Source organism: Pyrus communis, chromosome 10, assembly GCF_041283825.1.
Source record: "Pyrus communis isolate YQ-2024b chromosome 10, ASM4128382v1, whole genome shotgun sequence".
NCBI classification, from domain to species: domain Eukaryota; kingdom Viridiplantae; phylum Streptophyta; class Magnoliopsida; order Rosales; family Rosaceae; genus Pyrus; species Pyrus communis.
This window is the reverse complement of record NC_142574.1, coordinates 18,116,436-18,187,045: the sequence shown is the minus strand read 5'-3', so window position 1 is coordinate 18,187,045 and position 70,610 is coordinate 18,116,436. Positions and strand designations below refer to the sequence as shown.

General features: G+C 38.2%; 6 protein-coding genes, 1 long non-coding RNA gene, 1 other non-coding gene and 1 pseudogene across 10 annotated transcripts; 6 read left to right on the top strand and 3 right to left on the bottom strand.

Moving 5' to 3' along the window:
• The first annotated feature begins 13,043 nt into the window (after positions 1-13,043).
• LOC148693629 (uncharacterized) lies at positions 13,044-13,538 on the top strand. The gene has a single exon (XM_088678071.1). It carries the CDS (start codon positions 13,044-13,046, stop codon positions 13,536-13,538), a length of 495 nt encoding a protein of 164 aa, XP_088534197.1.
• Positions 13,539-28,087: 14,549 nt separating this feature from the next.
• LOC137727295 (mechanosensitive ion channel protein 6-like) lies at positions 28,088-32,762 on the top strand. Its single transcript, XM_068466158.2, has 5 exons — positions 28,088-30,185; positions 30,797-30,920; positions 31,224-31,517; positions 31,617-31,819; positions 31,949-32,762. The coding sequence occupies exons 1-5, from the start codon at positions 28,291-28,293 to the stop codon at positions 32,244-32,246; spliced, it is 2,814 nt and encodes a 937-aa protein (XP_068322259.2). The 5' UTR covers positions 28,088-28,290; the 3' UTR covers positions 32,247-32,762.
• A 2,945-nt stretch (positions 32,763-35,707) lies between these two features.
• LOC137728257 (serine/threonine-protein kinase ATR-like) lies at positions 35,708-49,423 on the top strand (annotated as a pseudogene). Its single transcript, XR_015952328.1, has 11 exons — positions 35,708-35,967; positions 36,084-36,228; positions 36,447-36,558; positions 36,614-36,913; positions 37,068-37,189; positions 37,872-38,019; positions 38,153-40,929; positions 41,009-41,576; positions 47,334-47,963; positions 48,310-48,504; positions 49,003-49,423. The product of XR_015952328.1 is annotated as a serine/threonine-protein kinase ATR-like (transcript).
• On the bottom strand, positions 37,243-37,868 carry LOC148693628 (uncharacterized). Its single transcript, XR_015952329.1, has 2 exons — positions 37,664-37,868; positions 37,243-37,549 (listed from the first exon to the last, which is right to left on the bottom strand). It is a non-coding gene; the product is annotated as an uncharacterized LOC148693628 (long non-coding RNA).
• Positions 49,424-49,468: 45 nt separating the features above from the next.
• On the bottom strand, positions 49,469-50,957 carry LOC137730291 (pentatricopeptide (PPR) repeat-containing protein). The gene is made up of 2 exons (XM_068469356.2): positions 50,871-50,957; positions 49,469-50,693 (listed from the first exon to the last, which is right to left on the bottom strand). Exons 1-2 carry the CDS (start codon positions 50,955-50,957, stop codon positions 49,623-49,625), a joined length of 1,158 nt encoding a protein of 385 aa, XP_068325457.2. The 3' UTR covers positions 49,469-49,622.
• Positions 50,958-51,252: 295 nt separating this feature from the next.
• On the top strand, positions 51,253-54,142 carry MEF9 (mitochondrial editing factor 9). Its single transcript, XM_088677110.1, has 2 exons — positions 51,253-53,752; positions 53,887-54,142. Exon 1 carries the CDS (start codon positions 51,462-51,464, stop codon positions 53,499-53,501), a length of 2,040 nt encoding a protein of 679 aa, XP_088533236.1. The 5' UTR covers positions 51,253-51,461; the 3' UTR covers positions 53,502-53,752; positions 53,887-54,142.
• Positions 54,143-55,965: 1,823 nt separating this feature from the next.
• Positions 55,966-57,804, top strand: LOC137729110 (uncharacterized). Its single transcript, XM_068467941.2, has 4 exons — positions 55,966-56,203; positions 56,376-56,473; positions 56,730-56,987; positions 57,362-57,804. Exons 1-4 carry the CDS (start codon positions 56,083-56,085, stop codon positions 57,536-57,538), a joined length of 654 nt encoding a protein of 217 aa, XP_068324042.2. The 5' UTR covers positions 55,966-56,082; the 3' UTR covers positions 57,539-57,804.
• A 753-nt stretch (positions 57,805-58,557) lies between these two features.
• LOC137729109 (uncharacterized) lies at positions 58,558-65,504 on the bottom strand. 2 transcript variants are annotated; one of them, XM_068467940.2, is made up of 15 exons: positions 65,098-65,470; positions 63,434-63,535; positions 62,742-62,853; positions 61,756-61,868; positions 61,209-61,331; positions 60,902-61,113; positions 60,733-60,808; positions 60,558-60,644; positions 60,319-60,399; positions 59,905-59,937; positions 59,741-59,794; positions 59,605-59,646; positions 59,304-59,382; positions 59,121-59,191; positions 58,558-59,036 (listed from the first exon to the last, which is right to left on the bottom strand). In XM_068467940.2, exons 2-15 carry the CDS (start codon positions 63,497-63,499, stop codon positions 58,956-58,958), a joined length of 1,230 nt encoding a protein of 409 aa, XP_068324041.2. In that variant the 5' UTR covers positions 63,500-63,535; positions 65,098-65,470; the 3' UTR covers positions 58,558-58,955. The 2 variants fall into 2 exon arrangements, with proteins under 2 accessions (XP_068324041.2, XP_068324040.2); XM_068467939.2 differs by lacking the exon at positions 63,434-63,535 and having other exon boundaries at positions 65,098-65,504.
• A 2,327-nt stretch (positions 65,505-67,831) lies between these two features.
• TRNAA-UGC (transfer RNA alanine (anticodon UGC)) lies at positions 67,832-67,904 on the top strand. Its single transcript has one exon. It is a non-coding gene; the product is annotated as a tRNA-Ala (tRNA).
• Positions 67,905-70,610: the final 2,706 nt, after the last annotated feature.

Below are 70,610 nucleotides of genomic sequence, written 5' to 3'. Positions count from 1 at the left end.
TTATCATAACAATTTTTCGAAATAATTTATTTATTTATCATGTCACTCTAGCTCCGTTATGTTTTCATTCAAAATAAGTCATGACTTTATTCAGGGTTGTTTTGGGCATTTCAATATCTCATTATCCGTTAATCTGTCATATCATCCTAATTCTGTTAAGTTTTCTCTGAAAACCGTAAAATTTGAAGGAAATCAATTGTAAATTTTGTGAACTGAAAGTAATATTTTCTCATTTCTTATATAGTGCTTTGATTTTGAACATGATCAGACAATGGACTAATATTTTTTATATGTAGCAATGAAATGAAAGGGATGGCCATGATTAATAACCACGTTTGGACATGATTGACCATGTTGATTTCTCAAAGCTTACAACTACCACGCTATGTTTTTTAACTAACCAAAATTTAAAGATTTGTACTAAAGAGAAATGAAGAACTTGTGAAAAGGAGGTCAATAGTCTGAAATAACCCAGAGCACAACACATGACTTATTTTGGATGAAAAATTTAACGGTGTTAGTGTGAGATGACGAATTAATAATTTTGAAAAGTTGATATGACAAAATCGCTTAAAATTTTCATTGATATGACAAATTAACAAAAAAATGTGTAACTTCACATGACATTTCAAGATTAATTAATTTGTTATCGAAGTATAAAATAAAATAAAGATAATTAACAGAGGCGGATGAGCATGAGTCGAAATCGTAAGAGATCCACCTCGGCATGATTCACATGCCAACGGTGCGCACTACGCCGTACAAAAATTTAAATTTAATTTCATCTCTTAACTTCGAAGTTCTTACGGAACCTAAAGCCAGTGAGCTCCCAAAAGGCCTCGTGTTAGGTAGAGATGAGAATATACATATAAGGCTTACACGATCCACTCCCCTGGACGATGTGGGATGTTACACTACCCCTCTATGGGTTAAAACAAGCGCCACGAGCATGGAATAGTCGCATCAACAAATACTTCCAGGAGAACAACTTCACCAAGTGCCCCCATGAACATGTTCTCTATGGCAAAGTCAAAGTTGGAGATATTTTGATTGTATGCTTATATGTGGATGATCTAATCTTCACCAGAAGTAATCCAAGCATGTTTGAAGAGTTCAAGGGAGTAATGACCAAAGAATTCCAGATGACCGACATCGGGCTAATGGCATACTACCTAGGCATTGAAGTCAAGTTGAACGAAGAAGGCATTTTCATCTCCCATGAAAGCTACACAAAGGAGATACTGAAAAAGTTTAAAATGGACGACTACAAGCCCATAAGCACTCCAGTGGAGTGCGAAGTCAAACTAACCAAGCATGACAACGGAGAAAGGGTAGATCCAACATTTTTCAAAAGTCTAGTTAGAAGCCTGCACTACTTGACTTGCACAAGACTAGATATTCTATATGTTGTCGAATTAGTCAGTCGCTACACGGAGAATCCCACAACTACACATTTGAAGACCGCCAAAAGAATTCTTCGATACCTTAAGGGTACTATTAACTTTGGCTTGTTCTATTCAAGTTCTAGTAACTACAAACTTGTTGGATATAGTGACAGTGACTGGGCAGGAGATTTCGACAATAAAAAAAGCACTACTGGATTTATGTTCTTCATGGGAGACACTGCATTCACATAGATGTCGAAAAAGCAACTGATTGTCGCACTATCTACCTGTGAAGCTAAATACGTAGCTGCTACAACATGCGTCTGTTATGCAGTTTGGTTAAGAAACCTGCTGAAAGAATTAAGCATGCCACAAAAAGAGCCAACATAGATCTATGTCGACAACAAGTCTGCTATAGCTCTAGCAAAGCATCCAGTATTCCATGACTGAAGCAAACACATAAATACCCGCTATCATTACATAAGAGAGTGTATTGCAAGAAAGGATGTGCAAGTGGAATACGTGAAGTTTCAAGACCAAGTCACCAACATATTCACCAAGCCACTCAAACAAGAAGACTTTATCAGATTGAGGAACTCAATCGGTGTCACAAGACAAGATTAAGGAGGGATGTTGAATTGTAATCTTGTCTTGGGCCAGGTCCAGCCCATGTTGAAAAGGCAACACAAGATTCATGCAAATGCTAGAAAATTCTAGCAATCTTTGTCGGCAAAAGTAGCTGGAAAATTCCAGCATTTTAAGTTGGTTATCCACCTAAATATCTAAGCCAAAGTAGTCTTTGTAGAAAGAACTAGAGAACTAGTAAGATGAACTGCCCAAGTCGGTTTGCAGTGTGTGAGTCGGTGCAGTGCATAATCATTGCACTAGAATGTTCTAGCCAACTTTAAAGTCGACAACCATTGCCTATAAATATGTATGCATGTGTGTTGTTAATCAACCAATCAAGGAAGTAACTAAGAAGAAGTGAAGAGAAAGTGAGAGCAAGAGTGAAGTGAGGAGCAAGAAGTGAGAAGAAGTAACAAAGCTTCTAAGAGTTAGTGTTTCCTCTTGTACTAAGCTTGTGTGAGAATAAAAATTTTGTGTAATACTTTTGATTGTTTTTTCTTTCTCTTGCCTATCAATTCCGCTGCATTACATTCTTCTTTGTAAGATAAACATCTCCAAAGTAATGAAGCTTTTTTAAGACCCAACAGGTGCATCGTTACTGTCACCGCAGATTTTGTGAGATCTTTTCTTGATTAAGCTTAGAAATCGAATTTGGATCAGGCCACACTTGTGACTGCAATACCTAACTCATTAAATGTTTATCATGTCACATTTAAAGTTGTTAGTGTTGTGCTAAGGAGTCATTTAACGACCTTAAATCCTTAAGAATGTTTTCTCCTTGAGAGCAATCGTATGAAGGGTTCAATTTGGGATTGGTTTCTCCGTGCAGCTTAGGCTCGCATTAATTGTTACTAGCTTAGTCATGTTGTGAGAGTCTAGTAGCTCTCTGTTGAAACTAGGTTATTTATCTCATAGCTACATGCTTTCTTTACATGGTGGGGGGAATTTGGCACCCTAGAAGCATAAAATTTTAAGAATACAAATGATTAAATGTAACAGTTGAAAAATCCAAATTCAAACAAAGTCTTAAGTCTCATCTCCTGCTAGAACTTCCCTAATAATTTCTTCCTTTTTTCTGCTAGAACTTCCCTAAAGTCTTTATTTGTACAGACATTTATGCCCATTTATCTTCCCCCTAAACTTTGCTGCATGACCTCATACATTCTGGGAATCACAATATCGTGTAGGTTCGTTCTATGGCAGATATGAATGCAGCAGATACTATGAATACAGATCCTCCGGGAGAAGATGCTGCCCAAAGTTCAAACATATCTAACAGACAAAGGTACTCTTATTTAGTTTCCTAAAAGTGTATCCAAATTTTTAAATGTAGCTTCAAGATTTAACGCATATAGTCTGTGAATAAAAGGTGTTTACCTTCTTTTCTGTCATCCTACTGCACCGTCAAACATTACTGACAACCCCAGCTGGTTTTTCAAATATCAGTATACATCCCCCTCCAGCGTTTGACTCATCTCCTAACCTCGAAGCCCTTGCACTTGAGGCAAATAAATCTGAAGATCATGATGCTGAACCTGCGTTACATGCCAGAACTCAGTTTACTTGGTAAATAGCTATTTGTCTCGAGTAAATATGTTTTTACTGCATCTCTCTTTCTGAAAGACTTCAGTTTGGCTCATGAGTTTTGACTACAATATTTTCACTTTCCCATTATTTAAACTTGGTTTATGAAAGGGTCTGGGAATTATTTCCTTTAAATTGGTTGGCCAGTTTGATCCTAGCCATGGACTTATTTGCTATTGGGTTCTGTTAATGGAATTTTTTGCATGCTTGATGCGCTGCATGTTACCAGTGATCCATGCTAACTATATTAACTGTACTTATCGATGCTTAAACTTTTATTTTCATTTTTCATAATTGAAACTTGAAGTGAACCTGACCATTGGTAAATCAACTATATTTTATGCTCATGCTTTCTAATTACACTAGTGAAGCAAAGAGACTGCACTTGCAGATGAATATTTATGTGTTTTATTCATGATGGACAATGATGTAGGCCCATTACGCATGAAACGATAAGCCAAAACTACTCAGTCAGGTATTTGACAATTTCTTACTTGACATTAAAACCAAGTCATCATCATAAGATTTTTTGAACCTCTGCGTGTGTGTGTGTGTGGACTTATGTGAGCTAAGCTTATGGCGATAAGCACACTTTGAGCTTGGAAATGTCGCAAATTACTAATGTAAAAACCAATGTTTTAAAAGGCTAAAGCGTAGGCGAGGCATGGCGTTTCATGAATAGGTCAGCCAAGAAGAAAGCCTTAAGGCTTGAGGCGAAGCCTCACATGGCGAAAGTTTTTAATGTTATATAAAATATAAACTTTGTAAAACAAATTAATCAACAATCAAACAAGCAATCAAAGACCAAATTGAGATTAGAATACTAAAAAACTCACTTGAATTTTGAAACAAATTTTGGTGGTGTGGAGAATTTTGAAACAAATTGAAGTATGAGATTGGGGTAAAATTGAAATATGGGATTGGGATTGAGAATTTAGGGTTCGAGGAATTGGGGAATTGGTGAATCGGGGATTGGGGATTGGGTGACCTGTGAATACGGTTATGGGAGAATCGGGTATTGGGATAGGGAAGAAGGGGGATTTGTTGGGGGTTATAAAATATTTAAACTTAGCCAAAATGGCGTTGTTTTGGGCCAAGTCACTAAAAAAGAAAAAAACTCTTCTTCGTTGTCGTCTTCTTCGTGAAGACGTCGCCTCACCTCTTTTACAGAGGCAAAGGGCAAAGCCCAATCTTCGACTTAGAGGGTCCCCAGGAAATTTCAAGCAAGGTTTTGGATCGTTGAATCCAATCAAGCGCCTCAGCCACCTAGACTCACCTCGAACACGTCTAGGTAAGTTTAAGCCTACTCCCATTGGGCAGAGGTGTTTTCACCCCCGCCCTGCCTCCAAAGCCGCCTAGACGCACATCAAGGCTCTTTTTTTAAAACATTGGTAAAAACATAAATTCACATATTTTCAACTTGATTTTGCCTCTATATGAGAATCACACACATGAAATACATAGTTTTTCTGTGAACATTATATCTTCACACACCAGTACCTCTTATACTTCCTGGTCATCGCTCTCATGTTAAATTTGGCAGTTGACTTCCTTGCTTGCGGATATTGGGTTGAACATCCAAGAAGCACATGCTTTTTCCACATTAGATGGTTACTCCTTGGATGTCTTTGTTGATGGCGTTATGAGGTACATACACATAATTTTAGACAATTCAATTCAATTGCTTGGTTTTTAATAAAGCATTTGTTTGGCTAAGAAGGTAAGCATGACTTTGATTCAACAGTGTTTTACCGAGGAAGTATTACAACTTCAGGCTTTTCCAAACAGTCTGCAAACAGCAGTTTTTTTATTTTATTTACAATAAGAAACTACGTTGGCCAACTTGTTCTTGAAACAGGAAACAGAGAAGCTTAAGATCGCAATACAAAAGGAAGTTTTAAAGATTGAGGTGATTCTCGATTGAGTAGGGTGAATTACAACGACTGATGTCCCATCAGTATAATGTTTCTTTCATTTTATTTTAATTGAGGTGCATCCTTATCTTTTCCTTATACTGTAACCTTTACCTTCCCATGATCTACGTGCAGTTTCATGAGGAATGCATCATTCATTTGAATTTTGTATTTATGTGCAAGGCCGTGGCCGCCAACTCATCGATCATCATCTTTTGGCAGCGAGCATGATCAAGTAGTGATCAAAACTGAACCTGATCATCTGGAAATACCTAACGATGGGACTGCTGTATGGGAACTTGATCCTAGACAGTTGAAAGTTTGGGAATAAAGTTGCATCTGGGTCCTGTGGAGATTTGTAAGTTTTGAATTATAAGATACTCGTACTGTTTGAATCGGTTTTTCCCTTTTTTTTGTTCCCTCCCAGCCACTTTTGAGTAGCGGTTGACTTTGGTTCTTTTATCAGATATAAAGGCACATATTGTACTCAAGAAGTCGCCATTAAAGTCCTCAAGCCCGAGTGTGTAAATCCAGATATGCTGAAAGATTTTGCCCAGGAAGTCTACATTATGAGGTATATCAATTTTTATTAACCTACATGTGCACCATTTACACTGAACTTGACTTTGTTGTGCTAAGAAAGCACCAAAATCAATTTTGGAACCAACTCAAGCTAACCCACAGGAAATATATCAAATAAAATGCAAGAACAAAATATAAAAGAACACCAAGATTTTAACGAGGTTCCTCCACAGTCAGTGTAACTGGAGTACGTCCTCGGAGCAGTAGGAGCTCACCCAATAATCCACTATCAACCAAATGGGAGTTTACAAAGTGTTGACAATCTCACAACCCAAAAGCCCAATACACCCAATAGCTCTCACACACCAAAGAAACAAATAGAGGAAGAAATATAATGAATAATTTCTTCTCTATACATATAGCTCAAAGCTATTACAACAACAACTACTTTGGTAAATGATTACTAACCAAAGAGAGGAGCTCTTTTCAAATGGGGGATGCGGCACCCCTTGTTCTCTGCCCTCTTTCTCTCTGCAAAACTCTCTGCAACTCTCTGCAACTCTCCCTTCTCTCTTGTTTCCACACAACCGAATGGAAAAGCAACCAAACCCTTTATTATGAAAAAAACCAAAACTCACGGGTGTTGTTTCAAAACCTTTTTCAAAAGCAACCAAACATTTCCCTTATTTTCCTCCCCAAAACAAGGAATGTGTTTCCACCTTTGGATTGTTTAATCACCTAAAGTTTTCTTGGACATTTGTCCACTTGGCCACTTGGCCAATTATTCAACAATCTCCACCTTGGCCAAGTTCCGAAAAACGCCATGATAAGCCAAACAACACAATTAACACACAACATCACTCCCAATCACTAGCAAGAGAACAACTCATGCCGAGCCAAATCTCCAAAACTCCTACTGCTCAACGCCTTCTTTATATAGGCAAAATGTGAGCCAAGTTCAAGCAATGAACAAACTTGGCTACACCAACAACCTTAGTCAACATATCAGCGGGGTTGTCTTTAGTTGGAATCTTCTGGAGAATGATCTCCCCTTCACCAACTACTTCACGAACAAAGTGATAACGCACATCTATGTGCTTGGTCCTTGCATGATGAACCTGATACTTAGCCAAATAAATGGCACTCTGACTATCACAATGCACCTCCACCTGCTTCTGATCAACCCCCAAATCTCTAATCAGCCCATGTATCCAAATGGCCTCCTTTATAGCTTCAGCAACTGCCATATATTCAGCCTCTGTAGTAGACAAAGCAACAGATGACTGCAAAATGGACCTCCAACAAATTGGCCCTTTAGCCATAGTAAACACATAGCCTGTAGTAGACTTCCTTCCATCCAGATCACCTGCATAATCTGAATCAACATAACCAACAGCAAAATGACCAATACCAGAGTCATCCCTCTCAAAGCATAAACCAACATCTCGAGTACCATGGAGATACCTCAATATCCACTTAGCTGCATTCCAATGCTCTTTACCAGGATTATGCATATATCGACTCACCATGCCAACTGCATGAGCAATATCCGGTCTAGAGCATACCATTGCATACATCAAACTACCAACCAAATTTGCATATGGTATATTTTTCATTTGTAGCTTCTCTTGATCAGTTTTAGGACATTGTAGAGAACTCAATTTAAAATGAGGAGCCAAAGGGGTACTAACCGGTTTACTTGAATCATGAACTCCAAACTTCCGAATCAACTTCTCAAGGTATTGTCTTTGATTCAAGCATACCAAACCTTTCTCTCTGTCTCTAGTGATCTCCATGCCAAGGATCTTCTTTGCTTCACCAAGATCCTTCATCTCGAACTCATTCTTCATTTGCTTCTTCAATTTCTCAATCTCTTCGACATTCTTTGAGGCAATCAACATATCATCAACATATATCAATAAATAAATGAAAGACCCATCTTGCAACTTCTTGAAGTACACACAATGATCATATTGACTTCTAGAATAATTTTGGCCTCTCATAAATTTATCAAACCTCAAATACCATTGTCTTGGAGATTGCTTCAAGCCATAAAGTGATTTCTTCAACTTGCAAAACAAATTTTCTTTCCCTTTCACCATATACCCATCCGGTTGACACATATAGATCTCTTCATTCAAATCACCATGTAGGAAAGCCGTTTTCACATCGAGTTGCACAAGTTCAAGATCATATTGTGCAACAAGAGCTAACATAATGCGAATTGAGGAGTGCTTCACAACTGGAGAAAAGATTTCATTGTAGTCAATGCCCTCCTTTTGTGCATACCCTTTAGCAACTAATCTTGCTTTGAATCTGACATTGCTTTTCTTAGCAACATCTTCCTTCTTGGCATACACCCATTTGCAACCAATAGCTTTCTTACCCTTAGGCAATTTAGCTAACTCCCAAGTCTTGTTTTTCATGAGAGAATTCATCTCGTCGCCCATGGCATTGCACCACTTCTCCTTTTCCTCACTCTCAATGGCTTCCTCAAAATTGGATGGAATCTCATCAGTGATAATAGGAAGAGCAAAAGCAACATAGTCACTATACCGAGCTGGCTTGGTAATTTGTCTTTTTCCTCTGTTCTTGGCAATAGACTCTTGAGGTGAAACTTGCTCTTCAACTTGAATAGAATCTTCAAGTTCAACTTCTTCAACATCCTCATGGTCTCCCACTTCTTCACTTATAGTGGCTTCGACATCAGCGGAAATAGGATTTGAAGTACTAGAGGCAACTTTCTCAAGCTCCACCTGTTGGACATCTTTCACATTCTTTTCAGAGTCTCTGAACATATTTTCTTCATCAAATGTCACATCTCTGCTGATTACAAGTTTCTTCATTTCCGGGCACCATAACCTGTAACCTTTGACACCACTACTAAAACCAAGAAAGATAGCCTTTTTGGCTCTAGGATCAAGTTTATTTTCAGTTACATGAAAATAAGCAGGTGAACCAAAAATACGAATATAATCATAATCAGTAGAAGGTTTTCCAATCCATACCTCCATTGGTGTCTTACCCTGAATAGCAGCTGAGGGTAATCGGTTGATGATGTGACATGCATAAGTAACTGCCTCTGCCCAAAATGACTTGCTCAAACCCGACTGAGACAACATGCATCTAACCTTCTCAAGCAAGGTTCGATTCAATCTTTCTGCAACTCCATTTTGTTGTGGAGTTCCCCGGACACTAAAATGTCTTACAATCCCTTCTTCTTTGCAAACTTTAAAGAAAGGGTCGGATGTGTATTCACCACCATTATCCGATCTCAAAATCTTAATCTTTCTCCCAGTCTGGTTCTCAACCATTTTCTTCCAACCCAAGAAAATGCTCAACACCTCACTCTTGTGCTTCATAGTGTAGACCCAAGACCTTCTTGAATAATCATCAACAAAGGTCACGAACCAATGTCTACCACTCAAAGAGGGAGTCTTTGTAGGACCCCAAACATCCGAATGCACATAATCAAGAATGCCCTTCGTCTGATGTACAGCAGTACCAAACTTCACTCTAGTTTGCTTCCCCAAGACACAATGCTCACAGAAATCAAGTTTACAAGTCGTGGCACCTTTTAGAAGACCTTGTTTCACAAGCCCTTGTAGAGCTTTCTCACCGGCATGGCCTAATCTCATATGCCACAATCTAGTAGTATCAGAATCGGATGTGCCCATATTTTCTGAGACTACAGATGCTTCACCTGTCACAGTGCTTCCTTGCAATAAATACAAATGACCATATCGAGGAGCTTTCATCACAACAAGTGCACCATAAGTCACCTTCAATGTCTGCCCATCTGAATGAAACCTGAAGCCCTTGGCTTCCAAAGTTCCCAAAGAAATAAGATTTTTCTTCAAATTCGGTACATACCGAACACCTGTCAACTCTTTAACCATGCCATCATGCAACTTCAAACGAACTGTACCAATCCCTTTTGTTGTGCAAGGATTGTCATCTCCCATGAACACAACACCGCCATCAAACTCTTTCAAGCTTGAAAACCAATCCTTGTGAGGAGTCATATGATGAGTACAACCCGTATCCAACACCCACTTAGTAGCACAATCAAATGATGAGGAAGTGGTTAAAGCGAAATCAGAAAAATCAGTTTCAACCTCAGCAACATTAGCTTCAGAGCTTTCTTTTCCTTTGGTCTTCAACCTAGGACAATCTTTCTTCCAATGGCCCTTATTACGACAAAAGGCACATTCATCCCTTTCCAAAGGTTTTCTACCTTTAGAGTTTCCTCTAGGTCGAGACTGTGATTTTTTCCTGCTAGAAGAGGATCTCCTCTCCGATGATCTACCTCTAACAAATAAAGCTTCAGAGGTACTATCATGATTTTTATCTCTATGCCTCATTTCATAATTCATCAAGGCATTTGACACATCTTCAAATTTCACAGTTTCTTTACCATGCATAATAGTGGTAACAAAATGCTCATAAGAGTCCGGCAAGGAATTCAACAATATTAAGGCCTTATCTTCATCCTTAATATCCTCATCTAAATTTAACAAGTCGGCAATCAACTTATTAAAAGCATCAAGGTGTCTAATCATTTTTGTACCTTCTTTGTATTGGAAGCGGTAAAGCTTTTTCTTCAAGTGTAGCCGGTTCTCTGCACTCTTCGTCATATACTTGTCTTCCAATTTTTGCCACAACACACTTGCCAAAGTCTCCCGCATCACAAAATACTTCTGAGTTTTTGCAAGGCACAACCGAATTGAAGAGCAAGCCCACAAATTTAATTTCTCCCATTCCAGTTTCGACATAGCTTCAGGCTTCTCTCCCAAGGCGGCAAGAAGATCTTGTTGAGCCAACACATCTTTAACCTCACATTGCCACATCCCGAAGTTGTTTGTGCCATCAAACTTTTCCACTTCGAATTTTGCATTTTGCACCGTAGTTCTTGCAAACCCGGAGCTGCTTCCAAAAGGATTCTCATCTTGCCCGTCTGACATCTTTGGCAACTAGACAATACCCAAGAGCAACCAGTGCTCTGATACCAATTGTTGTGCTAAGAAAGCACCAAAATCAATTTTGGAACCAACTCAAGCTAACCCACAGGAAATATATCAAATAAAATGCAAGAACAAAATATAAAAGAACACCAAGATTTTAACGAGGTTCCTCCACAGTCAGTGTAACTGGAGTACGTCCTCGGAGCAGTAGGAGCTCACCCAATAATCCACTATCAACCAAATGGGAGTTTACAAAGTGTTGGCAATCTCACAACCCAAAAGCCCAATACACCCAATAGCTCTCACACACCAAAGAAACAAATAGAGGAAGAAATATAATGAATAATTTCTTCTCTATACATATAGCTCAAAGCTATTACAACAACAACTACTTTGGTAAATGATTACTAACCAAAGAGAGGAGCTCTTTTCAAATGGGGGATGCGGCACCCCTTGTTCTCTGCCCTCTTTCTCTCTGCAAAACTCTCTGCAACTCTCTGCAACTCTCCCTTCTCTCTTGTTTCCACACAACCGAATGGAAAAGCAACCAAACCCTTTATTATGAAAAAAACCAAAACTCACGGGTGTTGTTTCAAAACCTTTTTCAAAAGCAACCAAACATTTCCCTTATTTTCCTCCCCAAAACAAGGAATGTGTTTCCACCTTTGGATTGTTTAATCACCTAAAGTTTTCTTGGACATTTGTCCACTTGGCCACTTGGCCAATTATTCAACAGACTTTGCCCTGAATCAATATATATATAGCCATGCGAGCTATATATAGGGGTTTGACTCCCGGAGAGATACTAGGCTGGTATGTTTTAGGGACATGAATAGGTGTGGTCTCTACAACTGTTGGGAATCATAAGAAATGCATGCTCACTTGATCTTCTAAATATTTTTAATTTGATTTGTATTCTTTTAAATGTTTGTGTTTGTCATGTAACATTCTTTTAAATGTTTGCTGGCCTCTTAACAGTTTTCTTTTCTTGTTTAAGGAAAAGAGGAAGTGGTTGAAATCTACTATAATTTCTTAATTTCCACAATATCTTCTTCTCTTCTTGTTTGACAAAAGATTTCTGAAACTTTCAGGAAAGTTCGACACAAGAATGTTGTACAATTCATTGGTGCGTGTACCAAGCATCCAAGCTTGTGCATTGTAATAGGTAAGTTACAATGACTGTATAACTTTGATGACTTGATATTTTCAAATAATGGTAGTTATTAGTTCCTTTCTTTTAAGATTTGTTCTCGTCGTATGGCAGAATATATGTCCGGTGGGAGTGTGTATGATGTTAAAAGTACAACACCAGCCCAAATAATAAAGATTGGCCTATGATGAAGAAACAAAGGAGAAAGCATTCATATGCTAGAATCTTCTAGCATAAGTGTGTCGGTGGGAACAAGCTAGAATTGTCTAGCTATTATAACAAATGTGTGTGTGTGTGTAATAATATGCTAGAGAATTCTAGCATCATTTAAGTCGGCAAGGCTGATATGCAAAGCCTAGGTTGGTGTAGTGTGTGCATGATCATGCACTAGAAAATTCTAGTGAGGCCATATGTCGGCAAACATGCCTATAAATATGTATGCATGTGTGTTGGTAAGAAACCAACTAAGCAAGCTTGTAAGCAAGCAAGCAAGTGAGAGTGAGAAGAAAGAATAGTCTTGTAAGAGTGTGAGTGCTCTAGAGTTTGTCTCTAGAAAGTGAGTGAGTGTCATAGCTTCTCAAGAGTGTCTTTGATAGTTTGTGTTGTAATATTTTGTTTGTGTAATACAAGTAATTTGTTTACTTGTATTGTCTCTCCAACACTTGTGTTAGAGTTGTGTACTCTAAGTTTTTTTGCCCAACAATTGGTATAAGAGCGGTACGATCAGGGACCGTCTCTATTAAAGCTTTTGAGAATCGTGAGAAGTTTAGTACTCCGCAAGATTATTCGTTAATCTTGTTCGGCTTATCGAAGCTCTGCTGACACGATGGGAGACCTTCAAGTTGTTGGAGGAATCAAGAAGTTGAACAACAAAAATTACAACACGTGGGCGACGTGTATGGAGTCTTACCTACAAGGCCAAGATCTTTGGGATGTCGTCGGGGGTAATGAAGTTACGCAACCAGAAGAAGACACCAGCGGCGCTTTGAAGAAGTGGAAGATCAAGGCAGGTAAGGCCATGTTTGCCTTAAAAACTACAGTTGAAGATGACATGTTGGAGCACATACGGAAGGCCAAGACACCAAAAGAAGCATGGGACACCTTCACCACACTCTTTTCAAAGAAGAATGATACAAGACTGCAGCTTCTCGAGAACGAGTTGTTATCAGTGGTCCAAAGGGACATGACAATTGCGCAGTATTTCCACAAGGTAAAGTCTATTTGCCGTGAAATTTCTGAATTAGATCCTAGTGCTGCCATTGTAGAATCCAAGATAAAAAGAATAATTATCCATGGATTGAGACCCGAATATCGAGGCTTCGTTGCTGCTGTACAAGGATGGCCGACCCAACCAGCACTTGTTGAGTTCGAGAATTTGCTTGCTGATCAATAAGCTTTGGCAAAGCAAATGGGAGGGGTCTCATTAAAAGGTGAGGAGGAAGCGCTCTACACCAAAAGTAAAGGCAGCTTTAAGCAGCGTGCTGGTGGTGGATCTAAAAGAAATGGTGACAAGGAAAAAGGTCATCAAGGAGGAAGGAGTTCTCGGCCAGGGGGAGCTCCGAAGTATCACGGCAACCGTGGTCAGTCCCAAAATAATAAAAGATTTGAGGGCAAGTGTTACAATTGTGGAAAGAAGGGCCATATGGCGAATGATTGCTGGTTCAAAAAGCCTGTAGAAAGTAATGTTGCCAACTTAGAGAAGAAAAGTGAAGATGATTGGGACATCATTGCGTCTCTATCCCTGGAGGAAGAATGGGACGGTGAAGCATCTATTGCTACAGAGAAGAAAGAGTCAGCTCTCACAGCAACAAGTCTGGAGTCAATTGACTACCAGAATGATTGGATCGTGGATTCAGGCTGCTCAAACCATATGACAGGTGATGAGAAAAAGTTACAAAGTCTGACTGAGTATAAAGAAGGCCGCTTAGTGGTGACGGCTAATGACTCGAGGCTACCGATTGCTCACATCGGTAAAACAGTAATTGAGCCCCGATACAGCACTAACCATGTGCCGCTTCAAGATGTCTACCATGTTCCAGGTATGAAGAAAAATCTGCTTTCAGTGCCGCAACTGACGTCGTTGGGAAATTATGTCTTGTTTGGTCCACGAGATGTGAAGGTGTATCGACACCTTAAGATCTTAGGGACACCAACAATGGAGGGACAGCGACTGCAGTCAGTCTATGTAATGTCAGCAGAAACTGCATACGTAGACAAGACAAGAAAGAACGAGACAGCAGATTTATGGCACATGAGATTGGGTCACGTTAGCTATCACAAGCTAAATGTAATGATAAAGAAGTCAATGCTTAAGGGGCTACCTCAGCTTGACGTGAGAATAGACACGGTTTGTGCAGGATGCCAGTATGGTAAAGCACATCAACTACCATACGAAGAGTCGAAGTTTAAAGCGAAAGAGCCGTTGGAGTTGGTTCATTCCGATGTGTTTGGGCTCGTCAAGCAACCATCGATAAGTGGGATGCGGTACATGGTGACGTTCATTGATGACTTCTCGAGGTATGTGTGGGTTTTCTTTATGAAAGAAAATTCTGAAACATTTTCAAAATTTAAAGAGTTTAAGGAGATAATTGAAGAAGAAGTAGGAAAGAAGATCCTTTGCATACGCACAGATAATGGAGGAGAATATACCTCGAATAAGTTTTCCCAGTATCTACGAGAATGTAGAATACGTCACCAGTTCACCTGTGCCAATACACCACAACAAAATGATGTAGCGGAAAGAAAGAATCGACATCTTGGAGAAATATGTCGAAGTATGCTCCATGCCAAGAATGTACCAGGAAGTTTTTGGGCCGAAGCAATGAGAAATGCAGCTTATGTGATCAACAGGCATCCTCAACCCGGGTTAGAATTTGTCTCACCCTTCGAGAAACTGTGGGATATGAAACCTACAGTTAGTTACTTTCGAGTCTTTGGTTGTGTGTGCTACGTATTTGTTCCAAGTCATTTACGTAGCAAGTTTGACAAGAAGGCAGTCTGATGTATCTTTGTGGGATACGACAGCCAAAGAAAAGGGTGAAAATGTTGTGATTCTACGAATGGAAGGTGTTACACATCACGAGATGTGGTGTTTGATGAAGCATCTTCTTGGTGGTCCTCAGAAAAGGAAGCGTTGCCTGATTCAAGAGAGATAGAAGATAAGTTGCAGCAAAAGATGGGGGAGCAAATTGTTCGAATCCAGTCGAAACCAGATGAGTATGAGGATTCGCTTGATGGTGATGATGTTGAGCAAGCAGTGCCCCAAAACCCTTGGCAAGCTGACATATATCAACAACCAGAAGAAGATAGACCTAGTGAAGTAGAAGTATTAACTCCACAATCACAACTAAGGAGGTCAACAAGAATCAGGAAGCAAAATCCTAAATACGCCAATGCAGCCATAGAAAAAGAAACAGTTGAACCTGAGTGCTTCAAAGTTGGGAGAATAGGTCATTGGAGCAGAGCTAAATCAAGCTTGGAATCTAGTGCCAAAGTGAAGAGATGTGAAACCCATATCATGCAAATGGGTGTGTAAGAAAAAGCTTCGTCGTCAACTTGACATGGAGGAAAGAATGAGCTGGTGTTGAGGGGGAGTGTTAAAAGTACAACACCAGCCCAAATAATAAAGATTGGCCCATGATGAAGAAACAAAGGAGAAAGCATTCATATGCTAGAATCTTCTAGCATAAGTGTGTCGGTGGGAACAAGCTAGAATTGTCTAGCTATTATAACAAATGTGTGTGTGTGTGTGTAATAATATGCTAGAGAATTCTAGAATTATTTAAGTCGGCAAGGCTGATATGCAAAGCCTAGGTTGGTGTAGTGTGTGCATGATCATGCACTAGAAAATTCTAGTGAGGCCATATGTCGGCAAACATGCCTATAAATATGTATGCATGTGTGTTGGTAAGAAACCAACTAAGCAAGCTTGTAAGCAAGCAAGCAAGTGAGAGTGAGAAGAAAGAATAGTCTTGTAAGAGTGTGAGTGCTCTAGAGTTTGTCTCTAGAAAGTGAGTGAGTGTCATAGCTTCTCAAGAGTGTCTTTGATAGTTTGTGTTGTAATATTTTGTTTGTGTAATGCAAGTAATTTGTTTACTTGTATTGTCTCTTAGAGTTGTGTACTGCCCAACATATGAGATTTATTCTAGTCCTAATCAATAGCCTAACGAGAGAGAGATTGATGGATACTATTAGGGAAACTAAATTTGTAGACAAAATTTGCAAATTAAATGATGTTTTACTAATAAAAATGAGCACGATGCTTATCATCAACTTCCATGTCATTTAGTTTTCAAAATTTTATTTACAAAATTTAGTCTCTGTAGCATTATCTAAGATGATTATTAGACTACATAATTTGGTTTTCACCTACTATTAAAATATAAAAACTAAATGCCCAATTGGCATCTGTGCGGGTAAACCTTAGTGATGAGCAATTGGCAACCTTTGCCATCAATTAAGTAGTCAGCATGGAGTAATAGACTAATCTGGGTTGTACCCTAGGGTTTCTCATGCGCACAGCTCTCTTTGTAACTCCAGATGCCCTTCCTACTTATCACATTTTATGATATGATAACATTTTTTTTTAAGTTCTTATTGAAGAGTGCGCTTGAACACTACTACAATATTAGCTTTAGGTGGCGGATATTAGAAAAATCATGTCGGATAAATTATATCCGACACATCATTTAATTAATGGCGGATATTAGAAAAATTATGTCAGTTATATCCGACATAAAGTTCTAACAGATTTTTAGTGGCGGATATCAACAAAATCATGTTAGTTATAACCGATGGTATTTTTAATCTTTTTTTAAAATATTTTTTATAGATTCTGGCGGTTTTTAAGTTAATGGTGACGGTTATGACCGACAGAAATTGACTATTTTATTATTTTACTTTCTGGCGGTTATTATTTTAGTATTCTGAAGATTATAACCAATACAAATGAAAATTTTATTGTTTTAAAATTTTATATTGATTAAAATAAATAAATAAACACATATTTTTTTTTTAAAAAAAAATTTCACTCGTGACCCTAAAGCCTAATGAACCCAATTCCCAAGAGCCATAAATTCTATGAGAGAATAATAACAACAGACTACAATCTGAAACTCTATCATCTTTGTAATAAGAATTATGCTCCCTCACAGGCAAGCAACAAGATACAAAGAAATTCAAACAATTTTTTTTCAATGCGTCATAAAGCACATTGTTTGGCACATAAACACACATGAACATCTGGTGTACTCTATCATGTTTGATTTTATTATTTTAAAATGTTATATTGATTAAAAATAAATAAACACATGTTTAAAAATAAAAATAAAAAATTCACTCATAGCCCTGTCGAATATAACCGACATGAACAAAGCAAAATTTTGGACAACCGTCAGAATAATCTCTAAATGTTTTTTTTTTTTTTTTTTGCGATTTTTTACACATGCTATCTCGGAGTATATACAAACATTTGGATCGTTGAAACTAGTTTCGTAGAATGCATATCCTATCAAATTGATAGATTTAACAAACACTTAAGAGTTAATGTTATACTTCCATTAAGTATAAGATAAGATTTATCCACTAATGTAAATATTTTAAATTGAAGATCGAATTCATTCATTGCATTCTTATAGGATCGAGGAATGTAGTTGTAAAAAATCATCAAAATCGAAGCTAAAATAACCGTTAAATTGTGATTTTTTATTTATAACCATAAAAAACTTTTGTTTCGTTACCTAAGCTCTGAATGTTTAATTTTTGCGATTTTTTATGCGATCTTGGAGTGTGTACAAACAAGTTTAACGGTTGGATCTTTGAAAAATGTTTCGTAGAATGCGTATCGCATCAAAATGGTAAATTAAACAACACTTAGAGTTGATGTTATACTTCCCATCAAGTATAAAATAAGATTTTGCGGTATCCACTAGTGTAAATATTTTAACTTGAAGATCGAATTCGTTCAATGCATTCTTATAGGTCGAGGAGTGTAGCTGTAAAAAATCATCAAAATCGGAGCTAAAATAATGGTTAAATTGTGATTTTTCGTTTATAACCGTCGAAAACTTTTGTTTTGTTACCTAATCTCTGAATGTTTGTTTTTTGTGATTTTTTACGTATGTGATCTCAGAGTGTGTACAAACAAGTTTGACAATTAGATCATTGAAAAACGTTTCGTAGAATGTGTAGCGTGTCAAAACGGTAGATTAAATAAACACTTAAGAGTTAATGTTATACTTCCATTAAGTATAAAATAAGATTTTTTGGTATCTACTAGTGTAAATATTTTAAATTGAAGATCAAATTTATTCATTGCATTCTTATAAGGTCAAGGAGTGTAGCTGTAAAAAATCATTAAAATCGGAGCTAAAATAACCGTTAAATTATGATTTTTCGTTTATAACTGTCGAAAACTTTTATTCCATTACGTAATATCTGAATGTTTGTTTTTACGATTTTTTACATATACAATATGAGAGTGTGTACAAATAAGTTTGACGGTTAGATCGTTGAAAAAAGTTTCGTAGAATGCATATCGGGTCAAAACGGTAGATTAAACAAACACTTGGAGTTAATGTTATACTTCCCCATCAAGTATAAAATAAGATTTTATGGTATCCACTATTGTAAATATTTTAAATTGAAGATCGAATTCATTTAATGCATTCTTATAGGGTAGAGGAGTGTAGTTGTAAAAAAATCATCAAAATCGAAGCTAAAGTAACCGTTAAATTGTGATTTTTCATTTATAACCGTCGAAAACTTTTGTTTTGTTACCTAATCTTTTAATGTTTGTTTTTTGTGATTTTTTATGTATACGATCTCGGAGTGTGTACAAACAAGTTTGATGATTGGATCATTGAAAAACGCGTTCATAGAATGTGTATCGCATCAAAACGGTAGATTAAACAAACACTTAGAGTTAATGTTATACTTCCATTAAGTATAAAATAAGATTTTGTGGTATCCACTAGTGTAAATATTTTAAATTGAAGATCAAATTTATACATTACATTCTTATAGGGTCGAGGAGTGGAGCTGTAAAAAATCATTAAAATCGAAGCTAAAATAACCATTAAATTGTGAATTTTTGTTTATAATCGTCGAAAACTTTTGTTCCGTTACGTAATTTTTGAATGTTTGTTTTTTACGATTTTTTACGTATGCGATCTTGCAGTATCTACAAACAAGTTTGATGGTTAGATCATGAAAACTATTTTCGTAGAATACATATCTTTGTTAAATTTGCCTAAATTTTGAACTGGGAAAAGTAATTTGTGCTAAATTTTTATTTATGTTTTTCAAGTATTGATTAGACAATATTTAGTTTGTGTGATGACATTTTCATCGTACAATTCTCTTTTTGTTTTTTTATCACATATTTTACATGGATTATTATCTATTAAACCAAAAGTGTAAAAATGATCTATTAAACCAAACAATTATTTATTTAATTTTTAAAAACATATTCTATTTAAATACATATTATTTATTTATTTATTAAACCAAACAATTATTATTTTATTTTTAAATCGTGACAAAATTTTTTTTTGGGGGTGGGGGGTGATTTTAAAATTTTTGGGGGGAATTTTTGCCGCTATTTTTTTTCTGTCAATTATAACCGACATTAATGATAATTGTCTCCCAGTTTTTATTTTAAAAAAATGTTTCTGTCGGTTTTAACTGACAGTAATAGAAAAGACTCTAAGTCCAAAATAAAACCCCTTCATCTCTTCCTTACGCCGATGCTTCTCCCTTCCCCCTTTTCTCCTCTCCTTATTTCCTTCTCCTTCTCTTCTCTCCTCATTTACTTCCAGTTCAAACACCTACAACCAAAGTTCATAAACCTAATTCTTGAAGAGGGTATTGAGGGAGGAGTTGAGAGACGACCGTAACAATCACAGGCTATTGGTGATTGTTGTACAAGTTGTGCTCTTAGAGTCTGGTTTCGTTGGCTTCGATTCGTTTTCAGGTATGCTGGCTAATCAAAGGACGGGTTCAACGATTTCGCTTTCATATACTATGCATGAGATATTGCGAAATCGGGGCAATATTGGTAGAGAGGTTGAAAGGGTTGTGTTGAAGTTTCAGAATTTGGGGCATTTTGTGAATGTTTATGGGTCTTTGGAAAATGACGATTCTTCGCCCTATCAAGTATGTTTGGACAAAAACAGATTTGCCCCAATGATTGACTTCGTTTATGAAACCCAAAATGTCGTTAACAGAGATGGGTTCGTTTTAGAGTTATGGAAGATTGTGAAAGATGGGATCACATTCCCATTGCTGATTGATCTTTGCACAAAGGTTGGTTTGCCTGCACCATCGAGCCTTATGCACCTTCTACCGGAGCTCAAAATGAAGATTCTGGAGCCAATTCTGGTAACACTCTCGCGCTCTCTCTCTCTCTCTCTCTCTCCCCCCCCTCTGTCTCTTATCTCTCTGTCTCTCATATGGGGAATTGTGGGTACAAATAAACTTGCTAAAATTTGTTAGTAGTTAGTAGTTACCCGAGTGAGAGGTTGAAAAACTTGAATAATTTTGTGTTGTTTGTTTCAGTGGGTTGGATGTTGTTGGTGGTGGAGCTACGAGTGGATGTTGTTGCTCAAAATGATTAGCATAGCATTATGGTGCTGATGCTGCTCGAGACACCTCAAATACGGGGCAGTAAGGGACAACCCATCCCATAAACTCGTCGGACTCGAACAACCCCATGATGGAGGGTAAAAACGAGTAAGGGTTCAGGCTGGATAGTCTGGTCAGGACGTGGATTTCCCAACGGGTGTGGCGCTTGGCTTCTAGCTTGAAACGGAAGGCAAACTTGTCGACAACTTTGAGAGCGAACGGGCGACAGGTAGAGGGGTCAGATGACGGGTCGTGGACTAAGAAAACGATGCCCATTGCTCCCTTGCCTAAGACTTTAAGGACCTTGAGGTTTTCGAGATCGAGCTCCAGCGAGGTTTCAAATGGTGAATGCAGAAAGTGTAGGGGATATGGAAAATGCATAGTGATTTATATTTTTTTATTATTAATATATTTTCTGTCAGTTTTAACCGACAAGAATGATTTTATTTATTTCTATTAATAAATTCTCTGTCGGTTATATCTGACACAAGTGGCCGCGGTTTAGTACTTCTGTCGGTTTTATCGACAAAAATTCTCTTGTTTATTTAATATAAATATATATTTGGTCGGTTATATCTGACACAATTTCTGTTGGTTTTAGAATATTTTATGTCGAAAAATTTATTTCCTGATGCTGGCAATTCTGTCGCTTATTATATCTGCCACTACATCCATTTTCTGTCGAATTTTGCTTAAAATCCGATAGTAATGTACATTTCTTGTCGGTTATCATAGCAACACTAATAAATGGTTTTGTAGTAGTGGAAAATGAAAGCAACGTTTAAGAAAATGGTTATTCGTTACCAGTGTTTTAAAATACTCGCATTGGGGCGTGCCTAGGTGGCCTCGAAGGCTGGGCGGGTGGCTTGCCGCCTTTGTTTTGTGGAAGTCGGCGAAAAACTCGCCTAGGGTTGTGGGGGCTCACCTAGGAGGTTGAGGCGCGCCTTAGGGCGGTTTGAGGTGGATGAAAACTTGCCTAAAATTTGTTGGGGACCTCGAAGTCAAAGGCTGGCCATGTTGCAGCAGCTACCTGCTGGTTTTTCTCGAATTTCAACAGCGGCGTCTTCACGAAGAAGACGACCGTGAAGAAGAGAAAGGGCTTTTTTTTTTTCCCTCAGACTTGGCTCAAAACGACGTTGTTTTGGCCAAGTCTTTTAACTTTTTTTCAAATGACTTGGCCCAAAACGACGTCGTTTTGACCAAGTCTAATATTTTTTTTAATTATTTTTAAAATACAAGGCCAAGTCTAATTTTATTTATAATAAAAAAAAAATATAACCCCCAATTCCCCTTCTTCCCCATCCCATTCCAAATCACAGTTCACCCAATTCCACAATTCCACAATTCCCCAATTCCTCAGATCCAAAATTCTCAATCGCAATCTCATATTTCAATGTTACCCCAATATTATACTTCAATTTCTTTCAAAATTCTCTAGAACACCACAATTGTTTTAAAATTCAATTAAGTTTTTTAGTATTCTAATCTCACTTTAGTCTTGGCTGCTTGTTTTATTGTTGATTAATTGTTTTACAAAGAATTATATTTTATATACACAAATATTTAGGTCCCGTGAGGCTTCACCTCACGCCTAAGCGGAGCTATCCATGGAACGCCTTGCCCACACCTCCGCCCTTTAATACATTGTTTGCTACCAAATTTCCGCCATGAGTCTGTGTCTGTGTTTTCCTATTACATGAATTCTAGTTGGCATTAATTTCCTTACAACAGTTCTTTTCCATTGAAGGTTATAGAACACAAGCCATATGATCACAAGGCGGATATTTTTAGCTTTGGAGTTGTGTTATTGGAGTTACTGACTGGAAAGGTATTGCTTGTCGATAGCATCATTTATTTTATCATTTCTTTTACTATTGCTCTTGTTTCTGATTTCTTCTATTTAAATCGGCAGCTTCCATATGAACACTTGACCCCATTACAAGCAGCCGTCGGAGTTGCCCAAAAGGTACACTATCATTCTACAATTTTGTTTAGTTAGTGACCAGAGACATATTCTTCTACCCTTGTCCAGCTACGATTAGTTCTCTTAATCACTAATTAATCGTTGGGAGCTGAAACCACTTGTGTGACTGGCTTAGTGCCCGCCCATGGAGAAGAATGATAAACCCTTTGAGTGGTACATCTTTTATTCAAACGATGGACTGTGTATAAGTTTGCCTACCGTCTTTCCAGGGCTTACGGCCGACCATCCCAATGAATACTCCTCCCAAGCTTGCCGAGCTGCTCGATAAATGCTGGCAGCAAGATCCAGTATCAAGAACTGATTTCTCAGAAATCATAGAGATTCTGCAGGCATTAGCCAAAGAGGTATACATTCTGGTTGCAGTTACTTGGCAAAACATGTATAATATGAGCAAAGTTGACCACTAAACCAAGTTTATTGAACAGGTTGGTGACGGAGTGGAACGATACAAATCATCGGGAGGATTTCTGTCCATCCTGAGACGGGGGTCATCACTAACCAAGGCAAGCAGATGTTTTTTACTTATCAAAAGGAATTGTGCAGTACAGGGAGTTCCCCAACCATTTCACATATACCATGTACAGTATTACGTCCAACCGATAACTCGTTAGAGCCTTTCTGCCTTTTTAATATTTCATATCGTAGCAGCAGTTCTGAATGTAATGGTAATGGGTTGGATGAACATGTTGAGGTGATGTTTTACAATGACAATGTTGTCGTGAGTTTCTTTCAATGCAAAAGTGGACAATAATGACAATATCTTATTAATGTGACTCCATTACTTTTCACTTGTATGTAATACAAGTATATTTTTACTCGTACTTAATACGATTTAGAATTTATTTGGAAATAGTTAACGAAAAGCTCTTTTGGCAGAAACTATTAACGGAAAGCTCTTTTGGCAGGAAAAGTTAGAAGTTCTTTTAGGTAGAAGTGCTTTTTTTAGGAAGAAGTGCTATTTAGGGAAGGGATTTTGAAAATATTTATAAGTGTATGTAATATGATTTAGATTTTCACTCGTATGTAATGTGAATTTAGTATCTATTTGGGACTGCGTCTCAAACAATCAACAACTAAAAGCTGTTTTGGCAGAAAACTTAAGAAGTGCTTTTAGGTAGAAGTGCTTTTTGGGGAAGGGCTTTTCAATGTATTTACAATAGAGACACTTGTAGTAAAAGTGCTTATTAGCAATCCAAACGGGCCTTTTAAGGTTTAATACAGATTGTGAAATGGACCCGGCTGCCAAAGTCAACCAAATTTACAGCTCAATCTCCCCCCTAAGTAAGATTAAATTAGTTCGAAATGGGAGTACCACGGTTGGGCCTGGAATTGGGTTAAGTCTCCAAAGTATTATTTTATGGTACTAACAAAATTCCTTTTTTTTTTTTTTTAACAAACGATATTATTTACACTAATGGGGAATGAGATAGGTTTAATCTCATAATAGGCTAGCAATAATGTGGTTCAAATTCGTTTTTGGCGAGAATCGTATCTAAGACTGCTCACTTACAAGTGAAAAGGAATACCGCTAGACTGTAGTATTAAGTGACGAACAAATGATATTATATACACTAAGGGGTGTGGGAGATATAAGCCTTACAATGGGCTAGCAATAATATGATTCAAATTTGTCCTTGGCGATAACCGAACCTAAAGCCTCTCACTTACAAATGAAGAGAAATGTCACTAAACTCTAGTATTAAGTGGCCAACGAAATTCTATTTTAAACTAAGATAAACTATAAATTGAATATCGAACTCTCGTGCATAAAGAAAGTACACTGGCATAGTAACCTATAATTTAGGAAGGAAAAAAAAAGATGATGCTAGACTTGTGTGGAATATATCGGGGAGGAGATTCTCTCTCCTCCTAATCTCTCTCATCTTCCAACTTAAGGTGATGAGAAAATAAGATGAGAGAATCCTGCTATATATAGGAGCTTAGAGCACTTAGCAGTGGGACACTTTATCCCTTTTTGGCTTTCACTATCCTCTTTACAAAGGGTAATGAAAATTTAAGGCGACTGAAAAGCAAACAGGAAGTTCTATCTTTGGGTAGCCAAAAAAGGATTAAGATCCTCTCCTAAGCAAATGGTGAGATCCTCCTGATCACGTTTATTGGGTCATTCAAATTTTATTCAATGACTACAAATAAGGAGTTTCTTTAAAAGTTATAATAATTGTAGCCGTTGGATAAACTTTGAACGGTCCGATAGACCTGGTTAGGAGGATCCTCACCATTTGCTTAAAAGAGGATCTTGATCCGCCAAAAAAAAAAGCTTTATAGTTTTCCCCAAAAAAGAAAAAAAAAGAAAAGAAAAAAGAAGAGGCTTTATGAATATTCTTTCACATCAATATTCCCGAATCGAAACCTTGCTAACATTTAGGAATTAGCAGTTTTTCTTTTTCAATTTGGTCCTAAATTAGTTATTAGGACCACACACGCCCATACGTACATGTATTCCACCACATATTGTGATAAAACTAATTCTCCTTTTTTATGTGACTCAGTACTACGATCTTGTGGTAATCCTCTTCCCTTAGAAGTGAAAGATCTTAGGCCCGAATCTCGTGGATGATGAATTCGATATCAAATTAGGTTGCCTATTATGTGGCTTAACCAAACTTTTCATTCCCTTAGTGTAAAAATATCAATGTACTAAAAAAAAATATATCTTTCTATGCACCCTAAGTACTACATGAGACATTGACGTACTTTTGACTTTCAGGTCAAAAAGTACACTAAAGCAGAGTTGGTGATCCAAAAAAACATTCTTAAGAATTTAAACTCAAGTTAAAAGTTTCAAATTCTATTAGTATGACCACTTATGTATAACAAAATTTCTATTTATTTGTCGTTTTTCTCTCACCATCACAAATAAGGAAGGTGGATGGTTTTCAAAAACGACATTTCTCATGATCGGATTAGAATTTAAACAAAGCACCACAATGTTGCCATTGCAACCAAGCCAAATGAAACTTGGAAAATTGGCTATGAGGAAAACAAGAAATGAGAGAAAAATAAGGGGAAGGACCGGCGGAATTGCCACCGATTCAAACACTGCCGTAGACTCTTTGTTTTGGGACACGTAGCGCGTACTTTACGGCCGGTTGTTGCACAGTTGTACTGTTACACCGAGGTGAAGAAACAGTCCGTTAGATGCGTGCCACGTAATACTGATGTTTGAGGTATACTGTGTCGATGCGGGTTCGAATGAGTCACCGTTTGTCGTTTGAAAAAAATTTCGCGGGCTTTTTATGGGGTCCGAATGGAACAGCACCACGTAATTAGAAGAAGAGAAGTAAACGCCCCAGTTAAGCCCGCGAAGCTCGAGTCAGTGTGCTACACATTTCCCATTTTGCCCTTCTTGTTCGTGTGGCATGCCCAAATTTACAAATAAAGCTCTTACAAGAAATATAATAAAAGTAACCTTTTTTTTTTTGGGTATCATAATTCATTTATACAAATAAACTTTTGAAAAATATAAATAAAATTTTTATGTACTAGCTCCTGCAAATGTTTTCAGCTAGGTTGATTCCACCCAATGGACTCACAATGATGAAAGACCAATTAAAAGTAAAAATGTAACCACCCGGAATGTTCGAAGGAGGATTTAAACTACCCAGAATATTCAAAGGAGGAATTGAATGAGGACTCCGGAATATTTAAAGAAGGATTCGAAGGAGGACTACCCAGATATTTGAAGAAATATTTAAGCATTGTTTCTTATAATATCATTCGAAGAAGGATTCGCAATTTCATAAAGTGTCATTTTTAGCCAAGACCAAGACGAGGCCGTTTTGGAATAGCTATTTCACAAAAAAAAAAATGGAAAAAGAGAAATCCCAACTGATCGTAGCGTCGAAGCAAAAGGCAAAACTGGAAAGGCACTGTTGCAAGGCACCAACAGAGCACATGGTCGGATTTATGAGTTTTAGTGGCATTTTTCGACAACCGGAGACACGGCTGCACCTCCTTCGCCACTGACTAGCGTAAAATGCTTATTTTTTCCACTCATACTTTAGGGAGTAATAGGAATGTAAAACTAACAAAATTTACCCAAAAAGGGTGTGACTAATTGATTGAGTTTGGGATCTAACTCTAAACCATTCCTCATAAAACTTATTTAATTTGTTAGGTAACTTTTCAAACTTTATATCTATTAAATTGACACATAAATTGCATCTATCCAAACAAGGAGCTCTTCGAAGTAAAATTCAAACATCATCAATTTAGCTTTCTTGTATCAACATTGACTTCTTGTGAGTTTTTTTTTTTTTTTTTTGTACAAGAAAATTTCCTTGCATGAGTTTTAATATTGCCCGATATGGTTAATTTGTTTACATGTTTATTATTTGAATAAAACATTACTACTAGCCTATGGTAATTTAATTTTTGGGGCTTTTAGATCCAGGTCCAAAAACGTAGAGTGTTTTTAGGAGTGAGTCCAGTTATTTAATTATATGTTTTTATTTCTTTTATACTCATTTTATATTTTCTAAAAATATTAAAAATCAATTAAAATCTTCTAATATTATGCATTTTCCAACTCAAAAAGAATATATTTAATATCTTATAACAAAAAAACTAATATAATAAAATAAATTTATCTGCAAAACATTCTACCCTAACTCAAGTAACAAATATATGAATGTATATAATATACCTATACGTGAGATATGAAACCTAATTAAAGGGTAGAAAAAACATAACATACCTACAAGTAAGACACATTAATCTGTGACAGGTTGATTATAAAAAATGAATATGTCATATAGGTAGATAAATATAATAAACCTGTGATATAGGTCGATTATAAAAATTAAAAATAAAATCTATAAATGGGGTTTAAAGTAGGAGGAAGAACGAGAAATAACAAAAAGATAAATAAAAAGAAATAAGCAAAGAGATAATTGGGAAGAAATTTGATTTTTATAATAAATCTTATCATTGAACAGATAACTATTGATAATTAAATAATTAAATATAACAAATTGGACTTATTTTAATAAACTGGACTATTCCTACTATTGGCTAAAAAAATTGGACTTATATCAAGTTTCCCCTTAATTTTTTAGTAATGGCAAATTTTTATGTACACTCATTAAAGGTTTTTTTTGTTTTTGATTTTTCACCCTAAGAAAACCACTAATGGCACAATAGTAATTAAACGCCTAACTTAGTGTCATTTGCTATATAGCTGGACTAATTCCCATGCAGAGCGGGCAACACGTTTCTCTGTTGCAGCTTCACTCTCTCCCTCTCTCTCTCTCTCTCTCTCTTCCCATGCTCTGAATTAACTCTTTAAAACGGAAGCTTCGTCTTGTTATACCAATACCAGTACACGCGTTAACCTAATTCCAACGAACTACGAACCCTAATTCTTAAATACAAAATGTCAAACCTCTCTCTAAATTTTTTCAACTCCTCTCACATTATAGTTTTTTATTGTTTTTTTTCCTTAAATTTAACAGAAAAAAGACTTATTTTTAATTAGCAGAAGATTTTTTATTATAATTACCAGTAGTGTCGTAGTGTAATGGACTTCTCCATCAAGAAATCGTTTAAATCCCATGGCTCTGCCAAGCACACGAGGAAGATCTCCGCCGGAGCAGACGACCATAACCACGAGGAGCTCCCCATTCTATTAGATCACGACCACCGCCACCACAGCCAGCCGATGACTGACCTCGAATTGTCCGACCGGCGGGAAGTCATTGTCAAGATCGACGAGGGTGCTGATTCCTCCACCAGGACCGCCATGGACCCCGCCAAAAATGGCTCCAAGATTTGGCGGGAGTCCAGCATCGATTTCTGGAACGGGGACAGCAACGACGACGACGGCAATGCCGAGAGTTTTGATTTCGTGCAGCGCGGGAAGACGGCCACGGTGCCGGGGGAGGATCCGCCGTCGAAGCTGATCGGGCAGTTCCTGCACAAGCAGAGAGCCTCCGGCGACATGACGCTGGACATGGATTTGGATATGGAGGAGCTGCAGCAGAACGAGCGCGACTTGCCGCCGCTCGCCGAGTTGCCGAGTCCGATGGACTCGCGAAAAGTTTCGTTCCAATCGCCGGCGTCGGACCTCCCCGATACACCGCAAACCGAGTCGGTTCGGAGGCGATACAGGGAGTCCCGCGACGAGGAGCGGCGCCGCAGCGGGAGGTTGAGCAACGGACAGGACGACGTCGTCCGCTGTACTTCCAACGCATCATTCCGCCGAGAGCCTTCGTTCGCGAACAAGTCCGATTTGCTGAGAATAAAGACCAAGTCCAGACTAATCGACCCGCCCGAGGAGCCGGACTTCAAATCGAGCCGAATCCCCCGCTCAGGCCAGATCCCGAGATCGGGTCTGATGAGGTCCGGTATGCTGAGCCGCGGCGGCGACGACGAGGACGACGACCCGTTTCTTGAGGAGGACGTGCCGCACAAGTACAAGAGGGCGAAGTTCAACGCATTGACGCTGCTTCAATGGGTAAGCTTGATTTTGATCATTGGGGCTCTGGTTTGCACGCTGACGATTCCAGTTCTGAGGCAGAAGAGCTTGTGGAAATTGATATTGTGGAAGTGGGAGGTCTTGATTTTGGTTCTGATTTGCGGGAGATTGGTTTCGGGTTGGGGGATTAGGATCGTGGTGTTTTTTGTGGAGAGGAATTTCTATCTGCGTAAGAGGATTTTGTATTTCGTATATGGAGTCCGAAAGGCGGTGCAGAACTGCCTCTGGCTCGGCCTGGTTCTAATCGCATGGCATTTCATGTTTGACAAGAAGGTGGAGAGGGAGACCAAGAGCGAGGTGCTTGCCTATGTGACGAAAATCTTGCTTTGTCTCTTGATTGGAGTGTTGCTGTGGCTGGTGAAGACGTTGATTGTGAAGGTGTTAGCTTCATCGTTCCATGTGAACTCGTATTTTGATCGGATTCAGGACGCTCTTTTTAATCAGTATGTGATTGAGACGCTGTCCGGGCGCCCTTTGGTTGAGATACAGAATGCGGAGGAGGAGGAGGAGAAGTTGGCGGATGAGGTCAGGAAGCTGCAGAGTGCTGGGGCTACTATGCCTCCTGCCCTCAAGGCAAATGCATTCCCGTCCCCGAGGATTGGGAGGGTGATTGGGAGTGATTCGATGAGGAGTGAGAGGGTGATTGCGAGTAGCGGGCTTATTGGGAAGAGCACCAAGTATTCTAAGCCACTTTCCAAGAAGGCAGAGGAGACCGGGATCACGATTGATCACTTGCATAAGCTCAATCCCAAGAATGTGTCTGCTTGGAATATGAAGAGGCTGATGAATATAGTTAGAAAGGGGCATCTTACGACACTTGATGAGCAGATTCTGGATGCCACCGGTGAGGATGAGGCCGATACCCAGATCAGGAGTGAGGTTGAGGCAAAGGCTGCTGCTAAAAAGATATTTCAGAATGTGGCTAGGCGTGGTTCCAAGTAAGTTTCGATTCTTTCCCATCTTCATTATAACCACACGGGTTTACGATTTGATCTGGACTGTTACTTGGTTTTACTGTGTTCCAGTGTTTCTAAACTTTGGTTCCCATTTGTTTCTTCGTGTGAACTTGATTTTCTATCAATTATTGTTCTCTTCACATTTGGAAGGCGTAGTGTATTCCGTTAGCTGTTTTTGGTTCATTGTGTTCAGTGTTCACTATTTCTCCAGTTCCCAAAATTCTAGTTTTAGATATTCAACGCCAACTGTTGTATGGAAGATATACATTTATGTTATGTTACTGTTAGTTGACTGCTTCATATCACATGATTTGTGCTAGATGCCATCTGTATTTAGGTGGCTGTTTTGTGCCACACATATCGATGGATGATAATTCATTTGGGAAATTAAAATGGGAAACGAGGAGATGCTCCTAAGTCAACGAGGAGATGCTTCTAAGTCGACGAGGAAGTAAGAGAGAAGATAAAAAATAAGGATACAACCTAGAGTGTAAAAGATGCTCTATGCCATATGTTTTCTCATTTTAATTTGTACATTTTTTGTCTTGATTTTGTCTCCCTTACATAATCCAACTTACCCATTTTTCTTGTAGGTTCATCTACCTGGAGGATTTGATGTGTTTCATGGAAGAAGACGAGGCTGTGAAGACTATGAGTCTCTTTGAAGGGGCATCCGAGCACAAAAGAATCAGCAAATCTGCCTTGAAAAATTGGGTGGTAAGTTTCATGTTTAAAGTGTAGGAATCTTAAACAAACCCTGTTAAATTTTGGTTTTAGTTACTTTCGTTGCCCAGCTTACCAACTTAAAATTCCAAAATAGTAGAAGACAGAAAAAGGGAGTTAATCTTTGATAAACAATGCAGCAGATAATGATAGACATTAAACAAATTCATGTATGAACGTGAATGCAACTCTGCAGGAGAATTTCATGTTAGAGTGTTTAAAACCCCTATGTCATCAAAACAATGCCTGAACATGGTTTTGATTAGCTTGATAACTACAGTGCTGAATTGGTTCCAGATCAATGCCTTCAGAGAACGGAGAGCACTTGCTTTGACGCTGAATGATACCAAAACGGCTGTGAATACACTTCATCACATGGTGAACATAATAGTTGCCATTGTTATAGTAGTAATATGGCTTATTGTGCTGGGAATTGCCACCACCAAATTTCTCTTGTTTGTGAGTTCTCAGCTTGTGGTTTTGGCATTTGTCTTTGGTAACACCTGCAAGACGGTATTTGAAGCAGTTATATTTTTATTCGTGAGGCACCCCTTTGATGTGGGAGATCGGTGTGAAATAGACGGAGTTCAGGTACAGTTCTATCTTTACCTGTGTCACATGCTAAGACTTTTTTTTCTTTTCTTTTCATTTTAATGTTTGGTGCCTAATTCGTTTATCGATCACTCTCAGATGGTAGTTGAAGAAATGAACATCTTGTCTACAGTTTTCCTAAGGTATGACAACACAAAAATCGTGTACCCAAACAGCATCCTTGCGACGCTGCCCATATTTAACTTCTATCGTAGTCCTGACACGGGAGATGCTATTGAGTTCTGCATCCACATATCAACTCCGCCAGATAGGATTGTTTTAATGAGGCAAAGAATAATCAGGTATGCAGAATTATCATTTGTCACTCCATACTTAAGAATATTGTATTAGTTTTGCAAAAATGCGGAAAACCTCAACTCCTAACTCTAATGTCTGGTTACTAAATTATTTCCTATGGTTTGCGATTACAGTTACATCGAGAACAAGAAGGAGCACTGGTATCCAGCACCAATGGTTATAATGAAGGATGTCGAAGAACTAAACAGGGTAAGGTTTGCAATTTGGCCTCAACATAGAATGAACTTCCAGGACATAGGAGAAAGGTGGGTAAGGCGAGGCTATTTGGTCGAAGAGATGGTACGTATATTCCAGGAGCTTGACATCCAGTACCGCCTTCTGCCAATTGACATAAACGTCCGTGCCATGCCTGGCATGACTGGCCAGGTTGGCCAGGTTCCCTCTGTTTACACGGCAACTAAAGCCGATTAAGGAAACAAAGCAGTCCATGAAAACTTATCCGACCTCGCCAAGAAGCACATAGAGACTTCTACATCCCTTGGCAATTTTATGAGAAGCAGAAGGAACCAACGTCATCCGGATGCAGTAGGATCGTGTGGAGAAACGGAGAGGATGATATCCATCTGATATGGTTTGATGGGTTGATCTCTAAGTTGCGTTCAGTTTTTCTCTTTGATTTTGCAGATTTTTCTTAAAGCTATTAGTATCACTCTCTCCATCGCTCTCAATATCTTCATCTCTATATATCTCCATGCACATATATATGCAACTACATATCTATTTATTAAATTACAAAATTACCACCCTTCCTCAAATACACCACATTCAAATTTTACATGTCGCTAAACTACTTTGGCAATCTAGTGCCTAAAATTCGAGTTATTATACTTTGGCCAAAGTGATTATCTTATGTATGTCTCTAATTAACGCGAACATGTAAATTTTCACTTTATCAAAACATTGTATGCAAATGGTCCCTAACTAAAATTATGAGTTATTCTACTTGTGCTATTCAAGTGATCATTTTAGAACATCTTTACTGATTATCTAATTGATAGAGTAATTGAGTTGAATCGTCTTTGGCTTAATAAAAAAGCGGTCCACCGGTGTGAAACTTGGAGAGCTGATGGAGTAAAGGCAGCAGCCCGTTGGGTTGCTCTTGCAATCATTGCACGGTTTTGCGCCCCTTGGATCAGCAGTAGACAGAGCCCCCCATTAGTACTTCACAAGGCCAAACGGATCATTATGAATCCAAAAGCTCAGTTGTTGGATTTCCAAGTAATAAATAATTTTTGCTGCTTTTTCTGCAGTCATCCATCCACGTGGCGAGATCCCGGTCTTCCAACGGTAATAGTTTTGAAAATCAACAATCAATATTATTCTAACAGTAAAAATCCAAAAAATTACCAAACCTTTTTCTATTAATAACCAACTATATTCTTCATTCTCCATACCACACATTATGTTTGTTGCAATGCTATTATTTTTCGTTGTATTTAAAATAATTAATTAGAATTAGACTTTATTTGAAAAATATAGACATGCGGAGAACAAGGTCAAGAAAACATAAAAATAAAAAATATATATGGGAATAGTAATTACCTTTGCTTTTGCCCTCCTACTTCTCAAATGGGTGAACTTGCACAAAGACAATTCTAATGCAATTTAATTGATTTTGCCCTTACCCTCCAAAAAAGGGATAAAAATGCTCTCAAGTGTCATCTCTTAATTGAGGTGAACACGTAAATTTCCCTTTATTAAATGCAAATGGTCAGTTTTTTTTTCTTTTCCCTTTATGATAGGAAGATGATATAAATAGTTTCATTGCCAAGCGCATATCACCCGTTTTGGAAGAGCAAAGGTAAGAGCAACTCTAGCGTTGCTGGGTGCTCGAGGGACAGGCCAGAGAAAAGGGGCCCGAGGCCCTGTGGACCGGCTCTAGCGTTGGAGAGCCCGAGTGGAGGTGGAGGCCTGAGCTCCGGGCTCGTGGAAAATTGCCAGCCCAAGAGCCCGAGTGGATGTGACGCCAGCCTAGCGTCAGGCCATTTTTAATTTTTTTCTGTCAGGCGCGTGCACCCCACTCTCGCGTGGGGGCGCGTCGCCGACACAAAATCAGAAAAAAAAAACAGTGCTTTTTCAGTTACCGTTGGGAAGTTACGTGGCTTTCCACGGTGCGTTCGATCTCAACGAATCTTTAATTTGGACCGTTCGATCTCAACGGTAAAAAAAAAAATCTTATTTAATATCCACCGTTCGATCTCATATCAACGGTGGATATTAATATGCATTATAAATAAAAAATAAAAGACAAAATAGTTTTAAAATTAAGAAAAGTTACCGTTGTGACACGTGGCACAATTTGGAGTGTTGGAATTCAACTTTTTTTTATATCCAACGGCAGAGATTAATTAGTTGAATAAAAATTTAAAAAAATTGTAAAAAATTCAAAAAAAAAATAAAATATGAAATTAAAAAAAAAATTGTTTTTACTTTTCTATAAATACCTTCTCATTATCATCTACCTTACACCACAATTTCATATTTTCTCAACTACTTTCAATCACATTCCTTTCTTTCTCTCAAAGTTTCAATCCATTTTTTTTCAACAAAATGACTACTAATGCAGGTACGAATTGGTCGCTTCTTGAAGATGTTGCGTTGTGTACTAGCTGGGTTGAAGTTACTCATAGTTCGTTTACGGGTAATGAGATGCAGTTGCAAGAAATGTGGAGTCTTATTCATACCAATTATCTTGAGAAAATTGGTGGGAAAAGAACCAAAGAATCGATGTCTAGTCGTTGGAAATTACTTAGCCAATCGTTTAGTACATGGAGAGACACCTTGGCACAAGCTAGTAGTAATATTCGAAGTGGGGAAAATTACTCGGATCAGGTAACAATATATTATTTATTTGATACCCAAATTTATATTATAATTATTTGTTTGTATTATTTATTTGTTACGTACTTACATTATAATTATTTGTTTGTATTATTTATTTGTTACCTACTTACATTATAATTATTTTTTTTGTATTATTTATTTGTTACTTATTTTCATTATAATTATTTCTTCTCCTGCATTGTGTAGGAACTTCAAGCACAAGCAGAAACTATGAATAATGATACAGATTTTTGTGAAGAAGGAAGCAGAAACTATGAATAATGATAGAGATCTTGAGAAAATTGGAGTGAGATTTGTGAGGATGGATGGTGGATTATATAGAGGATTCAGAAAGGATTAGGTTGTGCATAATGCCACGTGGCATGCCGTCATTCGTTAAAATTTTGATGGAAATCTATCCTCAAAGATTGTAAACAGATTATGACATGTGGCGCGACGTGATTGGTTAATAATCTTATCAGTAATCCATCATCAATAATTGTATTTTTGGATAATGACACGTGGCATAACAAGTACGATTAAAAAATTTATCAGAAATCCATCCCCAATAATTGTCCTTTTGGATTTTATGACAAGTGGCGCAACGACAACGATTAAAAATCTTATCCGAAATTACAAATAAAATTATTTTGTATTATTTAATAATACTTCGGATAATGACATGTGGCGCAACGAGAACGATTAAAAATTTTATCTGAAATTACAATTAAAATTATTTTGTATTATTTTATAAATAAAAAAAATACTAATATTTTATTGTTTATTGCCAGGGCTATTGAAGTGTAACGGTGAAGATGTAAAGGCTATTGCCAGAGCTATTACTGTTCATTAATGGCAGTTACTGTTTATAAAATGGATTGAATAGTGAATAGCCTGAGAGAATGGCTCTAACCCTGAAATTGCTCTAAGGCAAGGGCAAGGCAAGAAAGTGACAAAAGACATCTTGAAACTGAAAAAGAAAGTGACGTCATCACTTTGGGCTGGGCCCAACTCAGATGCAAAAATGGGCCCAATGGCGAGGGAGGCGGCTGTTTTCTGACAGAGGGGGAGTGAAGAGGGTACCTTCACTCTTTCACTTCGAAATTAGGAGGGAAGAAGAGAGAGAGAGAGAGAGGGCATGAGAGAGAATGGGAATAGCGAACCTGTCGAGCCTCGTCCACGAGCTCCGAGAACGCATAGCGGCCCCCTCCACCCCTCCTAACAACCGCTACGACGACGATTTTGGTGACCCGATTCCGCGCCGTCCTCCCCGACCTCCTCCACGCCTCCGTCGTTCCATCTCCCTCAGGTAACCCCCGTCCCCTCATCTCTCTTTCTCTCTCTCTCTCCCTCTCTGTGTCTGTCTGTCTGTCTAGTGAAGTACAATGCGACGGCGTTTTGAGCGTAATTTTTTACTGTCTGCAGCGAACGAGCGAGAAGTGATAGCTGTATTGAAGCTCATCGTTATCACTGCCAGGCATTTGCCCGGAGTTTTCCACCGTGGAAAAGCCACCGCAATTCTTCCTCTGCTCGGTCGCATCTTGCCTTTCTTGGCAGAGCCCTCGTTCCGGTAAGCAAGCGACTTCAATTTTCATTCACGAACTTTTAATTGCTTTTCTGCTTCTTTTGCTTCGTTTGGGAAATTGAAAACAGCTTTGGGGATTGAAAAATGAGCTCATTCTGGGGATTGAAAAATGAGCTCATTAGGCGCGAACATTACATGATTGTGGTTATTTTGATTGCTTTTTGTTGCAATTTTATGCTCAAAAGTAGTTTCCGTTGTTTTAGTTCTAGGCATGGAGTAATATTTGAGACCGTTGGACCACTTTTAGCGCTACTTCGTACTGGAGCACGGATGCCTACTGTCAGTTTTTCATTGATTCCATGCTTGTTGTTCGAGGTAAGAATGCAATGTTCAACAAGAGGTTAATCGCTTAGTTCGAGTATTTAACAAGTTTCAAACATTACGGAATCGACTAAATTGACTTTAAGCTGTTTTTGTGAGTCCTTCAATGGAATTTTTGATGCCCCGATTATCTTGGGGATCTTCCTGCAAGTAATAGACCGGATGATGGATTGGTGTCTTGATTAACCTTACGGGCAAAACAAGGTGGCAACCTTTTGCAACCTGGATGATAAAGATTGTTGTTAGATGCTTAACCGAAGGAACTCTGTATGTGGAAGGACTCATTAATGTGCCTTTTGTTCGGGACGCATGTTCCCTCTTATGTCATGGGGATGCTGATTTGCAGATGGTGAGCATCGATTGGTTTATGCTGGCATTCTTAGTGTAAAAGTCAATTTTATGGTTTTAGTGTGACTTGAAAGAAATATTACAAAGCTGATTCAGTTTCAGATATGTAAGCAGCCTTATTCTGTAGAATGCTAACTATGTGAATTTTATGGAAGGCATGTTTTGAATTTGCACGTGTTGTTGGATCAGGGATAAACTATGACATCCTTCCTTATCAGAATATAATCCAGTCGATATCAACTATATTAAAGGAGGACAAAGAGGGGTTTCCTGCGTTCAGTTGAATGCTCAAAACTTTGATTGTTTGCTATTAGAATTTTATTGGAGTGCAAAGTGAAAGTCACCCGATTAAATGAACTTTCAAAGCAATGTTTCTCTTTATGTTACAATTATGAACTATTTTTGGTCAAATTGATTAGTATTAATTTTTGATCCCCTTAAATCACATCACCATGTTGTAGACCTCTCTCATTAGTTCATGTTCTTTTATGCATATAAAAACATCGCTTGTGGTTCTTAGGGTCTTATTGAGTTTAGTGCTGATCTATTTTCCATTAAAATTCTCGATGCTTGAGAAGCACCTGTCTCCGAGTTGGGTTTATACACGATTTGATGTTTACGGACTGTCTGCACAGCGCTGGGTTTCAAGTTGATTATGCATGAAACAGAAGAGAAATGAATTTAGACGTGTAAAGACAGGTAATGCATGATGTACTTTGGTAGATATCATATATAGATAGGTATTGCAAACCTGTACACGTTTATGTGGTCTGTAGTGCATGGTTGAAAGAGTCATTAGTGCTATTGGTCATCATTATGTATTAGTGGTCTTTGTGGCATAATAAGTTTCTTTTTGGGGAATTTTTTTTTGGTTGTATATGCGACTTATAAATGAAATCCTTACATCCAGTATTATATTCTAATTTTACCTTGGTATGCCAAAACTTGGGCTTACATTGCAGAAACATTGTTTATGATTCGTCCTTGGGTGGTTGCCTTGATGCATTACACTGTAATTGCCCTGAAGATGTTGTTGAGCTAACAGCTGCCGATTTAGTAGATTTATTTTCTCATTCAATGGGGAGAACCAAAAGCCAGGAGCTTAAGGTTAATAATCATGTTTCATCTGCTTTCTTTGAGGAAAATTATTTATTCTTTTTAGCCATTCATGCACTGTGTATGGGTAACAGATCTGGGGGATTGATTTGTTCTAGGGTCTTGAAAATAATTTCTATTTCAGGTTGCACTGTGCAATGTATACATACGGATTACAAAAATGTGCCCCCCCTAATATCTGGAGGCCAGAGTCTCTCCTTTATGTGATTTCTTATCCCGAACCCTGCTTCTCGTTGATAGATTGCCTAAAAGTAGCTCTCTCTGTAGAGTCTGTACTTAGTCCCAATCTTGTTGGATGGAGAATTACAAATTGTAACTGTCAGAGTTTATCATCACTAAGTGATAAATCAAATGAAAACTCGAGGGTTGGAGAAAAAAGGCCCATACAGGATTTGGATACTTTCAAGAATAAACGGCAAAAAGCAGATGAAGATATTATGAGTTTGGATTCTAATTCTCAGGGGGAATGCAAGCGTACTCATACAGTTGCTTGTGAAAGAGAAAATTATGCAGATTATATGCTTAAGTCGCTACTTTCTTTTGTGGAATTTGTGAAAGAGAAAAGAGCCCTTGAATGTTGCTGCATCTGGGATTACGAGTACTGATGGTAGCAGTCAGATGAATAGAAGGGGTCAAAGATTATGGGATAGATTCTCCAATTATGTTAAAGAGATAATTGCCCCTTGGTTAACCTCTAGGTTTCAACTTCCCAATTTTGCTGATTCTTCATTCGTTGGCCCAATTTACAGGCCATCTATGTCATTCAGGAGATGGATATTCTCCTGGATAAGAAAGTTGACTTCACATGCCACTGGTCCTCATAGCAGCATTTTCAATGCATGTTGAGGTATAGTGCGTCATGATATGCAGACAGCAATATATCTGCTTCCATATCTGCTTCTTAATGCTGTTTGTCATGGCACAGAGGGGGCACGTCATGGCATAACAGAAGAAATCCTATGTGTTCTTGATGTTGCAGCATCTGATAATAGAGGGGATGCAGCTCATGGAGTGAAGGGTGGGAAAATTGAAGTTTGCTTTCAAGCTGTGTTCACTCTCCTTGATAATCTTGGTCAATGGGTAGATGACACTAAACAAGAATTAGCTCTTTCCCAGGCTTCTCAATCACTAGCATCAAAGACAAAGGATCAAACTCGTAACTCTTCTGCAGATCAGGAGCATCTCCTTGTACAGTGTAAATATGTTTCAGAACTGTTGTCGCAATTCCTAAGGTAACCCTTGCCAGGGCCTCCTCCAGGTGCCAGGCTTATGCAAGGTCTTTAATGTACTTTGAGTCATATGTGAGGGGAAAGTCAGGTTCTTTCAACTCTGCATCTGATAAAAGTGGCATCTTTGATGATGAAGACATTTCATACCTAATGGAAATATACAGCTGCCTAGATGAGCCTGATGGCCTTTCTGGCTTTGCATGTTCACGTAAATCTATGGGATTACAATTGCTGGACCAGCTCTTACTAAACAAAAAAGCCAGAACCTGGGCAGAGGCTTTAACTTCTTGCGAACAAGCTTTGCAGATGGAACCAACATCAGTTCAAAGGCATTCTGATGTCCACTTAACTGTTTGTTAAACATGTGTCACCTTCAGGCCATGGTTACTCATGTGGATGCCTTAATCTCTGGGGTTCCCCAGTACAAGAAAACATGGTGCATGCAAGGTGTGCAGGCAGCATGGAAGCTTGGCAGGTAGGATTTGATGGATGAGTATCTTAGTGGAGCTGATGAAGAGGGTCTACTTTGTAGCAGTTTTGAAAGTAATGCCTTTGATATGGATGTTGTAAAGATTCTCCAGGCAATGATGAAGAAGGATCAGTTCTCAGTTGCTGAAAAAATTGCCCTCTCAAAGCAAGCACTCATTGCTCCTCTTGCTGCTGCAGGCATGGATTCCTATCTACGGGCCTACCCATTTGTTGTAAAACTTCACCTTCTATGAGAACTTGAGGACTTTCACTCTCTTCTTGTTGATGAGACTTTCTTGGATAAATCATTCCAACTAGGTGATCATGGGTTCTCCCAATTGATGGAGAACTGGAAAACCGTCTCAGGTTTACACAGCCATCACTCTGGGCAAGAGAGCCACTTTTGGCCTTCCGCAGATTGGTTTTTGCTGCCAGTGCTCTGGGAGCTCAAGTTGGAAACTGCTGGCTTCAATATGCAAAGCTCTGCCGCATGGCTGGTCATTATGAGACAGCAAACCAGGCGATTCTAGAAGCTCAAGGTACAGGTGGACCTAATGCTCACATTGGAGAAGGCTAAACTTCTATGGAGCACCCGGCGATCTGATGGTGCCATTGCACAGTTGCAGCAGTCTCTCCTGAACATGCCTGTAGAGATTGTTGGTTCCTCTGCAATTTCATCAATTACTAGTCTTTCACTGGTTCCACTGAACCACCCACTTTTAGTTTGTGATACTCAAGCTTTGAATGAGAATAGAGAAATTGCAAAGACCCTACTCCTCTATACTAGATGGATCCAACACACTAGGCAAAAGCAGAAAGAAGATGTATTATGTCCTTATACGAGGGTGAGGGAACTGCAGCCCAAGTGGGAGAAGGATATTTCTGCAGTGCTAAGTATTGTGAGGAATTGCTTGCTGATGCCAGGAAATGTCAGGAAGAAAACATTGAACTTGGTGCAAGGAAAATGCCATCAAATAGTGCAATTGTTGGTTTTCCAAATTTAAGCACTGAGAAGCCTTGGTGGTCTTATGTACCTGATGTACTGTAATTTTATGCCAAGGGGGTTTTTAAGGGTCACAAAAATCTCTTTCAAGCACTTCCAAGATTGTTAACCCTATGGTTTGACTTTGGAAGTATGTATCTAACAAGTGGCACTGCATCCAGTAAAGAGTTAAAAATACTCATGAGAAGGTAACTATTGGATGTCGAAGATGAACTTAAATTTGTTTAGTTACATTTAAACTCTGGTTTCTCCATTCTATGTTCCTTTCTATTTTGTTTAGGTAATAAAAATCGTGCAAGGATGTTTGAAGGATTTGCCAACATTACCAGTGGTTAACAGTACTACCACAGTTGGTTTCCAGAATTTGCCACCAGAATGAGGAAGTTGTTCGATAGGTCAAAAACATAATCACAATTATTCTCCGGCAATACCCACAACAAGCGCTTTGGATTATGGCAGCAGTTTCAAAGAAGTCGATTATTCCTTCAAGGCGGGAGGCAGCTGCAGAAATCCTACAGGCTGCACAGAAAGGGTTCAGCCAAGGAAATACTGGCAGCAATCTATTGTTTGCAGGTCTGATTGATCACTTAATTAAGTTGTGCTTCCGTCCTGGTCAGTCAAAGGCAAAAGCAATTAATATCTCAACTGAATTTAGTGCCTTAAAGAGGATGATGCCACTGGGAATAATCATGCCAATCCAGGAGTCTCTAACTATTAGCCTACCAACATATGACAGGAAGCTCAGTGACTCACTTAGATATGATATTTTTTTGGCAACTGATCTTCCTACAATATCAGGAATCGGTGATGAGGCTGAGATTCTTTCATCTCTTCAACGGCCTAAAAAGGTAGGTTCTATATCTTAACATACTTGTAACTCAACTGATTAATCTGTGGTATGCCATAGCAGCGAATATATTGAAAAGGCATCCTACTACAAAATTTCTTATGCATACTGGTTTGCCCTCCTAATACTTATGAATTGATTTTTTTTTAAAGTTACTAACTAGCAGAACAAACCCTCCCACCGCCTTTTTTCTAACTTAATAAAAAGTTGTAATCACCAATCACCATCTGGAAATCATTTTTAAATTTACATGCCGAGTCCAATAATGACCGGATAGATTTCTAAAATAACTTGTGGTAAAGAGCAAAAACTGTGGATTTGGAGAAGATTTTCGGAGAGTTATCTGAGTTTTTCCTATTGTCACTTGGGCATGTCCTGTGAACTGGCTATTTTCTATGTCATTACATCATCTTTGTAATATTTAATCATGTTAACTGAAGCAGCCAGCCATTGTGGACTTAAGCAGCCATAGCAGCCAGCCATTGTAGACTTAAGAATTAGGAAATCAGACATGAGTTCCATTGTAATTAATAAAGTAGTTGTAAACAGTAAAGTTAGGTATAGGCAGTAGTGTTTTTATGACTTCTTGTACTGGTTTCATACCTGATCATTATTGCTTGTATTCCTATATAAATCCTCCGATTGGGAGATGAAAACATCAAGAAATTAACTCTATTTTGGCATGGTATCAGAGCCATTCTGATCCAAAAGGAGTTTCTATTCTGATTAACCTACTGGCACTACTGCCATCTACCCCATAAGACCTGCAGAATAGCAGGCCTTCTACTTTCATACGAATCCAATCTCTCTTTGGCCATATCTGCCAACATCACTAACCATATTGAGCTTGTTAACCATATATATTCCGCTGCATCTCTACCTAAATACTACCCCATACCCTATAAACCATACCCGTTGGAATCACCCAACAAACCCGTGCCATTGCCTCTTCCTCCTTGCATTTTGTTCCTGCATCTCTCTCAGTGAGACTGACTCTCTATTGTTTCAATAAAGAGAATTCGTTGCAGTAGTAATGGGTGACTCCAAGACCACTGTTTCAGCTGCTGTTACACAAAAAGATATGTCTCTGCATATCACCCCAGACAAGTTGGATGGGTCCAACTATTCCTCTTGGTCCCAAAGTGTCCGCATCTACATCACTAGCAGAGGCAAATGATCTTATGTCAGTGGAAAAAATAAGGCACCAGCAGAAGCCGATGCATTGTATGCTATATGGGAGGAAGAGAATGCCATGGTTCAATCTTGGCTTCTCAACTCCATGACTAGAGATTTGCGGGCCATTTTTCTCCGACTCTCTACTGCAAAAGATGTTTGGGATGCTGTTACCCAAACTTACTCAATTGAAAAAGATGCATCAAAATTATATGAACTTCGCCGTCAAGCACTGGCGACTCGCCAGAATGGTGAGCCTTTATCTGCATATTATGGTAAACTCCAGCAAACATGGCAAGAAATAGATTTCTTACGTCCTGGAAAATTGAAATGTGCTGATGATGTTGCTGCTCGAGAGACAGAAATTTCAGAAGAAAGATTGTATGATTTTCTGGCTGGCCTTGATCCTCATTTAGATCATGTTCGCAGTCAAGTTTTGACTCAAACACCTTTGCCATCTGTTCGTGCTGCTTATGCTCTTGTGAATGCTGAAGCAAGTAGGCAAACCATTATGTTGGTTGGCCCACAAGTGGAAGGATCAGCCATGGTAGCTGCTCCGTCTCGATTTCCTCGTGGAGTCTCGAATTCTCGATCAGGTGGATCTAAAGTTACTGGTACAAGGAAGTGTACTTATTGTGACAAGGATAAGCATACTAGAGACACTTGTTTTAAGTTGCATGGATATCCTGATTGGTGGGTTCAAAAGAAGGAAAATCAAAAGAAAAGCATTGTTGGATCACAAGCACACCTGTCTACACCAACGCCTTCCGTGCCTCGAGTAGATCAATCTGCTCACTCAATTTCTCCTACTACTGCTTCCACTTCCTTAGTCGACGCAGGTAACTTTGGTTTTGCCTTGAACACCACATTTGGTGCTCCAAATAAACCTTGGATCATTGATTCGGGGGCTTCTGACCATATGACCAATAACTCTTCATGGTTTGCTTCTCACACTACTCCACCTTTAAATACCGTTAAAGTTGCTAATGGTATTTCCACTCCAGTGCTTAGAGCAGGCTCCATCTCATTAACACCATGCCTATCTCTCTCATCTGTTTTACATGTTCCTAATCTTTCTCACAATTTGCTTTCTATTGGTACTCACAAATCAACTAAACTGTCTTGCCATCTTTTCTCCTACTCATTGTTGGTTTCAGGATATTCGAACGAAAGCGTTGATTGGTCATGGTAGAGAGAGGGGAGGTCTATACTACTTGGACTTACCACCAGATTGTGAGAAGACAAGTTACAGTTGTCAAGTGGAAGCTAAACAATTTTAAGCTTCTGAAAAAATTTGGTTATGGCACAAAAGATTGGGACATCCTTCCTTTCAGTACCTGCAATATCTATTCCCTTCTTTATTTTCTAAAGTCAAGGTTTCTAATTTCCATTGTGAAACTTGCATCTTTTCTAAAAATCATCGTGTCTCATTTCCTTTAAGCTCCAATAAAAGTGATGTTCCTTTCTCTCTTATTCATTCTGATGTTTGGGGACCATTTCATATTCCTACTCATACTGGTGCTAAATACTTTGTCTCTTTCATTGATGACTGCACTCGAGTTTCTTGGGTATACTTACTAAAAAATAAGAGTGAGGTTATGTCTGTTTTTCCAATATTTCATCAAATGATTCAAACCCAATTTAATGCTAAAATTCAAGTTGTTCGATCTGACAATGGGAAAGAGTATTTGAATTATGGACTTGGAACATTTTTTCAACAAGAAGGTATCATTCATCAAACATCTTGTCCACATACTCCTCAACAGAACGGTATAGCAGAACGTAAAAATCGTCACCTCTGGGATGTGGCTAGATCTTTATGTTTTGCTATGCATGTTCCTAAACGTTTTTGGGGTGATGCCATTCACACAGCTGTTTTTCTTATCAATCGCATGCCATCCCGTGTTCTCCAATTTCAAACACCTATCCAAACCCTTTCCCAGTATCATTCTCTTCCTTCACTCCATATTCCTCCAAAAGTGTTTGGTTGTGTCTGCTATGTTCATGTCCACATGCAAAATCGTGATAAGTTGGATCCTCGAGCCATCAAATGTATGTTTATTGGCTATTCTGCTACTCAGAAAGGGTATCGATGTTACTATCCTCCGAATGGGAAAATTTTTGTCTCTATGGATGTTACCTTTCAGGAACAAGAGGCTTATTTTTCAGAGGGAGATTCGGTCACTTCTCTTCAGGGGGAGATGGGGAGTAAGGAGGAAGAGCAGTGGCCACTTGACATTGGTGGTATGCATTCTTCGGATGAACACTTGTCTGATGCCGGTGATGGTCCAAATTTGCCTAATGATGAGGCAAAGAGTGGAAAAATATTGAAGGTATATGAGAGGACAAGAAAAAGGGGAGATAAAGGAAAAGAAAAAGAAAAAGTGGCTGATGAGATAGACCACCCACATATAGATCCCCTCATTGACCAACTCTCTGACCAATCAGCTGCTACTCATACGAATTATCCTGAGGTAACCACTCATTCTCCTTCTCTTCATCCTACTATATTTGATGAGTCCAATCATGAGATTTCATTAAGTGCTGATCCAAATGAACCACATCATGAGTCTGGTTCTCGTTATCCTATTCGAGAAAATCGAGGGATACCCCCTGTTCGTTATGGTTATTCTTCTACAAAGGGTATTCAATATCCTATATCTAATTTTGTTTCATCTCATCGCTTGTCAGACTCTTATATAGCTTTTGCAAACCAATTGTCATCAGTCTCAATTCCTAATAAGTTACAGGATGCTCTTAAAAATCCAAAATGGAAAAAAGCTATGATTGAAGAGATGGAAGCTCTTCGAAAAAACTCCACTTGGGAACTGGTTAAACTTCCTGAAGGCAAGAAACCTGTTGGGCGTAGATGGGTGTTCACAGTAAAGCATAAAGCTGATGGTTCAGTGGAGAGGTACAAGGCCAGATTGGTAGCCAAAGGTTATACTCAAACCTATGGCATTGATTATCAAGAGACATTTGCGCCGGTAGCAAAGATCAACACTATTAGGGTTCTTATGTCATTGGCAGCAAATCTGGGGTGGCCTCTACGACAGTTTGATGTGAAAAACGCATTTCTACATGGAGACTTGGATGAAGAGGTATACATGGATCTTCCTCCTGGATTCACTACCACTTGTGATATTGGCAAAGTATGCAGGTTGAGAAAGTCCTTGTATGGATTGAAGCAATCACCAAGGGCATGGTTTGGCAAGTTCGCTCAATCCATGAGAAATTATGGGTTCAAGCAAACTCAGGCTGACCATACCTTATTTCTTAGGCATGATAAAGGTAAACTTACAGCCTTAATTGTTTATGTGGATGATATGGTGGTTACAGGTAATGACGTCGAGGGAATTCAAAAACTTCAAATGTATCTAGCCAAGGAATTTGAAATGAAGGACTTGGGTACTTTGAAATATTTCTTGGGTATTGAAGTTGCAAGATCAAAGCATGGCATTTTTCTTTCTCAAAAGAAATATGTTATAGACTTATTAACTGAGACTGGGATGTTAGCTTGTAAACCTGCAGACACACCAATTGAGCAAAACCATAGATTAGGAGACTATCCTGATCAAGTTTCGGCTAACAAGGAAAGATACCAAAGATTAGTTGGGAGGTTGATTTATTTGTCTCATACACGACCTGACATAGCCTATGCTGTAAGTGTGGTGAGTCAATTTATGCATAGTCCAAGTGAAGCCCACATGGATGCTGTACAACGCATTCTCAGGTATTTGAAGTCTGCTCCTGGAAAAGGCTTGATGTTTTCCAATCATGGACATCAAGAAGTTGAAGGATACACTGATGCAGATTGGGCTGGGTCAGTAACTGATCGCAGATCGACTTCTGGATACTTTACATTTGTTGGAGGAAATCTAGTTACTTGGCGCAGTAAGAAGCAACATGTAGTGGCTAGATCCAGTGCTGAAGCTGAATTTAGAGGTATGGCACACGGCGTGCAAGAATTGTTATGGCTCAAGATGTTGAGAGAATTGGGTTTCAATTCTACAAAGCCATCAAATCTTTATTGTGATAACAAAGCCGCCATTAGCATTGCTCATAATCCAGTTCAACATGATCGTACTAAACATGTTGAAGTGGATAGGCACTTTATTAAGGAAAGGTTGGTTGATGGTACCATTAACTTGCCTTATGTGAAGAGTGATAACCAGCTAGCAGATATTTTAACAAAGGCAGTGTCAAGTAGGATTTTCCATCTTGCACTCAGCAAGTTGGGCATTCGAGATATTTATGCACCAACTTGAGGGGGAGTGTTAACTGAAGCAGCCAGCCATTGTGGACTTAAGCAGCCATAGCAGCCAGCCATTGTAGACTTAAGCAGCCATAGCAGCCAGCCATTGTAGACTTAAGAATTAGGAAATCAGACATGAGTTCCATTGTAATTAATAAAGTAGTTGTAAACAGTAAAGTTAGGTATAGGCAGTAGTGTTTTTATGACTTCTTGTACTGGTTTCATACCTGATCATCATTGCTTGTATTCCTATATAAATCCTCCGATTGGGAGATGAAAACATCAAGAAATTAACTCTATTTTGGCAAATCATCCTCTTTTGCATTTCAGATTGTTTTATTAGGCAGTGATGGCATTGAATGCCCATTCCTCTACAAACCCAAGGATGACCTCAGGAAAGATGCCCGCATGATGGAGTTCACTGCAATGATAAACTGTTTGCTGTCTAAATACCCAGAAAGAGGCAACTCTACATTCGCACCTTTGCGGTAATTCCTTTGACAGAGGACTGTGGTATGATAGAATGGGAATTATGACAAATCCTCATATCAAACGGATTTATGACATATACTTCAAGACATATATATAAACTGTGGAAAATTTGATAGGCAAAAGACAAATCCTCATATCAAACGGATTTCTGACCAATGCCAAGGTAAAATACCAGAATATGTGATGCTGAAGGACAAAATTCTTCCAATGTTCCCCCCAGTATTCCATAAATGGTTCTTGACCACTTTTTCTGAGCCAGCTGCTTGGTTTAGGGTTCGGATTGCTTATGCACACACCACTGCAGTTTGGTCCATAGTTGGCCATATTGTAGGGCTGGGTGATCGACATGGTGAAAACATTCTTTTTTATTCTACAACAGGAGACTCTGTTCACGTTGATTTCAGTTGCTTATTTGACAAAGGCTTGCAGTTGGAGAAGCCTGGGCTGGTGCCTTTCAGGCTGACTCAGGTGAGAGAAGCATATGCATAAATGTTGTTTTCCTTGTGGCAAGTTTCTAATACTTTCTTCTTTTTTTTGGACCAAAAAGTAAGCATAACTATATTTAATTAGGCTGTTTATTTAGGCTGTTTATTTATTGGTTGATGAGTACCTTCTGCGAGAAGAAAATAAAGAAGATATCTGTATCCAAAAATAAAAGAATCATCGTGTGTTGATTATCAAAATTATCTAACATGACTAGAATATTTTAGTTTGAGCACAATAAATACTTCATCTACTAACGATTCTAATATAATCATTTCCAATCTTAATTGTTTCTTATTAATTTTCATGGCGACTGTTATGACACCTGCAGAATATGATTGATGGCTTGGGCATCACTGGATATGAGGGAATCTTTTTGAGGGTCTGTGAATTCACACTTTCAGTACTGAGGATGCATAAGGAGACTTTAATGAGCGTTGTTGAAACTTTCGTCCACGATCCTCTTGTGGAATGGACAAAATCTCACGAGTCCAGCGGAGTAGAAGTTCAGAATCCACATACACAGGTTTCAATCTTTCGTTATGTTCTATTGAAGTTGTTGTGACAGGTTTACCTTAACTGTCATATTTTCTTTTTAAATGTAAAGGTAGTAATGGCATTGATTTATCATTTTGTAATAGATCTAAGTTGGGATTTTCGCAAGGCCTACCATGTCAAACTGTTGCAAGTTGACTAAAAAGCGTTTCTTAGATTAAATTGTCCCTAGAATACAGAATAACCCTGTATCATTATTGCATTTACATTCTAGGTCCAGTGTAGTGTTTCTTGGTGTTTCATAAGCAATATCCACCTGATAGAATGGGAGCAAAGATTTTCTTTATGCAATGGCCATTGGTATTGATCTATAATCTGAAATTTAAAGTAATATCTAACTGATGAATGTGGAAATTTAAAGTAATGGGTTGGGACTCGGGAGGGAGCAAGGAATTTTTTATGGTAGTGATGCTGTTCCATTGCACGTTTAAACTGAATTGATAAGTTTTGATGTCTGTTTTTCCAGTAGATCCATCAAAAGAGGCCTCAATTGTGGCTTTATGGTTCAGTAGATCCATCAAAAGAGGCCTCAATTGTACAATTTTTCCACTCTAACTGATGAATGTGCTCTGTATCATCCCCTTACTGTGACGGCTGACGGCTTGCTTGCTCAATGGCCATTTTGTGCGGTGGAGGGGTTAGGATTCGACAAGCATTAAGCACTCTCTGCATATGTGATGTTGTTTTGGAGATGTCGCCGATAATTTGTATACTTCATGCTTGTAACATGTTCCATTGTAAATGTACTTTCCTTGGATGGTATTTTTGGATGAAGCTGGAAAAGCCAGTTTGCTATCCAATTTTTGTAGATGCAAACATGTAATTGACTGTAATTTCTAGAGTAAATATTTCTGTATCAAAAGCTTGATTAGATTTTCAACTGGATAAAAGCGTTTAGGGACCACTTGGAAGTGCTTTTTTAGGAACCCCTTGGATTTCTTTTTAATGGAAGTACTTTTAGCAGCAGCACTTAATAAGTAAAAGTGTTGTCCACAATAGTAATCCTAAACGAGCCTTGGTGAAAACCTAACGCAAAAAAGCGCATTCTAGGCAATGTGAAGCATGCCGGGTTTATCACACAGTTCTATCTCAATCACTCACAAATAACCAGTCCTTCACAGCTCTCCCCTTGGCAATGAAACAACCAACATTCTTCCTGTCGATTCTCATCGGACTTGCCATCCGATGCATCATCACCTTAACCAGACCTTTAACCGGCGACTCCCCTCTAACACTGCTATGCTTCCCCAACCCGCAAACGATGACAACCTCTGCCGGGATCACACATTCCCCACAGTTAAACCTGTGTCTCATTCCCTCAAACCACTCTAACATTATCAAGTAAGCCGAACCCAAATGCAAACCATGCAAATCCAACTTAGCCTCCAAAGACTCCCACACCATCACCTCCTCCAAAACCGTTGATCCAACCAACTCTTTAACCACCAAACCCTCATCACCATTCAAAACCCCATTGAGTTCTTCAATCGAACACGGAACATCCTTCGGATCTTGCAGCATTGCCATGATCGTAGGGCACGAATTCAAGACTGAATTGTAAGTCCTAATAGAGAAAGGAAGCCTCAAAATTTTCATTTTTCGGAGCCACAGAACCATTGCAGCCAGCTCACTATAAGCTCCATATGACGAAAGAACCATATTTGAACAGATTGTATCAACAGCAAGCCCTTGCTCCTCCATGTTCTCCACAACTTTCAGCATTTCTTCAAAAAGTCCTAATCTTCCATACCCATAAACTACAGATCTGAACTCGAAAACCGATGGTTTGAGTCCTTTAACCATCATTTCCTCAATCAAAATGTCTGCTTCCTGTGGTCGATCCATCGCGCATAAACCCCCAACCATCGATTCAAAAGCCCGGCGCTTAACATAAACAGAGGAAGAATTATGAAGAAGCTGATAGAGGTAACTGTAGGTACTATCAAATCCATGCTTTGAACTTAGCTTAGAGTGTGATTCAAGCAACTGGCAATGAAAAAGAGCAAGCTCCCGTTCTCTGGATCCTAATTTGGATATGGTTTCGGAGATTAGAGCTTCAGATTGGCTGTGCAGGCCTTGCTTGTCGAGCTGGGCAACAAGGGATGCCACCAACTTGGGATTCCATTCAAACCAAGACTCTTCTGTGATTTTTGAGTACAACTGCAAAAACCCAATTCAAAAACTTAGCTGAAATTGTAGAGCTGAAAAGTAATTGCTTGTTTGGATGCTGAGAAAACAAAACGTTGACGGATAATTGGATTTTGTTGGAAACCCAATTAAGACATAGCAAAAGATTTAGCTTAGAGAGAGAGAGAGAGAGGGAGGGGTGTAACTTACAGGGAAGGCAAGGGAGGAGAGATGGGGGGGAGTGGAGTCAGGAGAGAGAAAACTTGACAAGCAAAATAAAATTACAATTGAATCCATGGCACAAATTTGTACACATGGCACAAATTTGACAAGCAAAATAATGATGTCGTTGGCACACCATCACTTAAAAGCCAAATCAACATTTTGATTAACATACGTATGATATTGTAATTTGTAACTAAATTACAAGTTTATGTATGACATTTTAATATTTGAAAATGAAGTATGAGACTACAATTGAATCCAAACTTGAGACCATAAAATGCAATTGCACCCTTTTATGTGATATAACATGTCCCTACTTATATGACTCATTGTATATAAGACTTTTTCTGTTGCGTGTGAGGGAGTTGACACATAGGGCAACCTTATACAAGACTCTCAGTAACCATGTTACAGCCTTGAGGAGGCTGCTCGCGAGCGGTTGGCTATAACAAAATTTAAGTGCAACCGAGTGTATGTATCTCTTACATCATTGTTTAAAAAATTTGCTTTCTTAATTGTACGCGCCAAATGCTTTCATGCAATTAAGTTATAACTTTCGAGAGACGCTGTCCTTCAATGACTCTCATTCGGAGAATGATTCTCGGCAATGCAAACGGCGTCGTATTCCGACTCATCACTGTACCTCAAGGTCTCCGTCTTCGTCCACTCGCCATCCCCATATCCAATCCTGCGTCCGTACGGTCCTCTCGTTTTGCCTCAACTTCGAAACCCAGAAGTTCCACTCAGACCCGAGACGGTAAAAACTTCTTCGCATTGAACAAAAGGATCTCCCATTTGATCCGAACCGGTCACATAGCCCAAGCCAGGGAAGTGTTTGATCAAATGCCTCAACGAAATGTGGTGACTTGGAATTCAATGATTACTGGGTACGTAAAACGCAGAGAGATGGTGAAGGCGCGCAAGCTGTTCGACGAAATGCCTGAGAGAGACGTTGTAACCTGGAATTTGATGATATCAGGGTATATATCTTGTCGCGGGAGTAGGTACATTGAGGAGGGGAGGATTTTGTTTGATGAAATGCCAGAAAGGGATTGCGTTTCTTGGAACACAATTATTAGTGGGTATGCTAAGAACGGGAGAATGGCTGAGGCGTTAGACCTTTTTAATAGAATGCCGGAGCAGAGTGTTGTTTCTTGGAATGCAATGATTACTGGGTTTTTACAGAATGGTGGCGTTGTGCATGCGATTGAGTTCTTCGAGAGAATGCCAGAACGAGATGGGGCTTCTCTTAGTGCGCTTGTTTCGGGGCTTATTCAGAATGGCAAACTGGATGAAGCTGCGAGGATAATTATCGAGTGTGGGAATAAGGATGATGGAAGAGAAGATTTGGTGCATGCTTATAATACGTTGATTGCAGGTTATGGTCAGAGAGGATGGGTTGAAGAGGCACGGAAGCTTTTTGATCAAATCCCGTTTTCACACAAAAAGGGAAAGGAGGGCAATGGGAAATTTGAGAGAAATGTTGTGTCATGGAATTCAATGATTATGTGCTATGTGAAAACTGGAAATGTTGTTTCTGCCAGGGAACTTTTTGACCAAATGGTAGAACGAGACACCTTTTCGTGGAATACCATGATCAGTGGCTATGTTCATGTGTCAGATATGAAAGAGGCCTCTAGCCTCTTTAGTATAATGCCAAATCCTGATGCACTCTCTTGGAATTCGTTGATCTTAGGCTATGCCCAAGTCGGTTCTTTAGAACTGGCTCGTGATTATTTTGAGAAGATGCCCCAAAAGAACCTGGTCACTTGGAACTCCATGATAGCAGGGTATGAGAAAAATAAGGACTTTGTAGGAGCAGTCAATCTCTTTTCTCGGATGCAACCCGAAGGAGAGAAACCTGATAGACACACTTTGTCTTCAGTTCTCAGTGTGAGCACTGGGTTGGTGGATCTAAATCTTGGCATGCAGATTCATCAGCTGGTGACAAAGACGGTTATTGCAGATGTGCCAATAAACAACTCCCTTATAACAATGTATTCGCGATGTGGTGCGATAAAAGAGGCACAGACTATTTTTGATGAAATGAAACTGCAGAAAGATGTGATCTCTTGGAATGCAATGATTGGAGGCTATGCATCTCATGGTTTTGCTGCAGAGGCTTTGGAACTTTTCGGTTTGATGAAGAGGTTAAAGGTGCAGCCTACTTATATAACATTTATCGCAGTGTTGAATGCATGTGCTCATGCAGGATTAGTTGAAGAAGGCCGGAGTCAATTTAAATCCATGATTAGTGAATTTGGCATTGAGCCAAGTGTTGAACACTATGCCTCCCTTGTGGACAACATCGGTCGGAATGGGCAGCTTGCGGAGGCTATGGATTTGATCAATAGCATGCCATTTGAACCAGACAAGGCTGTATGGGGAGCATTATTAGGTGCTTGTAGAGTGCATAACAATGTAGAGTTGGCCCGTGTTGCAGCTGAAGCATTAATGAGACTCGAACCTGAAAGCTCAGCTCCATATGTACTGTTATACAATATGTATGCTGATGTTGGACAATGGGATGATGCAGCGGATGTGAGATTAATGATGGAAAAGAATAATGTAAGAAAGCATGCAGCCTATAGTCGAGTTGAGTCTTCCAATTTGTAAGGATTTTCCTGAGCTGATTGCATGAAGACCTCGGACTGGAAAGACAGCTGTGGGCTAACTGGGTATGAATCGGGTTATGCAGACGCAATGAGCTTCGATGAATAGTATGAACACTTTTTCAGGTGCCAATCTGATGGATATGAAAGCATACATGTTGCTACTGTAATGTTTAACAAGACCTTGCTGCTTCTTCGTATTTGGCGTACAAGTCAGAGTAACTGACAGAATTTTGAGATCGGTGACGGAAACAGGTGAGAAGCGGGTACATTGTTAATTTAACCTCTGCCAAGTCCTTACCGGTGAAGTACGGTAAATATGTTGTCTATCTACTCTAGAACCGTGGAAGTTGACAAACTGTATTTTCCTTTTACCCTCCTCTGGATAGGATCTGCGGTCTCGTGGGAGAGCCAAACTTAAAGGTGTTGTTGATATACAGAAATGCATCCAGAGAGTTCAAGAATGTTTTTTGTACTCATCAAGAGATGGAAAAGTCTAATGCGTCTCGGGTTTTGTTACCTTCGATACTGGTCAGAGTAATCTGGCCATAAATTTGTGTTATAGTAGCAATTTTATGAAGTTTTCACCGGCCAGTCAGCTGTGTATTTGCTATTGTACTTTAAAATGGAAAACGAGGTTGATAATTACAGGGCTTACTCATTTCTGTACGTCTTAAGACGAGAGAAACTAACTTCAAGAACTGAAGTTCAAAAAAGCCTAAACCCCAAACCCTCTTAAATAGGGCCTAACATGTAAGGCCTAGGCTTTGCCGATCCCCATTAGAGAGGGCCTAGGCTTACATATAAGGCCCTATTTAGCAGGGTTTACGGTTTATGTTTTCTTTTTTGTTACGTGTTCTTGCGCAAGCTGAAAATTGGTAAACTATAACAGAGGATGAGATCCTTTCAGCAAGTGACTTGATTGGAGGAGGCTCTACAGATCGTAATGATCTGTTAATCCTTTTGTAGCATTTTTGTTACCTGAAAATTTTCAAAATGTAATGGCTCGTTGAGTCTTTCCAGATGCCAATGAGCAAACTTATATGATAAGCCCATCCGGTTCTTAATGCATGGTGGTGATGTTGATGGTGCTTTTTTTTCAAATGTTTGGCTTTTTTCTTTCTTTTCTTGTTTTGTTTCAAATTTGTTTGCAGTGCCAAGTGCTGATGAATATACTCGACTTTTTTATGTATGCAACTACAAATGGGATGGATCATCCACTTGATTGGTGACTTACAAGTGGGAAATAGAGTTGATATGTCTTTCTAAGCCCCCGATATCGCTTAGTGGTTCAGGTGTTCTTGGACTTTGCAGGATGGTCTATAAAGTTGAATAATGTTGTATGCTAGTCAGGATGCTTAGTTCGTACCGGGGAGAACTCATCTCCCGGTCGGGACCTTGTAGAGCTAATACTGACATTTGAGCCCAACAGTGACGATTCTTTAGGAGATGAAGGAGCCGTCGCTAGCTTGGATGATTTATTTAGTTGAGTTATGATGGCAATGACGGCAAGGAATTGTTGGGAGTAATTGTAAATAATTGGGGATCAATTTTCTCTTTTGGAAATTTTCATGTTACTGGTTATCTTATATTTCATGTTTTCTTATTCATTTGTGGTTTTCTAATATTTTCGATTTATGCATGAATTTGGAGATTATGTATTTGTTTTCTGTATTAATCTAGCGTTACTAAGCTCGCTTTTTGTGTCTCACTTTAAAGAGTTTAGGAGTGGATATCATTTTCCTTTTCCAACTTGAGTGAACAACACTAAGGTCTAGTATGGAGTTCAGGATTCCAATGGGATGAATAATTCGCGTTGTAGGAAGAAATGAAAAAATTGTGAAGGTGGAAAATGGATTATTCATTAAGGAAAACTTATCGATTTCAATTCTCTTCACAATGGTAAGATTAGAAGAGATATGTTCTATTCATATCTATCTTGTTTTAACCTCCGCATAATGAAAATCATTCACTTGTACTTTAACAATATCTTAAATTTTATGAGTTTGTCCAATTTATTTCAATCCTAAGCATCAACCGAGCTCTAAAGATTTTAGCAAATGAATTATATCGATAAGTTATTTGGACGCCCCTATCACATTTAAAGACTTATCATTAAGAAACCAAAGAAATAAAAAAATTTAGTGACGGCAGCCTTTGTTGAGTGTAACCGAAAAAGAAAGAGCGACGAAAGAAATTTCCTTTAGATCTAGGTCATGTGTTTGACATCCCCTTCTATAATATCATTTTTATCAATAGATAAAAAAAATGAATAAAACGCTTGTAGCTCAAATGCTTAAATGAATTCGACTCTTGAAATTGGATATTTAAAACATCGTATGCCATAAATAAGGCAAAATGAGCCGGTTGGGCCTCCAATCCAAACACAGAACCTGACCCAAACAGACCATCAGGTCTAGCCCAGGAGGGCCAAATGATGCTAAATCCTCACGTCCACGTAACTCCCGCGATATTTTTTTTCAACGACGACTTTTATCAACCCTCCGACTCGACTCACCGAGTCGCCATCGATCTTCATCTTCTTCGTCTGAGATTCTGGAATCAGCTGCTTTCTGCAGATTCCCATGGAAGCCTTAATGAGCTCGGCTTCTCCTACAATCACGTCGTCCGCTTCTTCCTTGTCCGTTTTCTCCCCCCGAAAGTCCCTCCCTTCACGGCCCTTTCAACTCCCGCTCGCCTCCAAAGGTAAAATCTTCCTTCCATTTCCCTCTTATACTTCGTTTTGTTGCCAATTAATCAATGAAATTTCGAAATTTTATGAGAGTGGTTTGAGATTCCGAGTTTCCTTGGATTTTCCGGCAACCAGACACGGGAATTTGTTGTTTTATCTCATCAGAATGGAGATTTTCGGTTTCAGGAAACGAGAACGAGTCCAATCCGAAATCAGATTCCAAAGAAATCAATCGCCTTCCGATTCTCAGCAATCGCCATCTCTCCCTCTCACCACTCTCCAAGGTACTCTCTCTCCCAATTGCACAAGCTTTTATTTTTGAAACATTTATTTTGTTTGGATAAATTGGTGGAGGAGATCAGGGAAAGATCAGAAACCAAAATATTCATGCGAAATCTATGTGTTTTGTCATCAAATTATGCATTTAATAATTAACTAACTTGTCTCAGTGATTGAGGTGATGATTATTTTGTTGTGTATAAGCATTGATTGTTTATTTTGTGTTGAATGAAAATTGATTTGCCGAAAACATGATGTTAGGATGCGGCAATGGGACTGGTAATGGGTGCGGCAACAGGAAGAGGGTGGACTACAGGTTCTGGAATGGAAGGCCCTCCTGCCCCTGCTGGGGTTCAGACAGAGTCAAGCACAGAGAATGTCTCCACTTTTCCCTGGTCTCTCTTTACAAAATCGCCTCGCCGGAGGATGCTTGTGGCTTTTACTTGTAACATTTGTGGGCAGAGGACAACGCGGGCAATTAACCCCCATGCTTACACTGACGGCACCGTCTTTGTGCAGGTAGTAAATTAGGCTTTAATCATGGTGCTACGTATTGACGGACTATTTTCTAAGTCCTTATTTTGTGTATTCGATATGATTTCAAATGGGGAAAAGTTAGATAGGTAAAAGGTGAAAAAATTGATTTGGTTAAGAACATTAAACAATGCAATTGGGGGAGAAGTGAGTATCAAATTTGGGGTAAACCTACATGATACGTTACTGAGCATCTTTTGGTGGTGACTTTGGACAAGTAATTCAAGAGTTTTCGATAATAAATTATATTGCGGTTGAATTGAGCGTTTAATTGAGTATTATGAGTGTACTGGGCTGAAGGAAAAGATATGGTTGATAAGAACCTAACTGTTATGTTTTGTTTTCTCCTGGTTCTGCAGTGTTGTGGATGCAATGCATTTCATAAGCTCGTGGATAATTTGAACCTGTTTCATGAGATGAAGTGCTATGTGAGTCCAGGTTTTAATTACAAAGGTAACGGATGGGAATCTGTTAACTTCAAGTATCTGGAGATGGATGATGATGATGCTAATGATGACATATTTCCCATCCAATGAGGTGGATTGACTGCTTCAGGAGTATGTATATTCTGCGATATTATGTTGGAATCATTGCTTAGTCTTCACATGTATATGTCACTGTCTAGGTTTATCCTTGATGTCACATTTCTAAAATTCAGCATTGTATTCTCTAGATTATTTACGGCTTAGTAAGAGATGTTTGAACGGCAGAAACGCTTATTAAGATGACTCTTATTTGGAGCTTATGTATAGTATTGTCGAACAATGTGCAAATCTGAATGCAATGCCTGAATTTTCAATGACTTCTTAAACTGTGGAATAATTTATCCCTTTTAGTATACTGTTGTGTGATTGTCTGCTGCAAATTGTTGCGCTATATATTTAAACATGAGCAATCCCTTGTGGGTGCTGTCTTGAACTTAAGGTGTTTAGTGTTCAGTTATTTTCTATTTTTATTGCATTGTTTCTTTGCCTTTTATCTGAATGATTTCATTCCGACATCTACTTCTTCGAATGGACAAACTTTCCATTCTCTTTAACTGAGCAGGCTTTTCTCCTCCTCCCTGTACTTGCTCTTTTCCATCACCATCTTGACCAACTTTGCAAGATGATGTCACTCAATGGTTGCCCGGTCAATCCTTCGTGCAACCTCAACACCCAAACCCACTTCATTTTCCTGCATCTGGGAGTTGAATCACCGCTCTCCAGGCCTCCGCACAAAGGCCACACAGTAATCTGTATCACTGAATCCTTTCCGGCACAGAGATCCATCCACAGTTTATAGAAATGCGTTCTATAGAGGTGAATATATTATACACTGTCAAAAGAGTTTTGCCAGCTAGAATTTTTCTTTGTTCGTATACTTGCTTTTGGAAATCAGTTTAGGGCGAGTTTTCTGGTGGCGGATAACATTAGTTTCACCTGTAAGATTGGTCATGTAATGCTCTATGCTCCTGTTATATCTTGCACAGAGATCAATTCCTGAATTTACGTTCTTGGAAAATTTATCTGATCAAAACTTTTGTTGCATGATATAATACAGACATGCAGAAAAGGGGCAATTGAAATTTTGTATATAATAATCTTGTAACGTTATAAATACCGATACACAAAAGAAAGAAATATAGAAGAACACCAGGGTACAAACTGATTTTTACTGAATTTACCTATATATATATGCTTGCGTCATCTCATTTACCGTGTAGCCTGGTTGATTTTAACTACGCCCCCGCCTTGTGTAACCTGGCTGATTTTAACTACGCCCTGTCAAGGCGGACGCTGCGGGTTCCGGCCACCCGTTAGCTTTGAGATTCTGGCAGGCATAAGCTTTATCTTGTTCTTAGGATTCTGATGTGGATTAAAGGGCTCCATAAGATGAAACTTTATTTATTTATTTTTTCTGGGAAGAAAAGGTATTGCTGTAAGTTAGAATTCTGTATAATTTGAATTCTGACTAGGGAGATTCCACGCAGATGGTGTTGCTGGTTTTGTGAGGAGAAGCCCTTATCATTAGGCTCTGAACGAAGGCAATCATCTGCACAAATAAATTAATTAATTAAATAAAAATATGAAATGAAAAATTCTACTTGTCAAGAAAATGCATGGGAATTATTCTTACCGTTGCAAGGCCAATGCACAGAATACTGAAGCCAGGGAAATAAAATGGTGCTTCTTCAGACAGGAATAATGCTGGATATATATGTATATTTAATAGGACAAATTGGTCAAATTTTGGATTTACAGCATTTATCTACCCAAAAATCACAAGTAAAAAATAATAAATGATAAATTCCACGAATACCTGTTAGAGGACTGAAAATTAATGGAGAAACAATGTTGGCAAAGGAGCTTATGCCTGAAATGCATCCTTGAGCCTTTCCCTGAACATGAATTTTGCTTTTTAAATAAGTCGATTAAAACATGTATGAACATGAGCGCCTCTGAAATATTTGATAAAAAAAGAAAAAAAAATTGCAATGTTTTGTAGAAGCATTTCCAAGTGCTTTTTCAGAAAGCACTTAGGTTTTTAATGAAAATTCCTACGCTTACGAGGAAAGTGCTTCTTACATGCCCTAAGTCTACTAAAGTCCTTGGTAAATTACCTGATCATTGAGTCCAACTTGTTTTGATGCGATGCTGCGTATCTGTGAGTCAGAAAATTTTCACCGTCAGTCCGCCATAGTTCTTCAGCTAAGATAGAGAAAAATAATTTTTACCAAGATTAAAGCAAAAACATACACTTGGCTGCACTAAAAATCCAAAAACAGAAAACAGAGTCGCAGCATAAGGAACCTGCAACATTTGAACATCTCTTTCAACGACTTTATAAAACAAAAGAAACGTAAATATGTGAAGAAACATGTACTGAAGGAAGTTTGCAAGTTCAGCAATGGAAGATTTACCCAAACTGCCCATGAAATGCTGTTAAGAAACATCTGCACAAGGCCAGATCTAAGAGTCAGAAATGTTTTTGAATCAATGATTCGATATACAGTGAGAGCTATGCTATAGGTTTTGAATCAATATATAGTGAGAGCTATGCTACAGGCCATCTGTAGTTCACGTGTGCATGTGTGATTTATGAGTGTAGGTCACTATGGAATCGACATTTGGTCATAAATCACATGTGCACATGGGTAATTTCTAACCATAGATCACTATTGGACCACATTCAACCTATGCTCATAAGTCACACGCTCATGCATGGACAACTGACCTTATTAAAATCCTATGTTACGATCTCAAAATCATGAGTTAACACTTGACAGTGACACATTCAATTAGAGGATCGTAAGAGTTGAAGCAAAGGCACATACATTCATACTGCCCATTATGAGCCCAATTGCAAGCAACTTTTCCTCTCCAATCGCAGTTGCCAACATTGGCATGAAAAGCAGCTGCAGAAGTCACAAACAGAAAATTAAGAAATCTATTTATAAGAGGTATATAAATATACATGTACATATATTATGTGTATATATATAATTATAAATATATGTACATATATGTGTGTGTGTGTATAAAATGTAGCAGCAGAAGGTTGGGTATTGCTAGCCTGTGATATGGTCCCTGATATCCCAACAATCAGCATTAGATCTGCAAACTGATTCTTGTTGAAGTGGAAACGAGCCTTTAAGAAATACTGCACGGTAAAAACTGAGGTTAAAATTCGGGTTTCGAGCAACTAAAAAGACTATGAAAGTTGGAAACTAGGGTAAATAAAATTGTACCATTAATGAAGCTTGCATGCCACCCTCTGCCAGGCTCTGAAAGAAGGAAACAACTGCTGCTTGTGACAGAATCTTACTGCAACACACAGGGTTTAACAAGTTATCTTAGTAAGATACGGGATTTTACTACATGTGATGATATTTGACACAAATTTTACAAAACTCTTACCTACTCCTCAGTAGGGAAATCAAATCTCCTGGAGATGGAATTTTCTTAAATACTTGTATCGTTTTCGGCGAGTAGACATCGCCTTCATCAACAACTTCTGGTACTCCTCCTTTCAAGATGGGCTGCCTCAAAGTACTATCATCGCCCGGCAAGCTCTCCTTGAGAAAAATTCTCATGTAGATAGTTGAAAGCATTGATGCAAAGGCAGCAACCTAAGTCATATATAAACAAGAATTTGAATTATTTGAATTATCACGAAGATTAATAGGTATAGTAGGACTTATTGGTGCAGGTTGGGAATGAACACCTGAAATGTTGAAGCAGTGGAGAGGAAACGAGCTGCTAAGGTTCCACATACAAATGCTGCTGAGGTAAATCCAGCAAGAATTCCAAATGCAGATATTCGTTCTCTCTCTGAAACATTGTCGGCCTGGAATTAATACAGCAATTTTATACGTCATTTTAGCAATGAGAGATCAAATTAATGCCCCTCCTCAAAGTATGCCATGACTCATAACTAATGAAAAACAAATATGCAATAACTTGTTTAATCATACATCATATATAGTTAACTTGTTTAATCATGCAATAGTTTGTTTTAGGCAACTAACTGACTCTGGAAAAACTTAACACGTCAAAGAATAAGATAACAATGTATATGAAGCTAACACTCTCCATTTAAGTACAATTTGATCCCTGCAAATAAAACTAGAACTATTGATACCATACTAAATAAGCGCTAGATTCTCAAATATGAAGTTGCTCAATTAATTAAGACCAACATTACACTCAAGTTATCAATTACTTGAATAGTACAATACAAGTGGATTTAGGGACTGCATATTTATACATACCACATAAGCAAGGGTGAGGCAGTTGATGCTGCCTTCACCTACCAAGGCAGTTACTGTCCTCAGCACATAGTAGGCATAAAAGAAGCTTGTCTTCCTGCTATACGCCAATATCGCTACCAAAAAAGAAGACAAAGAAAGGGCATATTATCAGTGCTATCTTCTCATCTACATTAATACTTGGAGACAAGAAATTAAAAAGTCAGAGAGCATCGCTGCCCACCAAAAGTGGACAAGAAGAACACAATTCGAAACAGTGAAAAATTGAGGGATTGAAGTTTGACCAGTATACCTACACCCCACAAGAAAGAAAAATATCTAGTCAAAACAAATGTGTACGAGTTTCTTATCTAATATATTGAAGTGGTTATTTATGTACTTTTTTTTCACACATTTTTTTTTGTTAATTTTTATCATTTGATTTTTTTTTAATTCATTCAATTTGATGACGAAAAACTGAGAAGAGCTTGTATAAGGTAAAAAAAAACGTGTGAATATCATCATCCTTCTCGAAAATGTCAAAAGCTATTTTAATACAATTTTAAAAATCACATCCTATTATCAGTTCATTAAAGTCGTAACTTGTGCCACATGTTTGTATTCATTTGTTAATATCAACCATTAAAACATAAATTTTGTGCTTAACAATATATTCAAACTGAGTAGGAATTATTAATATAGTGAAAAGGTGGAACATTCTTGGGTCCAATAATATTGGTACCACGATTAATATTTTTGGGTCTAATAATAATATTGGTATCACGATTAATATTTTTGGGTCCAATAATAATATTGGTACCACGATTAACATTCTTGAGTCTAATAATATTGGTACCACGATTAAAGTATGAAATTGAAATGGAAACGTGGTGGGCGCATGCAGAAAAGGCTTGCCCTAAAGAAACATAGCTATCATCAAGCAAAAGAAAAAGGAAGAAAATCAGAGAAACCACACACAATTACTAATTAGTAATTAGTGGAATACCAACCTAACGGGACAATGGAGAGGGTCATTGGGATCGTGAGAAGAGACTTCCTTCCATACACATCCGACAAATTCCCAATTAGTGGAGTCATCACCACCGTTCCCAAACCTATCATCTGCATCCAACACACACGCTTATGCGCATTAGTTTATCACCAAATCTCCTTACATATATAATACTAATTCGACTATGTATAATTAATCTTAGAGACTATAAATATGCACGACACACGTTTGTGTTGTAATACTGTGTATTTGAACTATTAATTAAGTTCACTTTTGTCTAAATGTTGCACTGAATCTTGTAATCGACAGTCCGATTAACAATAACCTTGTTTGCCAAAAACGAGTAAGGTCTTTTACAGTGAGTTAAGAAATTTGAGCTGGATTTCTACATACTAAATTTTAAGTTGGATTTCTATAAATTAGAATTAAACTCGCATAGTAGATTTTAAAATTTGAATCTCATAAAAGTGATTTACGTTGTTTAATTTTATAACTTAGTAATTTAATTTCTACGTAATATGACTCTCACAACTATTAAAAACGCACAACATGACAAAAACATTGTGGCAAAAATTAAACTCATACAACTTAATTTCTTTATACGAGAATCAAAATCATATAAACTAGTGTACTACTAAACGACTAAAGAGGACATAACTCCCACGCATTGTTGTGATCTATAATTGTTACCATTGCTTTACTCCTCAGTTCAAGATGGAGGCCCACCTTTGCATGACCGTGTACATTAAGACACATACGTCGCTCCACTCCTCAATTCAAGATGATACCGACCTTAAAAGACCATACATATAAAGTGAGTAAATTATTCCTTCAGATCCGGACATAATCTCATACAATATTTTTAAAATATTACAAATTTATACTTAAACTTCTATTTTAGTTGTAATTTTATACAATATCTTTAACTCCCACTCTTTTGTTGACGTGGTAGTCAATAATATGCCATATATAGAAAATATTTTTTTTAGAAATGTTATCTAAAATTAAAAAAAAAGTTTTGATATTAGCCGACGAGAGAGAGGGGTAGCTGAGCAGACGAGGGAGTGGCAGTGGTGCGATGAAATATTAAATGAATTTAAATAATTATTAGTAATTAAATAATTTTTTCATAATGATTTGGTCATGTGGTACAAGTTGGCAGTCGCGTCATACAAATGTGAAATGTATGGTTATTACGTTATCACTTAACAAATTTTATAAATGTTGCATGAAATTGAAGTGAAATAATAACTAATGTATTCGATTGAAATGTTTAAAAATATAATATAAAACTGCAATTGAACTCAAATATAAAAAAGTAAATTATATAAATACACATACGTCCTAAGTAGCACTCTTAAAAATTAAAATTGCAGCATCATTAGGATTGCGACAGAGATTTGTTTGGTTGCTAGGACATTAAGTGCGGATGCCGCTTCTTTTGTTTTGTATCTGATTAAATTGCATGTAATACTTAAAAGTAATTAATGCGCTCAAATGGTTAAATGTACGAACGACAATATACTGAAACGTATGGACATGGATGGCCAGTTTGGTGGGTATGAAGTTTAGTTGGGAAGATCTATTTGGGGTTTGCAAGCTTCAGTTCACGTACACACGTTTAGAGCAGTTAAAACTCTAGCTCAAATGGTGCACGCATCTGATTTACTTATCAATTGAGATAAAAATCTCGCTATAAAAACAACAAAATTATTTTATTGAAATAGTAAAAATGGAGGTGAAAGTAATAAGGGTAACTTAATTGATATACTCTTTTCCTAAACAAGGTAAAGTTGAAAACTCCTAGCTAGCTAGAATCCATTGAACCCTACCAAAAAGTTGATGTTCTCTTTGTATGAGCTTTTTTTCCTTTTTTCTTTTTCTTTTTCTTCTTCTTAATGTACTTAGTAATTACTTTAACTATTTAATATATAAATTCTTAAATATGCTTGCCGGAACTGATTCCACTTATTTTTTTAGTGAATAATTATTATAAAATGAATTTGCAACATAGCTATAAAATTAACTAAGAAATTTTATGATATCATCGGCGGATTAAACCAAATATCATGATATGCATGCATGAGAGAAAGAGCATAGAAGAATTTCAAGTATATTGATAAATACAACTAAATCAAAATCAAAACTTTATATGGCTCCTCTTCGATATCATCTGTGGAATTAATCAAATGAAAAAGGGAATTAAGGGACATGGAAGTAGAAATTAAGATACATGCATGATTCATGTGTGTGAAGAAGCTAACATATATTATACATGAAAAGGAAACCATAAGGCAGCGACAAATTAATTAACATATATACATTTATATGGTTATATATATGCATGTACATACCGCTTGTTGAAAACCAGAGAGGTAAATGGCAAGGGAGCACTCATCTTGACCAGGGCAAAGAGCCAGCATGGTGATATCAGTTATGGCTGGAATCACCATGAAGCTTGCAAACCCATGTAAAAACACTGTCATAAACAGATGCCTCAGTCCTCCAATGCCCTCCATCTCCATGCCTCTCTCTCTCAACTACTACTTCTACAAATACAGTAAACTTAGGCTTAAAAACGAAAAAGTAGTGTCTCTCTCTGTTAGTTTCTTAACGGTAATGGAGATTGAAGAGTGAACACGTTTCGCTGTGCCTTGCTTGTAAGCATCCGCTTGTGTGTTTGCCTTTTGCTTTGGCTTTTTTACCGTGAGTGGGCACTGGGGAGACAGAGAGATAGAGAAGATGGGAGGTCGGCATATATAAATAAATATATATATATATATATGTATATGTATATATCTGAGTGGGATGGGGAGTTGTGCTAAGGAGAGTGGGGTTGTGGGGATCTTAATTTTAACCGACCAATGAGTCAATGACAAAAAAAAAAAAAAGCGAAACTAATTAATATTTTCGGAGTTGGTAAGTCTATTTGATTGTGGCAACAAGCAGAGTAAAATTCCTCATAATCTCTCCGAATCTAGAATGTGTAGATAACCGTAACTTGTCACCAGTTGTATTCTTTTATCATAAACAAAAAAAAAAAAAAAAAAAAAAAAAACTCAATTTATGTGACATGTGATGAAGAGTATCCAACAAACAAAACTAATTCATGTATAATTCAATGGGAAATTGGCAATATAACAGCGGAATTTTGTTTTGATGTTGTGTAATAATTACTATATAAATTTAAAAAAAATTAAAATTAACCACACAAACTTCAAACTGTGTTACAATTTGGCGCCTACGTTCACTTTCATTCAACTTTACATTGATTAATCCCTACTCAATAAATTTTAACGGTATGTGACAATAACAGCATTTTTTTCAATATCATTCTCATAACGTATAAGACATGATGATTTGAGAAAGAAAAAAAATGGAGAGGAAGTGCAATAGTATTTAGGGCGAAAAAAGTCGCATAAGCGCAATTTTGGCGAAAACAGGGTGTATAGAGTTTGATAAATACGTGTTGACATCTTACAGTTAATGTTAATTTTCATGTCAACATTATAAAATATTGTGCAAAAAAACATGAGGTGACAGAGAGTCCATAGAAAGTCTCACTTTTGAGACAATCACCTTAGCATTTCTCTAAAAAAATGACTCTCTGCCACCTTCAGAGAGTGTCTCCTAAGTGAGAGGTCTTAGGTTTGATTCGTTTGAATCTCGTAGATGGCGAATTCGATACCAAATTAGGTTGTCCACTGTGTGGTTTAGCCTAACTCCCTATCCGCTTAATGTAAAATATATCTTTGTACTCAAAATAATTATAATTAATATGTAACACTACATGATGGTGTTATTAGGTTACGTTGAAAAGTTACCTGGTCAACTTAACTCATCTAAGAGCATCTTTAATGAGAGATGTAAAATGCTTCATAATAAACATTTTACATTTTTGTACCAGAAAATTCTTTAATGGACGAGATGTAAAATATTATTGACATAAAATCTAAGAATTTAAAAAAAAAAAAAAAAAAAAATATATATATATATATATATTAAATAGAGTGACCTTGGTCACAACCAGTCCTTATAAAATCAAAGAAATAAGTTTTATAAACAACATTTGGTAACGTTCTATCTGAAACATGAAGGTTGTTAAATTGAAAGCCAGTACTAGTAATAGCATCTACCATGAAGTATGCTTCTCTATATCTTCAATTATAAACTTAATTTAAATGTCAAGGAACACTGCAAGACCCTAAGATTGAATCTATCACAAGCTTAGAGACTCCCTCCACACAGATTTTCTTGAAGCCTCTACTTCTTATCCATAGTGCATCCCTTATACATCTCCTCTCTTGCGATAAAACCCACATTTACATTTTTCGAAAAAAAAAAGAAAAAAGAATATAGTTTCCACATTTCAACTTCGCAATTTTGAATTGAGCAAGGTTGAAGCTGATCAATTGATAGGACACATAATTTGGGCCCAAAAAGATAGGACCCATAATAATATACTTTATGACTGATGACTGTCAAACATAGTGACTAATCTTGTCCTGAATTAATTATGAATTATAGTTCATGATTGATGACTCTCAAACAAACAAACTAATCTTGTCCTGAATTACTTATGACTTGTGATCTTGCATGAATTACTGCTAGTTTTGTTTTTCTTTCAAAAGTAGGGCATTCAAATTTGTGCTGGTTTTTTTTTTTTTGTTTGGTTTTTGAACCAATAATCTTATCTACATTAAGGGAGATGATGAATTTAACCTCACAATCGGCTAACAGTAATATAATTCAAATTCGCATGTGGTAAATATTGAATCTAAAACCTCAAACTTACTAATGAAAAGAAATATATTTGACTGTGTTACTGAGTAGCATTATTAATTTCTGCATCAACTGTATACGAGACCAAAGCTTCCATAATACAACTGGTCCACATATAGGATATTTACAAGCGTCGGTTGGCTTGGCCAAACGAATTCACTGTTAAAGGTATACCGCAACGTCAGCTAAAAGATCCCAGCGGACTTGTTTGTCCTTTTGGGTGTTTGGGTCCTAAGGATGTAGGTCTGGCTCTGAGATTTGATTGATTCACCGCAAAGTATAATTTCCGGTATGCTTCGGCCGAAAGGGGATGTAGCTCAAATGGTAGAGCGCCCGCTTTGCATGCGGGAGGTACAGGGTTCGATCCCCTGCATCTCCATATGTGTAAATTTTTTTTAATTCAGATCAAAATGAAAGTTATTTTGCACCCCTTTGTAAGTGTGTTTGTTTTTAAATATAAAAAATTGAAGTGCACAATGATTTTTTTAGAGTGCCAGTAGCATCTCTCTTCGGTAAATTTGGGCCAATATAGTTTATGATCTTAATAACTAATTATGGGTTGTTTAAATTTGGGTCAAAATATTAATTATCAATGGCTACTATGCCTAAAAACTCAATTAGGGGGCTGTGTATTCTTCTTGGCCTACAAATAAAAGGTGTGTATATGTGTATGCGAATTTCGTTCAGGGTTTGGGAAAGTCTGCTAAAAAAGGTCTCTGATGCCTAAGTTAGAAAAGAAGTAGAGAGAAAAAAAGAACTTGAGAGAGTTTTTGGTAAGTGACGTTTACTCTTGGGAGGGGAGGCTGCAGAGCATACTAGGCAATCCTTGATCACGCAAGTCATTCGCCGTAGACCTGCCAGCTAGTAGTCTTGAAGGCCTCTGTTAGTAAGAGAGCAAAAGCGCCAAACATCCTAGGAAAGACTCCAAAAAGTCGGTGCCCTACCGCCACTAGGCTGGGTATAGCCCAATAACATAACAGGTGGTCCGGAGAGCCCATGGTCTATTAGTGGCATAAAATCTCATTATCTTATGCTAGACTACGTCTTATTCACTTAGGGTACTTATTTGGTCTACTCACAATGTGAAAAGTAAAATCATCGTATTGAGCATATTTTCCACATGTCCTTATGTAACGACCCGTCCTGGATTTTTTTACGACATGTCGAGGGCAATTTTGTAATTTCAATTTGGTTGGGAGATATTTTATCATGGTTGCTTTTTGGTCTTATTTGGTGTGCCAATGGGGCCCATCCTTTTGGCTTTGTCCCCCGGCCCACTCCCTCTTCCCCTTTCCCACTCCCTGTGACTTCCTTCATCTCTCTCTTTTCTTTTCTCTCAGCTCCCTTTTTGCACCTTCTCCTCCCCCGAGCACCACACACATATGCATACACACATATAACAACAACGACCACCACCTTATGACCTTCCCATACATGACCTTGAACACAGGCCACGACCGTGGAGTCCCGATGCTTCGACAATGGCTACCCTACTTTTCATTATCGTCTCTGACGAGTTTCTCGACTTCCCACACGAGGGTAAGGTTCTAAACACCCTTTGAATAGTCTTTCCCTCGTCTCTTGTTGAAGACTAACTCATTCGTGCATGTTTTAGACGTCGAAACGAAAAACCAGTTCGAGGATACTTCCCTAGATTCTGGTGAGAACCCGAAACTTACAGGCTGTTTTTCGGCTAACTCTAGCCACGAGATAGGTATAATATTCTTCATTGTTCCTTGGGCTTTAATTTGGTATATTGTATGACTAGTTTTAGTTAAGATTTAGGGTTGAACAGAGCTTGGAAAGCTCCGGCTTTCTTCTTTGTGGAAACTGGCCTGAAACCGGGTCGACCCAACCCACAAACCCATAACCCAATCCGTAGCCAGCATAACCCAACTACCTGGCCCAAACCCAATTTTGACCCGACCCAAATTCGAACCGGATCCGACTCAACCCGGATGGAATATTCTTGTGTTGACTTTTACGAAATTTGCCTGGGACCTTTCTTAGGGTAATTCGATGCCCTGATTCCAAATATGCGCTCCGTTTTCTCAAATTCAATCATTTTAGTAGAGTTTTATTAATTGGTCCCTTTATGTGCTTAGTTACATTTGTTAGTGGCGTTTCCGTTTTCTTTAGATTGCATTACTCTTCGACGACGGAGTATCTGTGAGTGGAACCCTTCCAAAATGCATGATTTTATTACTAGAAATGCATACATGAAAAACATGATTTTATGACTACGTTTTATGAAACGTTTATGAGTAAATCGGATTTTACGCTTTATGAAATATCATGCTTTATCGAATTTATGTTTATTGGGATATTTATGAACATGGATTTATTGATATGATATTTGAGCTATTGAGCTTCGATGAGATATATTTTGGAAAGATTATGTTCATGATTTTATGTGCTTACTTAGTGGTTATTTATAGTGCGTGCCTACAGGAGAATGATACTTATATGACCTTCGGGCTGGCGATGTAGCACCTTATGGCGATTGTGATACCACTACTAAGCACACTATATATGATATATGTTTTATGAAGGTTTTATGGCATGGTAGGGTTTTCGGAAAACCTATTACTACTTATGCTATATGAGTTTTCTAAAGCTGGGGGTTAGTACGTTGATAAATAATTGTTTTAGCATTACTTATATATAAACTTGGTCCACTCATGTTTTGTTTTACGCCCCCTCAGGACTTAGAATCGAGGCCTACAATCCCAGCGTCAAGGCACTCCTGCATCGGTATCTTCGAGTCCTCTAGGTGTAGGACCCATTCCTTTGTTCGTATATTTTTATAATATTAGTTCTATAGTGTTCTGGATTAGTTGTATGCTCTGAACATGTTCCACAATTGCACATTCATTATAGTTAAATTTATGAGTTTTATTTATGTTCGTTCTTTCTTCATTGCTCTCTTGCATGTTAGTATGGCTTCGTCATCTTCGGGTGTCGGCCAACACGTGCCTACCTTGGTATTTAGAGGATATCGGGGTCGGGCGTGTCACCTTCTCATATTGAATGTGGGTAATTTATAACTCCACAGTACCCAACTCTAAGCCAAGAGAGGCACAAT

What these genes read in the sequence shown, in the direction of transcription:
- LOC137729110 (XM_068467941.2), top strand. Translation starts at nt 56,083, where the DNA reads ATGGAAGCCTTAATGAGCTCGGCTTCTCCTACAATCACGTCGTCCGCT. An exon ending in ACTCCCGCTCGCCTCCAAAG is followed by an intron (nt 56,204 to 56,375) that starts GTAAAATCTTCC and finishes TTTCGGTTTCAG; the next exon opens with GAAACGAGAACGAGTCCAAT. An exon ending in CCCTCTCACCACTCTCCAAG is followed by an intron (nt 56,474 to 56,729) that starts GTACTCTCTCTC and finishes ACATGATGTTAG; the next exon opens with GATGCGGCAATGGGACTGGT.
- LOC137729109 (XM_068467939.2), bottom strand. Translation starts at nt 65,268, where the DNA reads ATGGAGATGGAGGGCATTGGAGGACTGAGGCATCTGTTTATGACAGTG. An exon ending in CCTCTCCATTGTCCCGTTAG is followed by an intron (nt 61,869 to 62,741) that starts GTTGGTATTCCA and finishes CTTTTTTGGTAG; the next exon opens with CGATATTGGCGTATAGCAGG. An exon ending in GCATTTCATGGGCAGTTTGG is followed by an intron (nt 59,795 to 59,904) that starts GTAAATCTTCCA and finishes CAAATGTTGCAG; the next exon opens with GTTCCTTATGCTGCGACTCT.
- LOC137730291 (XM_068469356.2), bottom strand. Translation starts at nt 50,957, where the DNA reads ATGGATTCAATTGTAATTTTATTTTGCTTGTCAAGTTTTCTCTCTCCT. An exon ending in TCTCCTCCCTTGCCTTCCCT is followed by an intron (nt 50,694 to 50,870) that starts GTAAGTTACACC and finishes GGGTTTTTGCAG; the next exon opens with TTGTACTCAAAAATCACAGA.
- LOC148693629 (XM_088678071.1), top strand. Translation starts at nt 13,044, where the DNA reads ATGGAGTCTTACCTACAAGGCCAAGATCTTTGGGATGTCGTCGGGGGT.
- MEF9 (XM_088677110.1), top strand. Translation starts at nt 51,462, where the DNA reads ATGACTCTCATTCGGAGAATGATTCTCGGCAATGCAAACGGCGTCGTA.
- LOC137727295 (XM_068466158.2), top strand. Translation starts at nt 28,291, where the DNA reads ATGGACTTCTCCATCAAGAAATCGTTTAAATCCCATGGCTCTGCCAAG. An exon ending in GTGAAATAGACGGAGTTCAG is followed by an intron (nt 31,518 to 31,616) that starts GTACAGTTCTAT and finishes GATCACTCTCAG; the next exon opens with ATGGTAGTTGAAGAAATGAA. An exon ending in ATGAGGCAAAGAATAATCAG is followed by an intron (nt 31,820 to 31,948) that starts GTATGCAGAATT and finishes TTGCGATTACAG; the next exon opens with TTACATCGAGAACAAGAAGG.